Genomic DNA, 72,089 nt, shown 5'->3' with positions numbered 1-72,089 from the left:
CGGTGCATTGACCAAAATATATATAGAGGAAAAAACAATGAAATACAATTAGCTCTACACCGGATACATATCGAGGAAAAACCCATAAAATATAGGCAATTATTTTAAATTATTAACGATTTTATTAATTAATTCCATGAAAGGTGTGATATAATTAATAATATAGAAATATTGTTGTATTGGTTTTGTACCGTAAACATTTTGTTTCGTAGAATCAGACTGTTGTTACAATTCCTTGATCGATCTTATTTGTATCTTGTTAAAGCTTAAAGTGGTATTCTTGAAAATTTTCAATTTACGCTTAACCCTTTACATATTCATTGATGACCGAATATAAATATAGATTTACGTATTTAGCGAAGAATGTATAAACAATGATGCCATGGCAGAAAAAATAACGCCTACTTAAATGTATTGTGTTTACTAATTAATTCTTGTAGTGGAAAAAAATCTGTGGTTTTTGCACCGTGTTGCCATTACACATAATTCAAGTTTATTTGTAAGGATAAACATACGAGACATGAATGTGGGCCTAGAATAGACAATAGTAGAGTATTGAAGACAGTATACATGTAAACATAACCTTAAAAACAGCTTGTTTTGTAATTTAACTATTTACGCGTTTCTCTAACGACGCTATGTATAATGATTGTCAATTTAAAGTAGGTATACAGTATCTAAGAAATATATTAATCAATTGGTAGAAGCACTGGTCTTCGCAAATACTGTGACGAAAATGGCGCGAATTTATATAGGCGCTTTAAAAAAAACCTTGCCTAAACTAAAACTTTGCCTTGGTTTTACTGTCTGTAGTGAATAATGGCCACTTTTTATAAAATAAGCTTAGTTAGTTAGTTTATTTTCAGTTTATTGGATTAACATGAAAAATGGGCTCTCTTTATTGTTTAAGGGGGTCTAATTTTTTCTTACACTTGTTTAATACCTTTTGCTTATGGAGCTGCAGTTAACTAATGCTGGAGTTAAGTTAACACAATGTTGGCTCAGAGCTTTCTTCTGGCATGAACAGTGACGTCACTTCAAAATCTGTTAATGTATATTTGTTCATTGTGAGGCCACGACTGCCTGTCAAGAGTTTTCATAATATAATGGAAGGACGTTAATCTGCGCTGCGCCATCTGCGCCAGTTAATTTTCATTGCCATAATTTTTTCCAGACAGAAGCGCGTAAGAGCCGACTAGACTTGACAACATAGCAATGGAGTCACTAGGCCCTACTAGCAATCCAGTCTTCTCCGGTATTCCAAGATTAAGTGAGGATTCAACAGTGATGTATAAGTGGTAATTTAAAAAATTAAGTTACATTTATGTTCCCAGTAAAGAGTTAAGTTGTATAAAAGATGCTATTACTGATATCATTCACCTAATAGACCTTTGGCATTAAATGAACCAACGCTATAGGCAACTTTAATTAGGGAACTGAGTCTGCTAGCATTGGGATCAGCACTTAATAAACCGAAGCGATTGCAGCCCGCGTGCGGCGGCGTGGTGACCAAATTTCCGGTGTATATTGCGGACAGGCCGACGTCCATCTAAAATTGGTAATATCCTAATACTCTAATGAAATAGAAGTGAACAATTCACGTCTACTTCATTGTTATTGCAAACAATTTGCGGACATTTTTTTTATTAAAAGGAAAATATAATTTTAATATTGGCTATGGATGACACACAGTACCTACTTCTAATGTTGCTGTTTTTATTTGTAATTCCTATATTTATGCTCTCTTTTTTATGATTTATGGTATTTTATGTACTTAGTTGTACAGTTACATCGATAAACTAAACATCGAATCTATGTGAAAATCTATGTAAGTATTTTTCAATTTACCTAATTTAATAAAATCAGTAGACATGTAAAGCCTTATAAATGCCGATTATTTAAAGTTAAGATAGTTAGACCATGGAGCAAGCCAAACCAAGCTATGTTCTTTATAAGTTCATCTATTTTATAAATCGTTTTTTAAATAATTGGCCTTACAAGGAGCATGGCCTTCCATGTTCCACCCACCCTAGCTATTGCAATTATTGAGTGTAGTTTTGTCCTGTTTCCCTGTTGTTGTAATGGTACCCCAGTGGTACAGTCGTGACCGGTCGGTTGACGCCCCTAATGAAGTCGTAAGCCTCGACTTGCACACATCCTCTTTACGGCTTGTATCCTTTTTCCTATGGAGATGGCTTCTTTAATGGTTACGATGGAATTAGTTTCATATGCAGGAAATATTTTTACATTTAAAATAATTAATATACATATACAAAAAATGCAAAATACTTAGGTAATGTGATCTCATTAGATTTTTGATAGTAGTTGTAAAATTTGTGTGGTTTTACATAGAGGAGTTATTTAATATTGAGTATTTAAAACGCTTAGAACGATACATATAATTGATAATTTCAGTTTGGAGTAATTTATAAAACCTTATCATAGTGCAAGTATAGTATAAAAAAAAGATTAAAATCTCTTTATCCATATAAAACCATTTCAGAACTTACTTTTACTAAATCAAAGTTTTCTCAAGAATATATCAATAAAGCAAATAGACTGAAACAAAAGAATGAAACCGTTCAATGCTAATATGCTTTCACGGCTAAACACCTGTAGGGATCCAAATGTTTGACATAAAAATAGATTATGTCACGTCTGCCCTTGTGATATAATTAATTATTTTCATCTTAACAAGGCAGACGAAGTCACGGGTGACAGCTAGTAATATGATAGATAAGTAAGAGTAAGATGAAAAAATCTAAAATCAAGTAAGCCATCTCTATATAATGTAAGCTATCTAGTCGTCTATCTGGGTGGCTCTTATTATAGCTTATTAGGACGCAGGACACTCTCCCATACACATACAAACACAAATTATACCATTCACCTTCAACCCCACCACCGCTTGCATTGCGATGCTGTTTACTTGGTACATCAACCGATTTCAAAGAAGGGAGTTTTTAATTTGACTGATTTTATACGTACATGGGACCTGCATATACGTACAAAATCTGTACATGTTCGCAAATTCTGGGTAGTGCTCACCAGACTAGAATTAAAGTACATGCTCATTTCGACGAAACTTTTTGTTTATATTGTTTGCACCTTGTTCAACCCGCTTTATTGTCGATGATCGCGGGTTCGATTTCTCGCAATCTGCAAAAATTTGTATTCATGAGATTATTATTTGTATCGGTCTGGGTGTTTTTGTTATATATGTATTTACAAAAAAAATCTAAGTATTTATATAAGTTGTCTGGTAGCCATAACACAAGCTCTGCTTACCGTGAGACCAGATGGCCCCGTGTTTATAGTTCAGAGTTATTTATTTATTCATTACTTACGCGTTATCTTCGACAAAACGAATGGATGAAAAATTCCGTTGATTCTTTTTCAAATGAGTAACACTCGGTGAATTTTTGATAATTCCTTTTTTAAGCCTCTGTATATTGAATTCAAAATTTGTATAATGTTGATCAATACAGTAATTGTAACTCTTATTTTTAAAATATTTTTTATATATAAAAACAAGTATAATAAAACAGATTGTTAATTTTTCTTAGGATCTGAACTCTCACCTCATATATGAACTGACCACGTTTACCAATAAGTCAACGGGTCATTAGTTACTTTAATTTCTCTAATGGCGTTAATGTACTACGAACCATTGCACCGTTCATTCCGCCGTTTGAATCAACTTACTTATCACGAGTTAACACTTTGTGGTGGGAAATATTACCTTCACACTATCTCATACATATTCTCATACAACGCCGGAAAGGAAACGCTGCTTTAGACTTGTCTCTATTCGTTTACACTAATAAAAGTAGACGAGAGCATCGTGGCGTAGTGATTTACAGCCCTGACTGAGACCGAATAGTGCATACTTATAAATCTGGCCGACTCTAAAAAACTTTGTGTCTCAATTTATATTTGAGACTGACTCTCCGGTACTAAAAACTACTAGAACAAACCATGCCACGCTTTTGTGCATGTCGTGCTTTAATACTAAATTTATGTCCGGCAGAAAATAGTTGGCCTTCAGTGCAACTTTATTTTCAATCAAAACGTGCTAAAAAAATTCCCTTATCTTTGAAACTTCTAAATTTCAGAGATAATTAATATGTATAATTTTCCCACGGGAAAAGGAAATGAAGACATACGCGCCGGCGAAGCGGCAAAAATCTCCTAAACAGAGATATGACTCTTTGTCTTAGACGGAACTTAGCAAATCTTAAATTAAATATGTAGAATAAACATCCTATTCAATTGAGCGCTTCTATTGGTTGGTTGGCGCTGAGCGTGGGTAGCAAGGGTGCCCACAAGGCGGGCAAACACGGCAAATAGCATTAGCAAATTATATTTAAACACTGTGAGAACTACGCTATGGGAAGGCTTGTAAAACTTTCCTATATCCGCAATCGTAAGTAGTGAATCATCGGTTGGATTACCATCTCCGTTGTTAGTATTGATTTTCTATAATTTGCTTATGTACCCATCTATTTAAATGCTTTTTAAGAAAAGCTGTCTTTTTTTTTTGTAAATTTGTATATCCCATACATATTTGCAAAAAATAAAGACAGCTTTTAAAGTGAACACTTTTGATTAGGTAAGAATAATATTATAATTGAATTTAGAAATAGACGGACTCGGTGGTCTAGCGGTTTAGTACGCGGTGTAACGAAGTGCTTACTTATTTCATATGGTCGCAGGTTTGATTCCTCACACAATACAAACATTTGTATGCATGGGTATGATATACTGTTTGTTCCGGTGTGGGTATTTATTAAAAAAAAGTATTTTTGTCTAGTTTACTGCCCATAATATAAGCTATGCTGTGTGAATTATTCAGGGTTATCATTCTTACTCGTGACCAACACTCGTGGCAGCAAACACTATGGATTTAAAAAATAATAAATCAACAAAATATTAGCTAAATGTAAGCTAATACACATGTATATAAAGTGGCATATGTAAAATGTAATACATATTTAAATGCAGTAAATACCAATTTGATATGTTTTTATTTAATTAGAATGGCGAACAAGCCTCCTCATGGTACCTAAGGGGTAACTGGCATGCATATAGGTACAATTTCATTAATTTAGAGGTTGAAAGTTTAAATTTGAAAATTTAAATTCATGATTAGATAGTAGTCAATATATTGCAATTTGATATGGATAAGTACTGCCACGCATGTTAGCCGTATAAGTAATCGTTTAGTTAGAGAATGTAAGAAATTTCTACATTATCGTAGCCATCGTGAATTGTCGCGGAGTGGATAATAACTTAATAATAAACGTTCTGCAGCACGGATAATTACAAATTAGACGACGCTCGCGCCGCGGCCGCCTCTCCTGATTACTCTTACAGATAGCAGGTGTTTATATTCTATTTTGCACGTCTATGGAAATAATAATGTTTTGTTATTTAAATTATTCAGAAACAACTAAATTGTCGATATACTATATAGTTAATAAAAAATAACATTTAAATTATTTATAGATCTTTATTTGAAATTCGAATGGATTCATATATATATATTTAAGTTTATGATGTTAAAGAATAATAGCAATTTAAAAAAGGAAATCTTGTGAAAGTTTTTATGAAGCAACACGCAAGTTTCTTGCTATTTTTCTTGTGATAAGACAGCTTTCCGAATGAGCGGTAGATTAAAAGAATGATAACTGATGATGATTTTAATAAATCATTTTCTATTCTATTCTATTCTTTCAATTCTATGGATACTTAAATTTGTCTCATCAATTTTTTGCTGCATTCTGCTCTCTATATGGCAATATATGGATAATACATAATCGTGGTGCTCTTTCCAATTGTGTGTATCGGTAGGCAATGGGTATCAGTTACTATCAGCTGTACTAACTGCTTCTTTATCAAAATATATTTGTTTTCAAATTGCGTACTATATAATTTTCAAGAAACGGCTTTCTGTACCTACCATACTACAAATTAAAACGTCTTTACAGTCCTTTTTAATATATTTTTACCATGTCATATTCGCGTTATTGTAGTAATGTTTAAAAATATATGAAACTATCAATAAAGTTAATATGACAAAGTACTTCATAGCTGACTTATTAGTAGACTATACACACCAATACACGTGAATACTAAGCTATAAACTTTATAGAACGTGGGTATTTAGAGATTCGTAATGGATTTATGTGACCTGAGGTGAGGAGAGCAAATCCATAGTTAGCTATGATCGCTTATCAATGTTCGATGACTCTTGATTGTAAAGGTGAAAATGCTGTACAAATTTACTCAGCACCTATTTTAGATATTATCTATAGTGTAACGAGAGAGTGCGAATTTTATGGGTATGTATGGGGCTATAATCTCCGAAAGTCGGTAGGTACTGCGCCTATTTGGGCGAAACTTTCAACAGTACAGTTACAGTTTTAACATTATCAGAGACGGGAAAACTAGGGACTAATAAATGGAGTTAAATAGTCATTGGTTATTTAAACTTTTTAATTTTAATCACACAGCTTTGCACGGTTATTTAACATTAATTTGAAAATTATAAATTTTGACAAACACACAAAATCAAAAATCATTTATTCATGAATGACATCTCCTTACGAATGTTTTTTTTTAATAATGTTTTTTTCCCTACCGTCCAGTTCAGTATACAGATTCAATTGGCAAGACACTCAACTGAATTTCTTTTTTTTACATGCACTTTAATATTGATGTCTTGATGTCCAACTTTTTTATAATTTGAGTGTGATTTTGAACACCTGTATATATATATATAGATACATACATATTTTGTCGTCGGTTCGTATTGAAGACTTAATTTTGTGTATATTGAACGGTGTTGTTAGCGGCTATAAAATTCGCCATGCTAATCCTGATGAGCAATTTGCCATACCATTACATTCAGGCATGCGCAGCACTTAAATGTGCAGCCTTTATAAAATATAAAAGCTTGATTAAAAATTAGATATACATACATTTCTATTTGTGTAATAGACCAGATTTATGTTTATTAGCATTGTCTATTTTGATTGTAGTTTTTAATAACATTTTCCTAAACCAGAGCGTTAGAAAAAACAATAAAAATTGTAATTATAATAATATTATCTGGGTAGTGGACAAAATTCTTAGGAATAAAACTATTAAAGTAGGTATACTTTTTATTGTTTTGTCATTATCTTTTAAAGCAATTATTTTGTATGAAAGATATGTCTATATCATAATACTAAATAAGTTAATTTAACCATTAACGTATTCATGACATAAAGTTACAAAAAAGCATTTTTGACTGACTGACAGATTTATCCACATACAGACATACATAACTAGGTTATTTTTACGAAATGCGAATAGGCACTATTACTTCTAAGTACCTACTTATTTATTACTATACAAATAAGTACCATTCGTATTTAATACACATCCGCTAGTAGAGTAATAGTACGGTAGTGTGCGAAGCTGCAGCAAACAGCTAGTATAAATATGTAATTTATTAGTAAAAAGTTTATTTTTATCAAAATTACATGGAAATTACCTAATTATTTTGGTCATGTAACTATATTTAATCAGGTGAGTTGAATAATTGCTTAATTAATCGCGATGAGCATAGACACTAGATGGTATTACGTTATTAGACAATCACAATGACTGTGAACTTCAGAGAATTTAAATATTAAACACAAAAAAAAAAATTGAAAAATACCAATATAAAACACTTCCCATATGGTTTAATATTCCCATATTGGGAATCCATTGGTGGCCAATAGTCTTAATATAGTTTTTTACAAGAGCATGTAGATCATTGATCGACTGTGTTGACATCTTGGTAACGAAAAAGAGTTGATACAATGTAGTATTAATAATCACAGAAATATCTTTTCTATTAGTAAATATAGATACGTTTAAAAACGAAAAATTTATTTGAATTTCTTTCTTTTGGAAGTCGTTTAATAAGTTTCCACCTGGAACAATAACGAGCAAGTAGGTCTATGGCACGACCATCGATTAGTCCAATAATAGTGATTAGACAAGGTGGAAACTTATTAAACGACTACCAAAATGGCGAATTTTATCAACATAATAGACATTATGTTGATAAAATTGGCCAATAATATAATAGGTTTTTAAATATCTACCAAATACAGACAACGGTCAATTATATTTTTAATACATGTATAGAAAAACATAACAGTATGTTAAATTAACTCTTTTCAATTCCAGATTCACACCAAGACCAAGATTATTTCAATAATAACAAATATTTTAACATAAAACGAGACTGATTTAATCAATTTGGACAAAGAACTTATTTCTTTATAATTTCATATTTATAAATGTTAATAGATAGGTATGTTGCTCATTTGCTTAGATTCTAGTAGGAGTACTTACAATATTCACTGTAGAACATTTTAATTGATATATAAAATAACATATCAGTAAATGTGGCCGGGTCGAAGTCTCCAGTCGCAGTGGTGATCGGTCAGCTGGCCCGTCATGGCGTCGCCGGGTCACGCCGTTTCCCGCCAACTAATTGCCGTGACCGAACCAATATTTGATATCAATTAAATAACATGGATTCTTTAATTACTTACTCTAAAGTGAGCGCCGGCGTTTGTCGGTATTGGCTCATACAATACATTCGATTTTGTTTATAATAATTAAGCAAGTTATGTTGAATATGTATGTAGAATACAAATGCAATTCATTTGAACTGGTTGCAGTGCCAGCGTTTCGTTTTCTGTCTAATGATCTTCAAGTAGTAGAGCATTAGCAAGACAAAAAATCGAAAAGAAACTTCTATGGCTCATCTAAATACGAATGTCTATAAAAAAAATTCAAGGACAAAGACATTAGAGGTATTAATAACTCGGTATATGATTTTACCAAAGCTTTAGGATGGCAAAAATCCGGAAAGAATACCTAAAAGCTGATCAAAATACCAACGTTGATAAAGTAATACCTAGAATTTCGTCGAATGCTATTGGTAGATATGTATCACATCAGATCATCTGTAGTTACCTAATTCCTGACGAATTCAGCAGAATAGTTCCGTCTTAACGTCAATAAACGTCTTCACTTCATTCTAATACAATCATAATGTATATGTGCCCCGTAAGCATATATCGTTAGCACTTCTGGAACCATTATTCCATCATCATCAATAAAAATATACCTCTCCTCTTTGGTTATACATATAAAACTACCATTCTGCTCCGGCGCGGTTTGTTGTTGTTCGTTGTATATATGACAACAGAGCTCAGAGTCGAGACTATGTAACTGTGTTATAATATTCTTGAGGATCCGTTGAGCGATCTTCTTTTCCGTTATGAATCTAAGTATAGGTTACACTCAATGTCCTGCCTTTTCAGACAGTAACTTTAATATATTGACAGTAATATCTTACCAACACATCCGGAATTCAAATTTATCCAAAAAGTATTAGTAAGGAACATAGCTGGTGGTATTTTGAACAAACGTTATAATAGTTCATATTAGAAAGACATACCCATAGAATAACGTGACAGAAACTGGACTACTAAATTCAACAGTTTGTTTTCCATATCCGGCAATAATATTTACATGTTCCGTATATAGAAGAAGAATCAAAACTAGTTTTAGAATTAGCAAACATATGCACATAAGTACGTGGTCTACAGCTGAATTGAGAACCTTTACTTTACAAAGTCGGTTGAAAAACAAGTTAATTTGAGAGATTTCATTCGGCATAGTATTTCATGTATGGACCTCACAAGTGTCGCACGGTAGCTAAGTAATATTTAAATGAATGATGAACAAATATAAGGTCTTTGACTAATTTCGGCGTCGGCGCCTCACAAAGGCTATTTGCTTGTCGGCGCCCGCGCACCGCACACCGCGTGCGTATACGGTGCCGAGCCGTACCGCTACTTAACTAATCCTTGTTTACTAAACTCATCGTATGACTACCCAATATGGGAATGGGTCTAGAACGGTATTTAAAAAGCTTATTGAATTATAAATAAATAGGTCATTAATACTGTTAATTTCTTCATTTTTTACAATTGATAAAAAATAAATTGCAATATAACGAAGTGGAGTGGAGACTTGAAATCTTAAATTGTATTTATAACATAGAATGAAGATCAAGAATTAATCACTATGTTTGTATCGAGTATAGTTTCAGTATATTAATTTTAATAAGTACTAATGTAACTTCACGACTGTTATCCCAGTTGTCAACTGTATACATATGTATATAGCGATGAACGAAACATTTGGTATGCTTTTGAGTACATTTGTACAAACTTATAACAAGGAAAGTAGAAAAGGTGTCCAGCACTTATAGTTATATGTGATAGGAATCAAGCAGAGAGGGAACTATTTATTATAACTTATGTTACTTATAATGGGGCTGACATGTTTGGTAACAGTAAGACCAAAATCATTTTAGATACTATAAAACAAGGTAAGTAAGACATTAAGGCAATAACTTTATTTATTTATGTCCGGCGCCTATATAAACTTTAACAGCATTACAGACACCACTTATGTCATTCCTGAAGACTAAGATATTACACCTCTTATCTCAATCTTCAACCGAAACTTATCTTGATCGCTAAAATAAGCAAGACTGAGGTATCCCCTTATACTACCTTGATAAAACTTGGTAACACTGCAAATATTTTTCCTTTATAACTTACGAGACAATTTACAGTACAATAAAACATAAAACGGGAATATAATGTGAAGAATGAATATAGTAGAACCAAAGTTAACAATAGCAGATATTTTGGTATCTTCAAGGTGGTCTGTAAGTACAATAGCATGATGTAGCACACGCGCAATACAAGGCAAATTAGAGGGCCTTGTTCAGGACAGGTGACGGTTTTGTGGTCGCTATATGTGGTATTTTTTGTTACATTTAATGATGCAATATAAGATTTATTTCATTTTTACTTAAAGGAATTTTGTAGCAAAATATGTGTTATATAAACAGATGCTTACTGCTACTCGATAAAAAAATGCAATGAATTGTTGAAGTGGTGCAATTCAAAATAGGGAAACAAAATAATTTGCAAAGGATTTCAATTAAACGTTATCTGGTTCTAATCTAATAATAATATATGTATATTAATGTTTTTCTTTTTGTATTTCTTCTATATGCGCTATAAAGAGTTTGTTATTAAAAATAAATGTGTCTACAAATAAAAACTATACTAAAACCTTTTTTATTCAATAGTACTGAAACATCCTATAAACTCAGTTCAATTATAAATAAGAGATCACTTTATTTGCTTATTTTTTTCAAAACTTCGTTGCATAAAATCGTATATAAGTAAGTCCTCTGTCTAGCATTTCAACCGCCAAGAAGTTTGTTTTGAAAGGTGATATGGCAGTGAAATTATAGAGAATGCCAGGAGTCATGATATCTTAATTCTCCAAAATGACAACACATAAGTGAAGGGTGAAAGTAAACTGTTAGTAATATGGACTGTGGACCACAATGCTAGTAATATACCATGTCAGGTTGATCTCCCAAGGTTTCTCCTGGAAACCATCATGACAAATTCTTGGAGAATTTGTCATGATGAGCTAACTGACCTGACTTCATGCTCATTTTATCTTCCATCACTGGTTTCTGACCAGCGTAAACCGATAGCGCAGGCGGGTGCATCATTCCATTATCATGCCTAAAAAACACATAAGTGATGACGACAAACGAATGCGGTGCCTCAGTGTTTATAAAGAGAAGATTTTTTTAAGTAAAGTTGATTTTAAATACAGAAACTTCAAATGAAGAGTCAGAAAAAGAATAATGCAGTGATTTGGGCAAATTGAGAAGATAAGATATTATTAAGGAAGATGGTAAAAGAGGAAGAAGAAGAAGCTAACGGACAAGTCCTGCTGAAAACAATTCAACTTGTAATAGGGAATAATTGTATTATCAGTAGATCACTACTATAGTACCTAATACCAGTTACCTAATGGTGGTGCATTTAAACATTTTTACAAATTATTGCATAAATAATAGGTAGGTACCTACTAAGAAAAATTCTATTGTTTGCATTCCTTTTCATATTTCATTCACGCCATTGTCAATGCAGGCCGAAAAAATTATCTATGAATATTATTTTGGCCATATGGCGAAAAGTTATAACGACCTTCAAAAGCTACCGCCTGCTTGTAACAATAAAGCACTTTAAAACCATATAATTTGGTCACAAATCATCTATTATGCTCCAAAATTCTAACTTTCGATAGTTTTTAAATGACCGATGAATAGTGAACCAGAGGCGTGTAATATGATGATTTTACTAATATTGCACTGGGAGCCGTGAAGTTGGCGCCATGTGGTCCTTTAAAGCGATGTCACGCCTTTGGGATTGACCGCTGGTGTTGCCAATGTATAATTTGTAGATAAATTTCGTCTAAGTTTCGTCTAAATCTTGGATTCCTAACGTTTGTATTGAAAAGTAGAAAGTAATCATACATTGTGACACGACCTGTTTAATCTATCTAGTATATAATAAGTTATATCTATTGGGAAGTAAACAATCTTCTATAATTTATCGTAGTTCACTATACATTACAAAATACGCTTTGGTACAGTTCTTGTTTTGCTATTACTCCATTATTGTTAATAAAGAAATTATGTACGAACAGTTACATAAATAAGCATTTAGAAAACAAATTTTATATCTTCTCATATAACTTGCAAAATAAGCTCTTGTAGCTTGTTTTGAAAAAAATAACTATAAAAAAATATGATTAATGAAATATTGTTTTTAAATTTTGGTTGATTTATACATTCGAATTTCGTTATACAATATATATAGTAAAGATTCAATTTTATCCATAACTCAAGATATGGAATGTCGTAAAATAGTGATTATTTAGATTACATAATCTACGTTTCAAAATAAATATAGCCATCCAATCGTAATGTAAACCTAACAATAAAGAAGTAATTCAAAATTAAAGACACAATCAAATACAAGACGCTTCTGTTGTTTCTAAATATACTACTTATAGCGAATGTTTCAAGTGGTCCCCAATATCCGAGACTTCATGTCTATAGGAGAAAATTTACTGTGTCCTTCACAATAGACGAATTTGTTTCTAATGAATGGTAGCAACGCCCACAGAACCGTTTTATTTTTACATTTTTTTACTGTCAGTGTGGTCCGACTTTACTTGACAGATGTTTCACTTGCTTCTTCTATGTTAAATGTAGGTAAGTACCAGGTGTGTGTAAGAAATAAACACAACATATTATCATGACTATTCTCTATCACAGAATATTATTCAGAGACATTTTCAACTGACGATGTTGTAGCGAACGCAACACTTAAAATGGGTATGTTGTATGTACGTATTTTACTCTCGCATTATTCTAGTCAAGTTATTTTTGGTTTTGATGTAAGTGTTTCCTCTATACGAAAGTTAGTGATAAATTTAAATTGATACACGATATTTCTTTTCTTGTTGTCGCCCATATTTGAACATAATAATTCACATCTACATATCATTAGTCCTCATTACAAACTATTCCTCCCCACGTACCTACTAAAGTATTAATTGGATTTATAATGTTTTCATAGTTTTTGATTAGGTAATGACTTAATGGTACTTAAGTCAATAATTAATATAATTTAATTGATTTTATACTTATTGGAATTTAATTATGAAATTTATAATTTGTATATCAATTAATAAGTTAATAGTTCCACATAATTGTAAATTAATTAGTTTATATCGATTAAATAATTGTTGCGTCATAAATAAGAAGATAATGAGAGATTATAAGATAATTGAACAAATTGTCTTCTATGACAATGAATCAATAATTACCTACATTGATTGAGAACAATTGTCAATTTTTTTGGAATATAGTAAACCCATGAACGGAGGCAGTGTATTAGTTCCTTCCAAACAACCCCCTCCCTTTATCCGATTACTACCCTGTCTTATTCAATTAATGGGATAGGATTAATGTTACTAAGGAGCCATTGTTCGAATCCTTAGCGGTGCAACTCAGACTAAAGTCATATCAATCAGGCAGGAATTGACATTCAACCACTTCATTGTATAGAAGGAAATCCAAAACCGAGGAAGGATGCCTGTCCTCCTCCTTCTGTGCATTCTGCAGTCGTCTACGTTTTCGTCCAGTGTAAAAGTTGTAAAGGCTACGTCCGACCAACAGCATTATTATAATTCTTATTGATAACAGATTGAATGACAATAAAATCAGTCCAGATAAACGACGTCATCTATTTAAAAAGTCTAACTCTCTTTGATTAAGTACCGACTTACTATTTGTAAAAACTGCTTTTCTATTATACAGGTATCTTGAATTATTGAGAAAATAATCATCAATAGATTTAAAAGATGCTTGTTAACTGTAATGCTGATATAACAAGCTTGAACATTGAATCTTAAAGTTTCCTCAGAATATATTTTTCCAATAAGCTCCTTGTTATTATTACCGTACTTGTTTTAAATGTAATATCGTTGTTCATTACAGGAAGTATTTTTTTAATACTGGTATCTTATTGATATGATGTCACCAATATACATTCGAAATAATAATTTAAAAACTATCTAATAAAGAAACATTTTATTTTCATGGATAATACAGTATTTCACATTTGGTATTAATTGTATAGCATGTGAATGTGACATATATTGTCATATCATTGTCGACTACGATATCAAGTATTCCATTAATAAGTTATAATGAAATTAATTTTAAAAATAAATGAAACCATAACAATAAATACGACTATATTGCTAAAACACGGTTTTTTGCGCATCAACAAAATGGCGGATCGAGGAAGCCATTTTGAGATTATGAAGAAATTTTAATTGGAATGTTAAAGGGCTCTATTTTGCGGAATGACAAACAGGCATGTGGTATTGGAAGCGTAAAAACTTATATCCGACGACGATTAAGATTCCGTTTTGATATTGAACAAATAGGCACTTTTTTGCCCAACCACGCCTGCGACTGAGTGACGAACACTTTCAATGCACTCTAAGATGGCGGAGTTTGTTTTAAAAGCAGTTTAATATGTCTTTTTAGCATTGTTTAAAAATCAAATCGTTTTTCTTTTATCCTTATTGTTATATAAATTATGAACTATGCTTCTAGTATTATAGCATTAGTGTCGATAAACATTATTTTATAAGTGTGAATGGAGATGGTAATCTCTTAAACTTCTATTACAATTTATAAAAATGCAAGTAAATAAATGGTATTTAATGTTTCGGTACTTATTTAATTTCGTCCCGGTGGAAAACTGTTCTGTATTGTTTAGTAGTTTGTATTATGGTAGTTGTATTATGAAGTCTAGTGAATGTCAACTGCGGTTCCGAAAATGGGTTGAAAAAGAACCTCAGAAACTTTTGATTTTATATGAATGAAATAGACCTGATAAATATGGTCATACATTAAAGTTAATGAATGAATGAATGAATGAAAACACTTTATTGTTCCTCTCACAAAAAGAATAATTACATAAATTAATATGTACATCAAATATAAAAAGAAAAAACAACATAATTATAATATAGAGGTAACAATGGGCGGCCTTATCGCTAAATAGCGATTTCTTCCAGGCAACCTTAGGATGGAGAGGAGTCATTAGACTGTGTCTGGTCGAGGTATAACAATTAGTTCTTACAATTTACATATCATATACACATACCTACATATATATACATATAAATAAATAAAATAATATACATATAAATAAATAAAATAATAATATCTATACAATAGCGACGTTACTGTGAAGATAAATTTCGTGAATAATATTTTGCTTAAATAAATTAAATAGTTGCAGTTCGTTCCATAGTCGGACAGCAAGTACCGTGAAGGACATGTCGTAAAAAGCAGTATAATGTACTGGTGTCCTTAACTGGAGATTCTCCGATGACCTAAGATTGGCGTTATTAGAGTTATGAAGGAAAACAAACCGTTACTTCAAATAGTTAGGAGTTGAAGGGTTATAAAAGATATTATGGAGAAGGGAAAGAATGTGAGTATTCCGGCGAAAGCGAATAGGAAGCCACTTGAGTGTAGTGCGAAACTCGGAAACTAGATCAAATTTTCGAAGACCGAACATAAATCTTATAAGAGTATTTTGAAGTCGCTCAAGCTTTTTAAGTTGGTCTTCTGTAAGATTAGAGTAACATGTATCGGCGTAATCAAGTATGGGATGAAGAAGAGATTGAGATAGCGTAATTTTGGTAGCAATGGGCAGGAAATTGCGCAGCCTCCGTAATGACCCCAACGTCGACCAGTCGATCCTGTTAATTAGTCTCGAGCTGCCTACTATAATGACTTGAGTTTTTGTAGCATTAATTGTTAATCCAAAAGCTTTACTCCAGTTTGTAATGTGTGTCAAATCACTATTAACTACGGATATAGCATCATTGAAGTTTTCTAGTGGAGCCTGATAATAAATTTGTAAGTCGTCTGCATATAGATGGTAGGAAGAAGTTAGTAAGTTAGAAATTGAGTTTATAAAAACTGTGAAAAGTAAGGGAGATAAAACCCCACCTTGTGGAACACCGGCAAACGTATCACACCATGATGAAAATGTATCGTCAATGCGAATTTGCTGCCGATGCCCACACAAATAATTGTGAAACCATTCAACTACAGGTGGAGATATGTTAAGAGAGCGTAGCGATTCCACGAGGATATCAAAATCTACGGTATTAAAGGCGTTACTAAAGTCAAGGAGTGTAAGGATAGTTAACTGATATTTTTCCATACCTAGTCAGTCAGCGATTTTGACGAGAGCAGTTTTTGTACTGTGACCAGGTCGGAAACCAGACTGAAGAGGATTTATTAGGTTGTTTTTGTTAAGGAACGAGGTGAATTGATTGTGAATCAAACGTTCAAGGACTTTGGAAAGGAAAGGTAGAATACAGATGGGACGGAAATCAGAATGAGATGCGGGATTGGCCTTTTTTGGAAGAAGATTATTTGCGCTTCTTTCCAGATTTTAGGATAAACACTAGTTATTATGGAGTGATTAAGGATATGGAAAATAATTGGTAGGATCTGATCGAGGATAGGAAGAATCATATTGTGACTGATACGGTCAACACCAACAGCGCTAGAGGAAATTGCCATAATGCTTTTCTTAACATCACACTCTGTGAATGGATTAAAAACGAAAGGAGAATAGTATATTAATAGTTAATTTTTATTCTTATTAAACGTCATCTATTCAGCTGTAGATACATAACCTATAAAGGTAAAATAAGTAAGTCCTAAATAAGAACTGATATGAACTTAGGTCTATATTTACCAAAAAGATTTTTTTATGTCTGAGACAATCTTACTTCTCAACTCATCCTCGGATCCACAGCTGACTTTCCCAAAGCTTCATAATACAACTATCTTAACCATTTGATAACTTTTCAACTCGGTGGAAATTGGTAACATTGACGACTTGCTCGCGGGTCATAAGGTTTAAGTAGAGACCAGATGATTGACCACATTACGTACTACCGAGCCAAAAGATTATTATTAAATTATAATGATTTAGTGTATTTTTTTAAAATGAAGTACCTAATTAGTAGTTTCCCCTAAAATTAATTTAGACTTTCATCAATAGATATTGTAGGTATACTTTGGTTACATAGGTAAATATCAGAGTTGAAAAACCTATTTCTATCAACAAGGGGAAGGTGATTTTTAAAATTGAGGGTCTAGTCAAACTCCACTCGATTCCCGTGTGTCTAAATCTAAACTATCGTTGTTGGTACTTGGTAAATTAGTCCGATGATATCTATTATACTATTCGATTCAATTGGCAGATTTCTCTATATTAACTTCAAATTCAAATATATTTGTTGTGGATAGGTATATCATGTAACCAAAGGTCATGTATAGTTGTAACAAAAAATATATTACAAAGTTCTCTATTTCATCCTCATTATTTCATATATGATCAGTATCATCATCAGGCAGTTCATCATCGCCAATGTATCAACATAAAAAAATCATATATAAGTGCCTTTTAGGTACTACAGTTACTATACTATACTATATATACTCTACAGTTTTCTAGCGTTTTTGTTACATGTTTACAGGAAGCCAATGAAACCCAAACCATCAATGATGCTACTAATATGATGAACGTTGTATTCCAAAGTATTAATAACACATTTCTTGCATTCCCTGTGCACACCTGCGCACGATTAACACGAATGTCAAAATAGAATCTTGAACTGAAATATTTCCTTGTAGAACAAATTAACCAAAAGGACTTCACTAAATATATTTAAAATATACATCTTATTCTTTACTGCATACGGTTCAAATTACACGTAAGAATTTTTTTTATATTCTCCCCTATTCAACTTAATTACTAGTGAAGTACCAATGGTTAGTCACTTTTTTATATCGATAATTAAAGAAGAGATTATAGATATCGCTTAGATATTTATATGTAGACAAATACCAATCTAATGGTTTAATTATGTTAATAGTCTCAAGACGCTGATTTCCTCAATTTCGTTTGAAACAGATAAGAAAATATGTGTAGCGGTGTAGGGTCTCAAATATCTAAATTAAGAAAGGGCACTGTTTAAAACTAATAAACCATTCCGGGATCTATTTTTATATAGGTACCTACGACTAAAAAAGACGAGACATTGTTATTAATATTTTTTATTATTCTAGTAGTGTATCTATCTATGTAATTCTATATACTAATTACATTTGTAACTGATGATAAATCCGAGTTATCATGTCTGTAATAGATTAATATCTACATACCTATCTAGTACCTACATACTTGGTTAGAATATTTCAATGTTTATATAAGCATATGGATGCTTAGGAGCGTTTCATCTTAAATTTAGCAAAATCTGCAAAAAATTTGGTAATTAGGGAACTCTGGTAAAATGGGCGAGCACAATAGGTACATCTCTGTAGGTCGCAGTGCTACTGGTGTAAAACAAAGAGCAATAGCACAAACCTCTAAATAAAAAACTATACGCATGTGTATTATAATTAGGTATTTGGAATTGGAAGTGCATATATTTCGTTAATTTTAAACACTATACACTTATTGTATCTATTATATTATCAGTAACGTAAAAAATAGTTAGGTATGATTTATTGCCATGTGTTTGTGGAAACCACATTTATAATTAACATTTATTAAACCAAATTGGTCCATAGACAATTTGTAACAGCCATAACAAGCTCATGTTACGTCATGTCATAAATCATAGCTTTATTTTTTTATTACGATTCTGCGGCAAAATGTGTGCTAATTGACGTTTTCCTAGTTGCATTAGTTATGTTGTTTGAATGGTTTCATATATATGAAGGGTAATGATTTTTTTATGTGGAGTTTGATGGTGATAGACAAATGCGAGTATGTATGAAATACCTAGTTAAACGCAACTAAATCCTAAGAATGTTAAGCGCAACTAAGGCAGTATTATAGTAGACACTTTCACAAAAGTAATAATTTCGAGTGGTCTTCAGCATGTCTGATATTTTTTTTGTTAGACGGCTTCGATGGTCTAGCGGTTTAGCACTTTGCCTTACTTTCGAAGATCGTAGGTTCGATTTCTTGTATGGATGTTTTATATATATATGTATTTACGAGAAAATATATATATCTACATATATATTTGTATCAGTTATCTATTAGGTACTCATAACCGAAGCTTTAGCTAGCTTAACTTGGCTCCAGATGGCGATGTGTGAATTGTGCTGAGATTATTATTATTAATATTTTATTTCAAATAAGAGTCATACCAATTACATAAAAGACGCAAGTAGGTACCTGGAAACGTCTTTATAACAAGCTGTTATTAGAACTTTTCTTAATAATAAATATTAGGTAGCTAAGTTTAAAAATGGCATCAATGATGCCATTTTTAAATGAATAATGATTCACTACTCATTCACGTACGTAAATGTCAATGTACATACGTAAATGTGATTTTATTAATTATTCATTTCATTTAAATGACAATTTTACAATTCCAGGAAAAATGTGATTTCTAAACGTATGCATGCATTATATTTTTTTATTTGACCGCAAAATACCCAAGTAAATCATATTTTCAAATTCCATACATATTTGCGTCGGCATCCTGATGCGTATTTGGACCTCTTAGCAGAATTCCAGATCATTTGTTGAACGAATATCGCATTCCGGACCCTTACACGTGGAGCAAATTATGTACCGTGTCATTAGTTAAAAAAATGTCGCTAATTAGATGGATATAGGCGCAATTTAACATGGGAGTAATAGATGGGGAAGAATTATTTTTTATTTACACTACAGCTTAATGATGTAAACTAAATACTATAAAGTAGCTGAAGTACTACTTAATAGCTTTGTAAATTGTGTTTTAGTTGAAGAATGAGATAAGGTAGTGAAATTACAGGGTACCAAAGTATGGCATCTTAGCCTTCCGGAAGCCACATCACAGTCACATGATAACTGTGCTGTTCATGTAGGAATATAGATAACGGTTACCGTTTATCATCAGGTAGCCCAAAAGTTTGTTTCGCATTCCGATTACAAACAAAAATTATTGTGTTAAGAAAAATACAAATTAAGTAGACACGGGTAAAGTTAGAAGCCAATTAACTAAGTATTATCTGTGGTATTATATAGTTTTTGCTATGATTCATTAATCTTCCGCAACTTATAGGTACTACTATACCAGTATCCAAGGACGATAAACAACCATAAAAACATGCACTTCAAAATCGATTATAGTACCTATTTCTTATAAAAATCGGAGAATTTAACATGCACATGCTGAGCAACAAGGTTAGTTTTGTTTCTAATAGAAGGGAATATAGGGTATATAATATCTACCTTATTAAATAAACTGTATACCACTCTTTAGTTCGTGCGAATAGTTTAAATTATTAATTTAAACCACTAATTAATTACTTTATATGCTTATAAGCGACGGTTAGTACCACTTCCTGATAAAAAAAATACTACTCGTGTTTTAACTAGGAGTAATCTAGAAAATAGGTTCGCTTTAACATTTTTTGCCACACAGTATTATTTACTAATGTGGCTGTTATCATTACACTACCTTACTTTGTAAAATATTATATTTTTTAGTTCCAATAAAGAATGATTATTATTAAAAAAAATATATATTATTATTATTATTTTATATTCACTGTTCATAGGAATGCAATTTTAGTACTGAAGTGTTTCCTTTCTAGAAAGAGCGGTAACTATTGTTGATATGAATAACAACACGATTATCAAGATGCCCTTCATGCATTGCCATTCATGAGGACTAAAGTTGTGTCCAGACAATAGAACATTTAAGACCAATCGTAAAGTTAATGTAAATTTTTCCGATTAGTGATTGGTCCACTCTGATAACTGTGACTGATTTATTTTGTAACTAAATAAATAACTTTTATATTAACTATTTGGCAGTTTGTATTCACACAAAATCATCAATATGTAATACTGAACTTAGATACGTACATTTTTTAATCTTCTAAAACGCTACATATCTATAAGTTTCTTGCTTGTTCTTCCCGTGATGAGTCTCCTTTCCGAATAGAATAAAAAATATATATATGACTATTCAAAATTGCTCATATTACGTTTATAACTATTGTATTTGACACATTGACTGCATAATAAGACACCTGAGTGCGTAAATGAAGTAAAATAAAATATAGAGTCGCTAAACAGTACAGTGATCGACAGTAATTAATATTGTATTTATATTCCAACTTCCTTAATAATTTAAGTAACATGAAAAACCAAACACCGTCAATATTTAGACTATTATGGACCATTACGTTAATATGATACAATTTTAGACTTAAACCCACTCGTAATAAGGCGTAGAAAGATGTAACCGTCAAATTGTACGGATGCACTATTTTTCTTCGCACCCTACGTAATTAACTGTCTACCCTGCAGCATACTAAATACCTATTTAGTCGGAACTATCGAGTTAGAACGAGAGAATAATATTTTAATGCGAATGTTAGAAAGTGATAGATAACACTGGGGTAATAGACATCACCCTAGTCTTCACGGCTGGTTATGATTTTAGGGTGAGCGTATGTGAGTTGTGTCACCCTATTTGAGGGTTATTTTTGGTAAGCGACTGTGAAGTGATGGGAAGTTGTTTATTTTTTAAGTGAACATTATCTATTTAGTCTAAGGAGGGTAGTTTTTGTGTACTTAAACGTCAATCATAGACACGGTTGAAAGAAATAAATAATTACGTACAATTTATTTTTGTAAAATGCAATAAAAATAATTAGGTACCTTTATCATTAAAATAATACCGTATCAGATAAGACAGTGAAATAACACCAAGACCTCTTAGTCTTCCGGAATGGCAACATGTGGGCTTTATCACGGCATGATAACGTGATGTCTGTAGTGCTATTCATATATACCTAGGTCACCATACCAGGAGGTGGGCCATTAGCTTGTTTGCCATTCCAATTACAGATACACGTAAGTAGCTAACTCCTTATTTATAAAAAACAATACCTAATATTTTAACTAATATTTATTTAATTAATAAATTTAATTTAATAACTTATATTAATTTTCCTGTAAATAAATTTGTAGTTAGCGCTACTGCTTTGTTAATCAAATTAATAATACCTTAAAAGATTAACATGTAACACTTCAATAAAAATGTTAAAGAAAGTTTATTGATGTGTTTGAAGAGTTTATTACTTATTACTTTTTATGATACATCTAATTACTGTACCTATATGCACATATTAAAATTTATAAAAATCTGGATATCTTGTTAATATATTATATATATTACCTAATAGGTATTTTCCTAGATTAGTGAAGGAGAGATCAACATCTTGCCGTAATTCACATACAGTTCTAAAAGGCAGAGTTCTTAAGAGGAACAGCTACGATTGTGATAGCAACGGTTTTTATGAATAAGATAGATATAATAATGCGAAGATAAAGATTTTTTATAATATGTATATGACGCTTTGAAATGTACAAGTTAGTATGCAAACTCTATACAAATAATTGTCTCTACCATCGCACTAAATCAGTGAATACTAATTTGAAACAGATCCGCAAACAGCAAATATCGAAATTCACAACGTCGCCCCTCGCCGACACTAAGCTCATAAAGGGAACAACTCGAGAATCGCTCAAAAGGATTTAACAAGCGGCATTCACGACTGCTCATTATATTTTTATACTTTATACCTCGGTGGCGGACATAAACTCCGCGATCAAAACGCGCGAACCCCTACAAAAGGTAATTATGTTTTGATTCCTACAAAAAAAAAATCGAGTATCACAAAGGAGACTAACGAGATAAGAGCGTGCTAAATCGCTCTCCCCTCGGCCCCCGCTCGGATCAATTCGGGACAGAACGGTCGATTGGCTGAGCGGGACGGCTTCATCGTGGAGGCGGGATGCATCATGGACACGCCTCCAAACCGGTACGAGGGATTCGTACTCTCCTCGGCCGACAGTCAACCTCCGACCGCGCTCGAATGCGTACACGATCCATCGATCGCGACACTAAAGTGTGAACTGTGCTAAATGGAACTGACCGGCGTTCAATGTTAAAGAAACCAAGTTACGAGGACAAAGAAGTGAATATGGCGATACAGAGTGTTTCGAGATACCCAAGCAGCCCGGCTGAAGCTACCGAGCCTCCGAAAGCTTCTAGAATTAGCTTCAGCGTGGCATCAATTCTGGCTGATACTAAAGCCAACCAAATCGATGAAACTGCAGAGATGATCAGGCACCATAGGACGATACCAGAGTCTCCGCTAAGACAATCACCATCGGCGCAGCCTGAATTACCCGGCGGAAAGTCGTTGTCACCTAGGCCGTCGTCTCAAACGCCTCCGTTGAATCTCAATGCGTCTGCGACGGTCACTTCATCCGATGATGAATACGAAGATTCTGTTAATCAAGAGGATTCAATAGTTGATGTAGAGGATTTGCAAAACGGTGGACAGAGCGAAGATGACGAAAGAATGTCGAGTAATGATAAGGGAAGATTAGTGAAGCCAACACCTTTCAGCGCACTAGCGGCGGCCGCTGTGGCATATCATGGGTTGGGTTGGCCGGGTCCACCATCAGTCGTGCCTTCGTTTGGTCCCTTGTTCCAGTCACATTTTCCTGTAGGACACTTAACAGGTTAGTCTAAATAATTTTAATTTATCTAGAATTTTGCTATTTTTAGAAGTTGTAGGTAATTTGTTTTTCTTTAAGTTTATAGATTTCATTATTGAGGTACCTACATATTTTTATGTAGATTTTCTTAGAGTATGTACGCTATGAATATTAATAGTAATGATTATTATTTATATTATATTACTTATAAACGTTTCGTAGAACGTCTAGATTTCATACATTCTATTACTTTCCATGTATGCATAATTATATAATCTTTTAAATCACTAGATAGATATATAGAGATATTAATTTATTTATTAAATCTTAGTTATGAAATGTACTTATAGATAGCTTATAGACATTTACAAGAAAGTCATATATAAGAATTTGTTAGCAGTCAGATTTATGCTACCTTAAATGTTGGCCTTTTTAATATATGTAAGTAGGTACCTACTTACAATATTTGTTGGATTTATTTACTGTCTAATGTTTTATTAAAAACTTAATTCTATTAAAATAACAGTTTAAAAATTTAACAACATTATATAAAATTTTAATTTCAACTAAAATTACTTCAGTAGATATGTGGTAGATACTATATATGTATCTATCTATATGTATTAAATATTGTGGCTCTACCACCCTAGACCAGAATATTAATGTTAAACAGAGGGGAGGAGACTTGTCTATTTTGTAGTAGGACGTAATATGGATAATTGAGTAGGTTGGTATTTGTAATGACTATTTAATTAACGTCTCATTAATAGAATGAGTACATGGAAAGATAAACATCACGGATAAAGTAAATATTTCAGAATACAAATATAAAGTAAATATTCTCATTGTGGGTATAATGGAATATAATGGCGCGAATATAAGCGAAGATAAGCGAATATTAAGGTAATTCATTTCGGAGTGTAGGCATTTGGATCTACTTACATTGTAAAACACCAGATGTTATAGATAAAATGTTAATGTTTCATTGAAAAGTAGATTTCTACTACAGGAATCTACACGTTACGATGATACTTTATATTAGTAAAATGCTAATATTTTGTTGTTAATGCTATTTTTTGTTTTTTCTTATTTGAATAAGTATAGTACTTAGGTAGGTATATAAATAGATTAGAAATAGTATATGTCATAGCTTTAATTTGTGTAGATAAATAAAATCGCCATGATGGTATTTTCACGTCTCATAAACTAAATGAATGCTACGTATTCCAAATTTAAAATATAAACGGTTTTATGTTCTGTACAAAAATAGGTATATTACAGGATATGATTGTATGTTTTGGTAGGTATATTATTTTTGTAGGCCAATTGAAAAAGTGGTACCTAAATATATTATAATCTGCAATAAGATTTTCAACTTATGATTGAATAGTAAGGTCATAGAGTACCTGTTATTTATTGAGTATTATAGTTATAAATTAAATACTAAGACATTTATTTTAATTTGATCATATATATCTTAACATCTAAGGGCGCTAATTATATAATTAGGTATGCATTCAACAAATAGATGAACATTCGTTATTAATTACTTGAATTCAATTAAGAAAATAATTTATACTTATAGGATGTGTACCTATATCTAATACCTACATTTTAGGTACTTATCGGGAACTTATGAATAAATAACATACGTACTAATCGTAGTACCTAAATATTCAGTTTATAATGACTATAAACATGAATTAACAGTTATTCATAATTTAATAACAAATTAATTTCTAGGAAACAACAATGTGAAGTCCAATACATATGTTAATTATGAGTCCTTTGTCATTTAATCAACGACAATAGAAACCACTAAAATGATTTATGGACTCAGATAGGTACCTACTCAGAAAACAATTGCAGTTGTTTCGGTATCAATAGGTATATTCAGTATTGTTGAGTCCTACATAGATATTCCTTCTTAGATTTTTTACCTGTTTATAATCTGTGTTTTCTATTTTAAAGCGCAATTATAGATATTTAATATTCTATAATTGCGCTATAAGATCTTATATTTTTTATTAAACAAATTTAGATTATTGAACAGTCAAGTTTCTGCGCTATATTTATCTATATTTTGTCGGGCTAAAATTTTCTCAGTAGTTATATCTTTATGACATATCTAGGTAGATATTGTTATTGTACCTATGTAACATCTAATTCCACGTATTGTCTGAATATTTTTGAGGTTTTTATTAATGAAATTCGTACAAATAATAAAAAATAACATACTTTACGATTTTCATAACATTGTACTTACAACACAATCAGAAATAGGTGTCGGTATATATTTATTACCTAATAGTATACACTAAGTAAAACGCATAGGTCAACATATCTAATAGATAAGAACCTACTTTGTTACCTTTAAATCACCATTCATTGCTACTGTAACAATGATAGGCATTTGCCTAAGCGACCATGTTTCGAAAATCCACTAGTCCTTCGTGAACAAACAACCAAACAAAGGTCTAAAGCCGTACATAAATAACGGATCTGTCGAAATGTGAAAACAATACCGCGGCTTTGAACAAGATGGCGGGATCTGGCCAACATGGCGACTATTTTGCATAACGTGTCGAAAGGGTTGACGGTAATCACGATGAAGGTTAAATACACCGTTCATATTGGTGCGTTCGATATTCAAATAAAAAATATTAAATAAAATATCATTGCGAAATGTAAATAAGTATTATACCGAATACATACATTTTATTACATATATACTTAGGTAAACAAGTTCAATGGATTGAGGCCGTCGTTTTTTAACAATAGTACCACGGATATCACAAAATTAATTTATGGCGCCCGTTTCAATTCCTAAGGCCTGAGGTGCAATGCGCTCGTATTATGCAATCTGATTACTATATTTTACCCTTTAGATCTGAACGCAACTTACAGACCAAGCTGCAGGGCGGTAGTTACTTGTATACTTAGGTGAGACAGAGTAGATACTTACCCACGCAGATAACTTTGCGAGTACAAAGATATTCATAATTTCTAATTAGTTAGGGTTCACACAAGCTTAATTATTCATTCCTATTATTGGTATTTTCTTTTATATAATTATAAAAAAATATTAACTCTATCTATGATATCAGCCGTGAATGACGAAATATGAATATTCATACCATAGCATTAATTATGAAGTCATAACAACAGTCATATCATAACATTGCACTAATAAATCCTTTGTAGGCCACAATATAGTACAAAATCTTTATAATTACCTATATTTATTTATGTATTTTATTTCATTTATGTCTAAAATCGCTCTTAAAATGTAGTGCATTAAGGTTGTAATTAATTTTACTCTTCACCCACAGAATATGCCTACTCTTAGTCCATTGCTAGTTGATAATGACTTACACCATGTTACCATTGTGCCTTCACACACGTTGAAACGACACGGATATGTAATTAGAACCTTAGGGTACTACTAATTAAAGGTAATTTTGTTTTGTAAATACTATAGGTAGATATAAGTACAATTAAACATACATAGGTAGATAGGTATTTTGAAATAAATAATATGTATCTAGAATGTACATTCTACTGAGGTACCTGATTATTATAAACGAAACAATTATCAAATTAATTTTATAAAGTTAGTTGTGAGGTGTAGTCAGTTAAAAAATTCGGAATCATAAAAAATGTAACGAGTTTTATTTATAGGTATAAACAACATATATAAAATGTATCTCTAGATAACTTATTTGAATAACGTTAATTTCAATGGCTTTATAATTTAATTATCTAGATGCTATAAAGCTTGTAGCTAATATTTAAAAATATTTTAATATAATCTTTTAACTACTGTATAATTAAATGAGTAGGTATAGCCAGATGTTCTCCTCATTTTCGTTAATAAATATAAATTAGTCGACCGCAGTAAAAATAAAACAAAGGAATGATGTCTTTGCCCTAAAAATTTGCTCATTTTAAAAATTAAACAAACCATAAACTAATTTGCGGAGTAAAAATGAAAAAAATATTATGAAAAAGCTCATGGCCACGCAATCAGCGTTCGTAACGACTTCTTGTCACGAATATATGCTTTCAAATAAATTATGTTTACTTTTAGACAAATGTGACATGATTTTTATTACTAGCCATTTTTTACGACCTTAATTAGCGTTATGTACCAATTACGACAAGTAATTTTTGGGCATTCATGAATAATTTCTATATTTATTATTTAGTTATAGAAACAAATAAATACTAAAAATCTATTAAAATATAGCTACGATACCTTTTCAGCCGCATGATATAGTGGCACTTAGTAAAAAAATAAAATTACAAGCTATTAGCAAACCGCTTCCTAGAAGTAGAATGTACGGAATGATAATATGAGTAGTAGCTTGATGTCCTGTACTTTTAACTATTTAAATCTGAATTAGTGTATTAAAACTAATCCACATTCATTTCACCAGTTTTATAGCCCAAATTGATATGCAACCAGCTTCCTTGCAAACGCGGCCATAGACCCACTGTTCTAATTTTAAAATACATTTTAGCACTGAATATTATTTGTAATTAATATGATTTGGCAGATTCATTATTTAAATGAGAATTTAATCAAAAGCAACTGTTTGGCATAAGGGATTGTCTATAAGTGACGTTACTACTTTTGATCAGCTAGACTTTCAGCTTCAACTAAAACTATAACAATTGACTTAGTTTATTTTATTCAGTTAGGTTAGGTTAGGTAGTAAATTAAACGGTAGAATTTTTGTAAGTGACTTGTAGGTTACAAGTTAGGTACAATTCACTTACAAAAAATCTCCCTATCCTTCTTTAAAGTAGGTATAAGGTACATTTTGAAGTATATAGGTAATATAGAGTCTCTACGTATAACATAGATATTTAGAATCGATGTTCCTATTTAACCCATGATATTGATATTATCATTAGGTTTTTATAAAAAAAAAATGTTACTGCTTTATAAAATTTGCCATCACTATGACATCGTCCTGAAATTGATTAAAGACAATAAAATTTAAACAACAACACAGTGTTGTCAACAACTCAACACATAGAAAGGGCGAAGAATAAAAACAAAACATTTGAAGTTGGAATTAGTGCCAGGAGTATAAACCGCGCATGCGTCCAACCACAGAGTAACAAAACGGGCAACCAGTTTTCTTATCGTGGCTGTATGCCGGGTGCAAGTGGCTCGCTACTGGTCGATATCGTGTGACGTAACATGCTAACACCATTATTACTGCACTTTCCTATTTGTTTATGGCTATTATACTCATAATGGTCTATTATGAAAGAAAATTGCTAACGAATAACTTTTTTATTACCTATCGCTTTGCGAAATGGATAGTATACTTTAATTAACCTTTAATAGGTACTTAAATGATTAATTTATCATTCTAGAGATAACATTTTAATTGGATATTTGGAAATAAATGTGTTACCTAGGTATTTCATATATAAATAATTCATAAATACATTATACTCTCGCACAGTCGTCCGACCCTGAACTTTTTAAGACCCTTGGATACCTTTTGACGCGTGCTTTCTTCTTGTTTGTGTTTTTTATATAATACCGGGTTTTTATGTGTTTTTATATAAAAAAATGTAAGTGAAAAACTTACATTTTTTTTATAATTTAATGCACGTTTGGAGTGAGTCTTAATAAATGGACCTGAAACGACATTTAATATATCATTTAATGAATGATCTCATATAATTTCTAACAATATCACTTTTTAATAGGTTTCCATAAAATAGTTTTTTTGTAATACCAAAATGACATAGTGATGGCATCAATATATCCATTAGTCTTCATAACTACGTTAGTAGTTTTTAATAAGAATCTTTAATATTAATAATAATAATTTTTATTTCAGACAACATGATCCATTGTGTTAGTAACAGCTTAATGATTAATAATAAACTTTTGTAGATTACATATGAATGATTAGTCAATGAATATAAAAATAATCGCAATTATGTGACAACGATAACTCATTACTCATAAATAAAGTGACTCTCACGCGTCAATTGAGCACTTACATATGTAAATACTGTCTCACTATAATGTTGTTTTTATTGTAAGTAGGTACCGAGGTACACTTTGTACAAAGTCAATCTTATCTTGAGTGCCGGGAGTATTTTTTTTATGTAACTGGAACGCCAAACCAACTGACAGTCCACCTGGTGGTAAGTGGTAATCGTCGCTTATATCACGAAGAGCATCACTGATGTTATCATGTAATCCCCGTGGTACTGTTAAAACTTTACCATTTTCGAAAACTGAGATGTTATGTCATAACAATGAAGAATAGCTTACAGTTACAAAGGAACTACTTTGCGGTGTGCTGAAATAGTTAAGATGTAGGTAGGTACCTAACCTGAGCAGACGGCTTTATTTGTTTATTTATTATCTACCAGCTACCCGCCCTGGCTATGTACAGCTGTAATGTATTATACATAGGTATAAACCTTTCTCCTGAATCATTCTATCGATTGACAAAAAATGAATTTAAATCCTTTGTGTATTCCGTTCAAGATCTAAGTGAACAGATAGAGGAAGCGATATTTTTATATTACGTAAGATATTAAATAATATAAAAATAAGTGAATACCTTATACATTACTAAAGGCGATATGATCGCTAATAAATTTCTACCAGACTACCTTTGGGTTGATATAGAAAGTAAAGATAGGGTAAGTGGCACATGTATCAAATATAAATATCTATATATGCCTATACTTATAAATATACATATTATATATATATATATATATTATTTTATTACATACATATACTTATATATATTAATATATGTAATAAAATAACAACATAAATATACAAAGTCGACTTTGTACAAACTCTACACGTACCTCTCATAAATTTTGAGAGTTTATAATTGTCGAGTCCTGTCTGTGTACCTAATTTTGTTTAACTATATGTAAAACCTATAGTGTTACTCAATACCCAAAGGTTATCGTGATATTACCATAACCATCGTAAAATGGTCATATTAAGTTAAAATCGCTTATTTCTATTGTTTCCTACATAGGCACGTAGATATACGAGTGTAATGAGTATTAAACGTTTTAATTTCACACTTATTGAATTGTATGCCGGATTGTATGAGTCGTAAATAGGTGCACTGATTGCTGTGAATATTATTGGTAATATTTTATGAGTGTAATAGTAAGGAAATTACCTGTCAGAGGTCATTAATTGAAATCTTTAGGACTTATTGTCTCATGATTGTGTTCTATACACCGTTATCAGGGATATTAGCGCGATAAATAGTAAGTATATCAACTAAATCCGTTATGAATCCACTAAAAATATTTTTTTTTAATGTTCAGCATTAAGTGATGGTCACGCCTGCGCTCACGGTATACGGGAAGTTGATCGGTCGAGAATAAAATCAGATCAGTTAGTTTTTTGCAAGACGGACTGCTTGTAGATCGACCTGCATTACTAATAAATACCTACCCCACCCCACTCGCAGGAGGAGAGTAAATTTCGAATTCTTATAAAGAAAAATTTCGTATCCTTAATACAAAATTGCATTTAAAATTTTGGAAATTTGATACTAAAGTTTTAATCTTAAAGTCTATTTCCAAACATTGAAATTTTTTTTAATTGCGTTATTTATCTAAATTGATAAAACTATCGATTTCAATGTACGAATTCAAACAATCCGTCATCATTCCAACTCTATCGTGGTATCAATTAGACTATTAGAATTTGTCTACGTCACCTTATTTAATAATTAGTATCTGTTGTATAATGACATAACGCTGCCCTTAAACGTACACTGCAGTGCAAATTTAATGATAAATATATCCATATTTGTCTATCACAGTAACTGGAATGGCTTATCGTTTGAATGCTCTCGTTAGCGCTTGCAACCCGAAACCCTATTACTGGCAACTAAGAATAACCATTTAAGACTTTAATCCATTCTCTTATGTGACAAATTCCGGTAGCAAGGGTTGTGAGGTCTTTTTTCATTCAGTACTCGCACGATTTCCTTTCCTAATTGGCTCGCCATCTGTTTTAATTCATTTTGCGATAGTTTTACAAGTATTTTATTGACGCGTGGCTCCGCCTGGCGGTCGACCGGTGTAACGGAGCGATTAATCGATTCGCTTGCGTGCGAGTCGCTTGAACGAATGTCTACCACTTGAACTACTATAATACATGATTATTAATTTTTTTTAAACAAATCATTTATATACTACATTTATAGTGCTTTATTATATGGCTACATTACTATGTAGCCGTACAATAATTCACTATGCGTTTCTATTAACGTTAAACAAATTCAATGTATTTTATTTGATTAGTTTTATTTTGTACTACTTTGTATGTTAACGTATATATGTGAGAATGCTTTTGAATTTAGATATTTCCTAATCTTTTAAAAGTAAATTGATTATTTTGATATATACAAATTAAGCATGTATTTATTACTATATTTTAGTTATTTAGTTACTGTGTGTACTTGTTCAGATGTTTTTGTATCTTGTTTGCATTTAGTATTTATTTAGAACCTCCAATACAATCTCTGTTTAGCTTAAAACTTAATGACATCAAGTAATATCTCTAGGATTATTTGTAAATTTATACGAAATATATTAAGTGCTAAATGAAATATATGAAGGTTATATGGTATTAGATGTTGGAAAGTTTGGGAAAAGTTATAGGCCAGTTATAATTTCATCTTAATAAAATAATTTTTAATTTTATTTTGGTTTATTCTGAAATTTGCAGTATTATAACTTACATTTTAAAAACACGGTATATTAATTTTAATTAGATATTTGCATATTGTAATGCCTAGCTGTATTATATAAAGCACCAATGCTAATTATTATTTTAATACGTTATGGGAGGTCTTCATTATATTTCATTACGAACGTCCGCCCGCTCTAGAAAATAAGGTTAAGAATTGCATAAAAAAATAAGCAAAGAGATAAGTCCGGTAGCGATTCCAGTGACGCGTGCTGCCATCTCTCGGATGATGACAGTATACAATAAATCAGCCGATAACATCAGAAGCAAAGATTATACGGTACTGAGTTCCCCATCACGCCATCCGTGTTTCCTGCACAGGCAAATTAGTAAAACATTTACAAACAATATAGTGCTAAAGCAAAATTACGTATAGCTCTTATTACAAAGGTATAACATCGAAATTTGTCTGCGAATACACAAGCGCCAGTCACTAATGAGTGGTGATGTAAAACACTGAAATATATTTTAGTGGTTCGCAGAACTGTAGAGTAAAAGTTAACGCCGTCGACTTAGAACTATAAAAGACAATGAACAGTGGTATACAGTTTAGTTTAAGTAGCTAGTTAAGAGGCAAAGTATATGCTTACAATTTCAAAATTACCTATAAGTACCGTAAGAAACAAAATGTAGCAAGCTAAAAACAAACTTGCGACACTATTTTTTGTGCCACATGTGTACGCTGCGTTGACCTCGACCCTTCGTTGACCAATTAGAGACAGCCATTAAAATATTCGCCAAAGACCGGCTCCTTTCGGCAAATGCATTCTTTCACGAAAAGAAGCCATGCGATTTAATTCGTCAATTTGCATTGAACAAACGTGCAATGGGTAGTATTCGGTAGCGCTTTTGAAAAAGGAACGTGTCATTTTATCGAATATAATATATATTTTTTTAATTTCATGAGGGTAAAGTAACTAGTACAGATCGAAAAAAAGGCAAAGTAAATATAGAAAGCAATATATAAATACGTACATCAACAAAATCTAGAACAAAATTGACCATTTAGGTGAGAGTAATTTAAAAAAATACTTAATAAACAAACAAAGCTTACTTAAACAAAACGTGCTTACCTACCTATATAATATTATAAATGCGAAAATTTGTCTGTTTGTCTAATTGAATGGTTTCAATGAAATTTAACTTTTCTCTTTTATCTCAATACAAGCAGACGAAATCGCGAGTAACAAGTCGTTAAGTATAAAAAAAACATTATGGAATTAAAAACCTAATTTCATAGAGTTTTGTGATTATAAATAGATCGACATGCAAAACGGAAGCCGTAAGAGATTTCATCTTTTAGGATTTTCGGAGTATATTCATATTTAATTAGATTGTATAATTAATAAAATAGATGATTAATTAATAAATTAGATTGTATAATTAATAAAATAATGATATAGATAATATAATTTATAAAATAGATGTAGTAGTTCCGCGGGGATTATTTTCTACGTGCAAAGAAACTCAACATGCGCAGCTCTCTTTATAGTAAGAATATTATTATAATATGTAAATAGGTATTTGTAGGTGACCTCTTAGTTTAATAATAATGTTTAAAGTTATACATAATTATAATAGATTTCAAAAATTATGATTCAACAAAAAAAAGTACAGCAATTTTTATTATTTTTACATGCAGTCCACTGCAGCTCTAAAATAAGGCTGTATATTTTAAATTCCTTTGATCGAACATCACGGACAAACTCGATAAAAAAATATAGAACTTTATAAAAAGAACACAAACATTCAAATTTATTTTAGGATAGGAAGTTTAATTAAAATAATCAAGCGTGGCGAATTAGATAATTTGTCATCGAGCGAGCGGGACACCGTTTCTTATTGTTGTTAAGTCGTAAATCATTTTATTGGGCCTTCTTGGAAACTATTGAATATCATTTTAAATATCTCGACTTGAGAACGATGGTGATAAATTTGCAAACGACTATAATGTTTTCTGTGAGAATAAATTATTGGATTAATGTTATAATTGACTTTAATTTAAGTCATATATTTTAGGCGCTGATATTTATATGACCTTCTGTATTTTAAATAAAATAAGGACTCATAATAGGTGTATAGTTAACAAATATTATTATTAACGTCGCTGTGTTAGCATGCAATCCATTAATCTGTTTTATACAAATAATCTGTAAGTAGGTACAATTTATGAGTGAGTAGGTATATTATTGTTCTTAACAATATTTAAAATGAAGTTCTTAATAATTGAAAATACCCAAAATGACATTATTTTAAGGAGAACATTATTTGACTTGGATACAAAATTAAATAAATAATTAACCCTGGACTATTAACAATGCGCCTTCAAGTCCCACGGTAAGCAGAGCTTGTGTGTTATAGTTACTAGAACACTGATATGTATACTTAGATTTTTTATAAATACATAAATAATATACATAGAAAACACCCAGACAGATACAAACAATCATAGTCATGAATACAAATATTTGCACCGTGCGAGGAATCGAACCCGCGACCATTAAAAGTAAAGCTTGACCACCGACGCCGTCAAAATTGGCAAAGATGTGTGGATCGCTTTGCGTAGGTGGTCAGTTGGACACTGGGCAGTCCGCGTGGGGGGTTCGAATACGGCTCCCCGTTGTGTTACCGATGCCTGAACATGTTCATTTATTAATGTAGAACAACGCAGTTATAATATTAGATCTATTTGATAGAATTATACAAACGTCTCTACATTACTAGATAGAAAATGGCATTAGCACAAATTCACTCTTAAGTATGACACTTTTGTTCATGTGAATGGTGAAAGGTGGAGGGGTCGCTTTGCACTGCATTTGCATGTGAAAGGTTGTACTTGGGAATAGTTTATCGTTAGTGATTATTCGAGCTGTGGCCGGTACATTGCTACTTTTACTATATCAGATAATTCAATTCTCCTACGAGTATCTTTAAAAAGTATATTTAACTAGTATGGAATTTACGAAACGGTAGAAAATGACATAATTTGAAAGTCGGCATATAGGAATATCGAATTGATTTCTACTGAGTTAACTGAGCAGAGTTTATTGAAAATTAATTACCGAAAGAAAAAATGCTCTTAGAATACTCGTAAAATGCTTTTTATAATATTTAAACGTACCGTTTGCACTACGTGTTAAGTGGAAAGTTAGAAAAAGTATTAATTTATTCGATCTGAATTAACTTAGTTACCTTTAATAGATATTCTGACAGTATACCTTATATACAATGTAGTCTCATGGAAAAACTAAAGGTAGTTACTGTATATGGCATAACAATGTAGATATATAATCTATGTTGCATCAATGACCTATACCTATTTCATACGTAATTGTTTTAATTGATGCTAATTTTCATAATGGTTGTGTGTTTAATTGCTCTTTAATGTTTTTTCTATGTTTTCTAACGATGCTATAGACAAGGCTCATGGTATAATAGGTACTGGACGTTTGGTTGGTAGAGTATTTATCTAGATCTAGACACAGACAGGGCAATAAAAAAATTAAGAGCTAGAGCATTATCTTAGAGCAAAAAAGATCGAGACTGAACACCGTGTAGTACACGGGAATTTTACTTATAGTAAAAGGGAAGCAATTTTCTATTAATATGTGAGTTAGGAAAATGTTATATAATACCTATCTATAATGTGTATTTATAACATATATTAAAGTCATAGAGACACTACAGAATTATTATCATATTACCCAATAAATAATATAAATGTAGCTGATAAATCTTTGTACATAGAAAATAATTGAGAAAAAAGATTACGTGGTAGAACCCGAAATAATTATGGTTAGGATTTTGTTCTTTGTGTGTGCGTTTTTGCCCGCTTATTTCAATTGCTTAACACATTTGGGTGCAGTATTTACAAATTTATTATGGTATATATATTCCAATCGTTTACAAAAGTGAACAATAAAAGTTATATAGTATTGTTTTTCCGATTACCAGTGGTACAAAGTCGCGGGCGAGGCTAGTAAGAAATAAAAGAATTAAACAAATAAAAGACGATCAAATACGCTGTAGACGATCAAATAAATCGCTCTTCCAATTATACGTACCCGGGTGGGTACACCCAGGTCAGTTCACTATTAGTTGGGCTATAAAATGCTAAATTGACTCTATAAAATCATTAAGCAGTTTAATTGAGTTTCATTAATTAACGGCGTGTTAGAACACCCGTATCATATTGGGTTAATAAGATAGGTTCATAATTTTTATGGGTATATTAATTTGTTTTACCTCAATTATGTTTATTATTTGATTGATTTTTGAATATGTTTATTGTGTAATCAATTATCAATATTGTTGGCGTGCCTAGACTTCTTAACCTAGGCAGTATAAGCTATCTTTAAATGAATTTTTATTGTTTTTTATTTTATTTCTATTTTTTCTAACAGTTAATATATATGATTATAATCAGTATGATACTGATGATGGTATAGTCTACTCTTGGATCATTTTGTTTCTGATAACTATAAATTCTTAAGAAATATATTTCTTATTCATATTACAAAGTTTGTATGCTTGTTACACTTTCATCCCTGATCATCACGATTTTTTTATGTACCGGATCGTGGAAAAATGCTAACACGATCTCGCGACCTTGGCAAAGGCGTTCGTAAGTTCTTTTATTACTTTTGAACATTTTCCACACGATAAAAAAAGTCTTTGACTTAGTATTCCTCTTAAAATGGACTTCTTTATTTCTAGTAGTAATGATGATGATCCATGTATGGATGAAGTCACTGCCACAAGCTAGTACAATAAAAGACAAATAATAAATATAGTATATTGACTAACGTAATTTAATTATATAGCTCATAAGTATGCTATTTTAATTACCTATATATATTACAATAATATAAAAGCAAACAATGTTTACCTAAGAATATAAGTGATAATATTATTATATGACGTTATAGAAAAAAAGAAAATATAATGAACAAGGTATTTATACAAAGACAGATTCGTGCCGTGGTTTTATATATTAATTTTCCTTCAATAAAATCTTTTTAGCAATTAGTCAACAGAAATGATGAAACATTCCGTGCGGTCGCGTCAAATCTGAATAATAACATATTGAAGAATACAAAGGCAGTACAGTAGGTTAACAGGTTATTATATTTATAATGCTTATATTTATAAGTAATTGACTATAATAGTTTACAGGAATTTGTATTTCTATTTATTATTTATACTAGCTGTATTCCCTGGGCTACCCGCATGAATTTAGTATTTTCTTCGTTCAATATTTTTATTGTGATAAAGGAATAAAGATAATAGAGTATTTCTCACAAAGTTATAAGTTATATGTATAATATTAATATTATTTCTAGAAATTATCTCAACTATTAAGGCATCATACTATACAATTTGGTCATAACTTGATCTGTCAGTGAATAATAATAATCCAGGACAGCATAGCGTCATCTAGTCCCATTTTTTTTTATTATTATTAATGGGTTTGTGCTTGATCTTTTCATGTATATAGGCAAGAATGATACAGATATTCAGTGAATACCTATATATAGCAGCAAATATAATTTAATATGTTTTTAATTACGGTTGCACATTACGTACATAAGTATTACTTAGCAACATTAATACTAATTTTGAATGTGATAGGTTATACTTTTTCTTCTAAAATCAATGGGCCATTAAAGAGTTCGCTATCACATAGGATATATCAGCTTGTAGGCGATTTCAGAAGTCCCATCATATACTTATACCTTTCTATTTGCCATATATTTTCACTGCAAATGAACCAAGTCAATAAGTATTAGAATGTGCACGTAGGTACAGTCCGCAGAAGAGTCACGCTCCTAATTATAGAAGCATTCCCAATCAATTACCGCGTGCACGCAACAAGACTGTCGCAACCACTTCATTTGTACTGTACCGACAACAGATTAAATATGCATCCTAGGTGGAATTTATTTGTTAAAAGATATTTAATATCCCTACTTCGCACGAGTTTTTTCAATTAATTTACACAAAACCGTATCCGAATATAAATTTAAACATTCCACAGTAATTAGTCCATTGAAAGATATAAACTGCATAAAAATTCTATCTTATATTTGCGCAAATGTACTAACAAAGTCAGCGGGGAACTTTGTTAAGAATGAGATGTTTAGGTACTTATTTATACTTCTATACACAGAAAGTTGTATAGTCCATCATGGAATTGATGCCTTGTGGCATGTTACCACCAGTTAACTATCACGCTGAACTGAGACTATAAATGTCAGTTTAATAAGTTTTAAATATATTGTTCAATACAAATAGTCAGAAAATGTAATTATTTCAATGATTCTATAGCGGTGATATCATAGTTTGAATAATACTACCTACTATTACTAACATAATTTAATCTTTATATAATTCATACACAATCCATACTTCCATACCTACTATATATTCTAAATGTGAAAGCATATCTGTCTATTAGTTACATTGTCACAACTGAATGGTTTTAAGGACCATAACTTAAAAAATTACTATCAAAATAAATTTTGATTGTATTAAATAAGTGAACATAAACTGTCATTTATCTAATAAATGCTGACAAAATCGCGGCTAACAACTAGTTTTATATACGCCGATCATATAAAAGATGCCAGAAGTAATAAACTAGAAACAACTAAAGCAAATCTAACACTAGCCGTCCCGCTATTAAATACCCTGTCAAATTTTGTTGCACTAAAATCACAGTAAAGCACAATGTGGATGTTTAACAAGCAGTCAAATGCTGTCAAGCGCTGGCTTGCTGCCAAAATCCTAATGTTCCATTGAATAGTGCTATTTGTAAACTGTAGCGAGACATGTATAGACATCCCTCTTAATAGATCATTGTGTGGCCATGAAACAAGGTTTTCATGAGTTAAACGAAAATGTATATGTATATAATGGAATAATAGATGATTATTTTATGTAATTGTAATGGTAAATGTGCTAATGGCCCGTCTGATGGTAAATAATAACCGTCGCCTATATACTTGAAGAATACTATACTTATTCTGTAATTTTGTTGCTTTATCTTACAAAGCAAGCTACTCGGCACCTGAATTAAAGGGGACATAACGACGACTTTTTGCAGTCTTACAGTAAAAATATTCGTTAGAGTTAAACGTTATCAAAGGTGGACCTTATCTCTACCGTAAAATATATCACTTTCAACTGTAACTAACCCAGTACAGAGTAGGAAGTAGTACCTACTAACAAAAACTAATAATCATTATAATAAATTATGGATTCTAAAGACATGTCATAAAAAGTACAAAATTAATTTTGCATTTACAATATATATATTATTTATTACCAGGATATCTAATACCACAGGAGTTAGTTTCTATAATGATTAATTACACGTTTAAAAATGTGTTTCAGAAACTATGAGTAAACGCGTTTATCAAAATTGTATTAAATGAATTATTCACGTTAGTATATATAAGGTATATCTGTACATTCATATATTAAATATTGCATATTGTTTCATATTATATCTAAATACCGTAAATAAAAACTAACACTATAGGTACATAAATTCCATAGCTGTCTACAAGCCTATGTATAATATTCGCATTATTAACTCTATCTACATATTTATTTATATTTTAAATAAAGAATGTCTGTAAACTATAAAAAAATGTCAAGATAGAAAACAAATTATCATAGCTGTGAAATCTATTAGATACTCAAAGACCCTTTGATATCATACCTACATCTATTCTCTCATTGAAATGGGATAGATATATGATAGTTCAGTCAAAGGAACTCCCTCTAAACATCTAACATAAGTGGTAGAGTTGTGCTTCCGCATTTTCTATGGCCCATATTTATGAGGATGATTGAGTTTACTGATGAATAGTCCTTACAGACAGTTCGTTTGATCATCAGATAAATATCATGGGTATTCCGGAATCCGGGAAGATCTGTTAATGGCTATAAGATAAACGTTCATTGTGTTTAAAACCCTATGAATATATTTAATGTGCTCATACATCTTTCCTGTTTAATAATTCTTTGCGTTATCTTAATATTGTACGTTATAACGTTTTATGTTTTGAAACGTTGAATTAGCTAATAGATATTAATTTACATTTAAAAATATGCCGAATCCACCATAGATTTATATTTTTGATAACACTAGTAGCCGTAACGATTGAATTTTATATCTAATTTGTATAATGATGTCTATTTTTCATAACGAGTTATTTATAAATAATAGAGATTGTAGAACTTAAAGTTGGATTTGCATATTATGGAACTAATAACTGTTATTTACTTCGCCGGCTTCTTATGAGATATAAGATAGGATATACCTGTCCTCGTGATACAATCTATCTTCCCGTCAAATTTCATTAAGATCCGTACAGTCGGTTAGTCGTAAAAAAGTAAGAGACAGATTTGCATTTATAATATTAATTATAGATTATTATAAATCCGTGACTTGGACATATGACTTATTAAATTTATAGTGTTTTTAGGGAAATGTTTGTATGTTGATCTGGCTTTTAAACATTTAATAGATTTTAATAAAATTTGATGTGAATAGAGATTGTGTCTCAAGAATGGAATAGGCAATCTTGTGTAGTAATATCTAGTATCTATTACCACAATATTAGCCATTTAAACTTAAAAATGAGATATACAAAAACACATTAAAATTTCATTATTACATGTAGACACAAGTACGCGAAGAATCTCCGCCTCGCTTGTACTGTTACAACAAAATCGTCAAGTATACAGTGAACGTTTAAATATTGGAATGAATGACATACCACGCCTCGCACGATTAATGGTGTAGTGCACACAAAAAGCAAACACGCTCATTAATATATCAACTGTCTTTTTAGCAGCGCACTGCAACATTAGGTACCGTCGGCAGAAACGTCAAACATTTACATGTATACAAAAAACAAGCACCACTTTTCATAATTCATTCGAGCGGGCATTTCTTTTTTGAACGATGATCTTCAACAATGGAAAATGTGCTCGGATCGGTTTAAAACGTGTCGTATTTCTTTCGTCGCTTACAAAGTCACAACATGACTATAATTCAGCAGTCTAACATCTGCAGTCGATATCTCTTTAGACAATTAACAAGAAAACAAGAACAGACAGTGCCATATAAGTATTTTTAAAGAGGGCTATTACTTCCAAGCGATGTTAAGGCTTGTTTACCACCGTCCGACAATGCGACACATTGTATTTTTTGCAGTGTGGTCACGATTTTTATTGCAATAAAATAAATCTACTTTATTATTAGACAACATTTAGATATTTTAAAGAGCTATTACTTCCAAATGATGTTAATGTTGTTTTTTGCCACCATCCGACAATGCAACAAATATTACAATTTTATACATATAGTGTAAACACGATTTTTATTGCAAATATTTGAATTTAATTTATTATTATACGGCATATAAATGTTTTTAAATAGAGCTACTATATTATTTTCAAGCAATTATAAGGCTTGTTTACCACCGTTCGACAATTACACATATTACTATAAAGTCTTATTAAATGATATATAGGTTAGAGTAGTAACCATTCATCTGAAACAATTTGGAAATCTATTCTTGTAGGCTACAAAAAAGACGCAAGTGTGTGTCTGCTCTTAACTTTATTTCCGTCTGCCGTGTCGTCGGTAGTCGCTTTGACGTCTCTAAACACGACATTAATACACTTGAACTTTTTTCATCTGTCACATAATTTACTTTTTTTAAATCTTTTTGTGGCCCATTAGCTATTAAGCGAACGCCGTTCGTTTTGACATTGGATTAATATGTTGGCATTTTAAGCGCCAGATACAGATTAATATTGGTAATGTAAATAATTTCTGACAAAACTTGCGGTATTTAAATATAATAATGATGTTATAATAATCAAGGTAATTAATACAAATTACGTTGAACAGTATATCGAGTAGGTAAATAATGATCCTATAGAAAATTAGAACTGGACTAATTCAAGTTCAATTATTGGTCGAGATTTTATTTTATTTTTTGTTTGGTATTAGAGTATAGTTTTGTCTAAAAAGTATTTACACTAAAACTTTATTGACAATAAAAAATAAAGTTGAAAAGATCGTTCAATTCAAAAAGATACGTTTCATATAGTTATATAGTTTCATTTGTGACATTCAATATTAAAAAGATTAATTTACAAAACTAGTTATAATAATATAAATTGAGAGTTAAATCATTTGACAAGAAACAAACAAGAATTACGCTACGTAATTATAACATGACATAATGATAACTTGAAATGCTAATTATAATTGAATTTGATTTGATTAATGCTAAGGAAAATACATTTTATCATCGTAAATGGTAACAGCACTTTCATAAACACGTGTTCATCAACCATCAATCCATCAAAGTTAAAATCATTAATTAGTACTCAAATAGCAATTAGCTGATTGTAAAATAAGTGGGTTATAATATATTAAATCGTCCCATCAACTCACTTACGAATAAAATAAAATCACAGTGATTCATTATTATACGTATTGATTAACATAACTTTTTAGTACCGGCAACGGATTTATTATGCCGTAAATCAATCGACACCTGCTAAGATAAATGTTATAGAAAGACAATTTAACCAAAAATTAATTTGTTGTAGATGTAAGATTAAGTGTTAATATCTGATTTGTTTCGAAAAGTATTGTGTATGAATTAGAATAACTAGACTAGAGCGAATTTCGTCTGTGTCACATAAGAGAGAGAGAAGATTTTTTTTTCATTTTTGCAACATTTTTTGATACTTCGCTCTTTAGTAGTAGCATGATATAGCATAAATTACTTCTTTCCTTCCTAAAAGCCTTCCACGATAAATGAGCTTAGATAGCTATTACATTAATTTTTAAAATTGAACATCTTATTCCTGAGGTTCGCGTAAAAACCAATCAACTAAACTCTTCAGCTATATCAGCTATATAATATCTAATAGTATAGATATATACAACCCAAGTAGCAATTAGGTAACATCTATTGATTGTAAAATGATGTTAAAATAGAGGGTTATTGTTATGATGAAGAATAATTCTTACCTGGATATAAGTATTTTTTAAGAAAGTTCTAAAAAGCAATAAATAGACTATAAAAAAGAACATGGCTAGAAAGGGAGTGAACGCTAAAATCACAAGTAGATATAAATTATACACTAATCCTAATGATCATTGGATTATTGATAAAATGATAATGATGATGTTATATTGGAGAAAGATGTTGATACAAGATAATTAACGTTTTCAAATTAAATGTAAAAACAAAATAAAAACACGACAAACATTACAACGGGGGTCACTAAAGGGTAAAATAAAATACCGAATCTCTAATGAAACTTATCTCAGTTTACATCTCACATTAGCCCGGACGTGGGCGTAGATATCAAATTTTTCTAACCAAATTCGGCATTAAAATAGTCAATTTGCGTATTAATATGCTTGTATTCGACGCTAAATAAGTTAAAAATCGCCTCCTTATAGATTTTATCGCGATTAAATCGCGTTTTGTTTCCTTCGTCTTTTATTTCATGTTTTATAATGCGATTTATTAATCCTACATCGGAATGAAACGGCATTCCGATCGTTCGGCACGCTTTTGTTATTAAGATATAACAGTAAAGTACAGTAAAGTTTATGCTCAAGTCTTGCAACCAGCTTAAAACATTACTTTATACATTCATTCGTTGTTATTGACATAATTTAAATCTCCCGAAACTGCTTTGTTATGTTGAAATTTAATGTCCATATATGTAAGATAACGTAGTACTAAAGCGTCATAGACTATACTGATTTATAGACTAATTGTATAGTTATAGTGTAGTGAGTTCCAATAGTGTTAATATCAAAATATTTTACAATTTTGTTATATAATTTAAATCTTTAACCGACTATAACCCAGTTTAAAGATTATATAATATTCGATATAATAATAATGTTTTAAATTATTTTTTTCGCAGATGCAAACGGCGAGCCACCCAAACTAAAATGCAATCTTCGTAAACACAAACCGAACAGAAAACCGCGCACGCCGTTCACTGCGCAGCAACTCCGCGCATTGGAGAGCAAGTTTGTGGACAAACAATACCTGAGCATTGCTGAACGTGCCGAGTTCTCGTCATCTTTAGGCCTATCTGAGACTCAGGTAAGACTCGACATGGATTTAACTGTTAGCACAGATAATATAATATTACATACAGATACCCCATCCCATACAAGAAAATGGTTCCTTCCTAACTCGGGCTATTCTTCGGGCTATTTTATTTCGCCGCCGTAGGCGCTAGATGTCGCTATATCTGAAGCAGTTCGGATTACTAGTGGGTGATTAGTAATAAAGCATGAAAATAGATGGCAGAGAATTCGGTCTACATGACATCTGTTTTGCAAAGATACGTACATAATAGATATATAACTGTATCGAACTCCTGATTGGGTACAATCGAAAATTCAATGTAGGTATAATATTGTTCGCTGACAGTCTACAGACACGGCTAATGTACCTATGTATCTATGTACTATGTTACAGTTACTTTTTTACATTAGGCATGTGTGGCTTTTTTTCTCCCGACGAAGATATGTCGTAACGCGTCTGCACTAAAATCGGGCTATCGGTTAAGGAGCAATAGCTCCTTAACCGCGCATAGCCCGATTTTAATACGGTTTTTTTTATTTAAATTGTTATGTGATAGTGATAGATTTTAGCTATAATCAATTGATGTGCATATGGGTACCTCATATAATTTTCAATGTATAATTATTTCTCAATATATAATTAATTATGGTAAACTGGCAATTTGTAAAACTGAAAATAATATTTGCAAACCATCAATCTGTTATATGTATAGGTTCTTTCAGGGATACTACATCGGTGCTAATGACATGTAGGTACTTATTTTGATGTTATACCTATTTGTAGAACCTTCGATAACAAACTACGCCTTTACTGCTAGTTTTTTTGTATTTATGTAAGTTGCTATTCAGTTGAAATTAAGCTGCGAAATTACAGGATATTTGGACATAACATCTATGTTCTCCGGAATGATAACGTATGCGGGATGTAGCGGGCACGACATGATGACGTAATGCTGTTTAATAATATATGTGTATGTATGTACGTCGGATAGCGTCGTGGTTGGATGGATCGTCAGCTTATTTACCATTTCAGTTAATAATAGTAGGTAGTAACTTTTGACAATATGGATGAGGGATGGTAACGGTGATGATGATGAGATCAATAATGACTGTTGACGATAGTGACGATGGTATTTATTTATGACCACCATAAAATTCATCATGGCAGTATTCTCAACATTATCATCATTGTTCATCATGATGATTGAGATCAAATTAATTAATTGATTAAAAAAGTAGCAAGTATTAGGTAGGTACTAAGTCCTTATATGACTTAAATACAAGGTTCTGGGATGCTGTGATATACTACAGTCTCTAGATTTAGTTTCTTATTAGTATTCCACGACCAAAGTCTATAGACAGAGAAATATAGATTTACACAAAGTTTTTTGATGTAAATGGGAATTATTATACACATTGCATTAAAAATATATATGATTACCATCTAATACAAAATCATTATGTAGTAAATAATTCCTGACATTTTAAATCGAATGAGGTGAAACTAACATTGCATGAACACAACACTTGACGATCATAAAATTTTTATTTCAGGTAACAAAACACTTTTAAATAATCTATTAATCACAGAATAAACAAATGTTGTTAATAATTTACAATAATATTTCTTTCACTGCTTGTCTGTTGTACCACTAAAACTATAAACTTCTGTTATTTTTATATTATATTCCAATCATTTCATTATTATTTCCTGGTACACAAAATATTCCTGTTTTTGTTTATTAAGCAATATAATAATAATCATGTGTTTAAATCATAAACTTATTTGACTTGGAATTTCTTCTCAACACTAGTGCATTACTTATTTAATTATATCATTAATTGCATTGTGATTAATAATTTACAGATTTTTCTTCTGCTTTTTTCTCTTATTTTTACTTGCATTATTATTTTATACAGTAAAATGTTCATATGTATATACATATATATTTCTTATTCTTTTGAACTCCTGTTCTTCACAGTAAAAATGTTATTTATCTTCATCTGAATGACTAGGAGATTTAGAATATCATCTCTTATTTGTTTAAACTTTGTTCAGTATTAAGTTGTTGATGTCAGGAAAATCTGAAAACAATATCATATACCTATGTTACATTTTCATGAACTTACATGAATGAATTTATAAAGTTAAACTGTAACCTTATTAGCACAATAAACATATTATTCATACATCATATTCATTCAGTTCTAATAAAATATAAAAATAATACTACTGTTTAGTTAGTACTTTATTTTGATTAATAATTTTCAGTATTTTCTCAATCAATCAAAAATTATAAAATCAGATTTTTGAAGTTACATTCATAACAATAATAAAAACATAATAATACCACATTAAAGCGGTCACCAAGTACATATGTTTATTATATTTTAATGTGAAAGATACACACGCTACATATGCAAGTTTTTAACAACTTATAGTTATACCTGGTATAAGATAATCCTCAAAGACACGATAGTTTACTAAATATTTGTAGTATTTCTTAGACACATTTAAATTATTGAGTTTGACAAAAAAATAAGAAGTTCAATGAACTCTGAACAGGAACAATTCAAAAGTTGAATTGTTCAGTACCTGATGAAAAAAGAGAAAAAATCCAATGCTAGTGAAAATATGTTTTAAGCATTTGACTTAAAGTCGTTTATCCTATTCTTTTATTCCTATATTTTATATTTTTAAAATTTCATTTATGTTGCCAGTACTCGTTGTCATTTCGATATAATAAAAAAATATGGACCAACCTACGATTTTAAATAGATATTTTTATTATGTGATTCTAATAATATAAATTATGAATAACCTACCCTCGAATGGAGATATTAAAAAACTAATTATCATGAATAGTAGGTATTAGGATATATATCATAGTAATATGAATGATTATCGTTTCAAAACCTTGTACAATTTAGTAAGGTTGAAAATATCCTTCTACAAAAGCAAAATTCGAGTATTTGTAGTTTCTTATGAGTATTTGTAAAAATTCGAGGATCCTCATATTTAGCTATCAATGTCAGTAATTTAGATACCATATAACACTTGTTTATTGAGGTTTCATAAAGGTATAGCTGACCTTATATACTCTATACCACATTCAATTCTCATTCATTAAATTACAATAAGTAGGTATTTATTTTTTTAATAGAAAAACAATGTCACTAATGTCATTAATTGCTATAATTACCAGGGTGACCGCGTGGAGGTTGATATAATAGAGTACACTTGTATCAGATCAATCTAATTAATATTTCCCTCTTCAAGTTTTGAAGTTATGAGCGAACAGATAAATGTATAGTACTTGCATACCTGTCAAAATCTCTCTATTTTGCCGTCGTCGAGTAAAAATTACGCATTGCAATTCGTTCCAAATAAGAGTATAATACAAAATGATGAAATTTTACTGTTTGCAAAGACTAATTAAAAGCACCATCGAATAATGCGTTGTAATATTCTGTTATCGATTATTCGAAAAAATCGGTAATCTATGCATTTATTTTTGATATGGCAACACTTTCTAAATAAGTATTACTGGCATAATATGGTTTTCTTGTTTAGCTGTTTTATATTTACTTAAACTTTTTTTATGTTTAATTTATCATAATAATGTAGTAAGTACTTATTATTTGAAAATATAAAATAAACATTTAAAATACGGTGATACAAATGAAAACAGCGCCATCTATGAAAGTCTTTTGGAAACAATAAGCCCCAATTAGCAATGATTAAATTGTAAACAAATACAGGGCAACAACAAAATGAGTAAATATATGAAAATTACTTTTTAAAACGCATTATTTCATTTTAACATCTATATATGACTTTTTAAAAATAGATTAAACCTTTTTAAAAACATAGTTTTGGGTTTTAAACGATTACAAAACAATGTTGAATTCCATTCGATACCAATGACGCCATCTAAATCCGTTTTTCGAACTAAAAATGGCTACTATGCCATTGTTCCCCACTGCTGTTAGCTAATGCAAGCAATAAACTTTTTATTACATAATTATAATTGTTTTTGAATATTTATGACTAACAGAAGTTTATATTAAATGTCAGTCATTTTTTAATCACATTCGAAATTTGAATCTTAAGATTTCTTTGAAAATAAACCTAGAGAATTATTTTTCCGCTATATTTTGTTGTGCAAAAGGTTAAGTAAATTTTACACTTTTCTTTTAGGCGATGCAAGTTTTAGATACGATATATTTATTATTAGGTATTGTACTTAGCTAGTATTAGGTAAATAACTTATTTAAAATTAGAGAACCGTAACCGCATATTAAGTAGTTAAGGATCATATTTTGTTTATATTTAAACAATGTGTGATATTTTTTTTTGTGTTTTGAACAGGTGAAAATCTGGTTTCAAAATCGACGCGCGAAAGCGAAACGCGTACAAGAGGCGGAGATTGAGAAACTCAAAATGGCGCAATTTTCCCGCCACCCCCACCATCTGTACCCCCACCCGGCGCTACAGCAGTACTTTCACCCTCACCCCTTGATGGGTGGAGGGCGGCCGTTGCCTCCTATGGGCTTGCCGCCGCCGCATCTGGCTATGGTACAACCACCTGTGTCTGGGTCCCCCTCGCCAAGTACACAAACGAGTCAACAGTGAACAATTCAAATTTATAACTTTAATTGTGAGTTCCAAATTTAAATAAACGTTTTTTTCACTTATTACGCTGACTGTAACGGAAAATTTATTAGTGATGTGGCGACTGGTCTAATAAGAACGTTAAAAAATAATGTAAATTATTTGTACATATAAAATAAGTTTATTTTAAGTGATATTATTGCATTGGTATTTGTATTAATTTAAAACGAATATTATTTAGATTTTTAATTATACATTATAATATTAACCAAATTATCTATTTATACTTATTGTGTGACGATATCATTTAATATCTATCTACTTCATGCGTTTAAAATAAGAACACGTTGACTATTATTTAAAAGATATTTAAATGACTTAGAGTACTCAAGATGTTTTTTTAAATCTATTTTCCTAAGTAACTAATATGTCTTCTAATAACAGTTAAGACATCATAATATAACAGAGAGTCATTCATATTCTTATTTTAATTGCACTGTATACCTACTACAATATTTGATTGAATTAGAAAATATGAAATAGTTTTGTATATACTGTGACTTATTTGTACATTGTTACTACTTATGTGCAGTTCAAATATAAATATTTCTTTCATACTGAAATATTGGTTTCATTTCCAATTACTAATATTTTTCCTTCGTAAGTTCGTTTCGAAGATTGCATTTCTAGTGTTAATGATTGATATACAGCGTTAAAAGAAAAATATTTATATCATCTTTCTTTTAATTCATATATTGCCCTCTCACAAATCATTTTTTAGTAATGATTTTTGTTTTATGTATACCTACTTAGTATGATACACAAAACAAAATTAATTTTATATGGGCACTGATAGTTTAGTTGTGTACTTTTTACAATCATATACGTAAGACATATGGAATATTTTTATAGAAAGTCTCTATAATTGTAGTCAGATATGTAACGAAAAAAAAAACAGAAACTAGTAAATATCAACACAGGTAAATACTATTAAGAAATAGTGCCTTGATTTTATTCACCTTCGCTTTGCTATCTCCCAGGACTATTAAAACTAGTGATGTTCTACCTTGTTTTATTTACAAATAGACATATTAGTGATATCAAGTGACGTTTTATTTCGATTATCTGGTTTACAAGCTCTCCTGCACATATTTATCTGCATGAAGTTGGCACTCAAGAGACTTCTGCTTTTCTCTTAAATTCATTTACACATTACTTAGTTCTGTAATATATAAAAACAAAACTTTTAAAGCAAGTTCGACAACCTCGATGGTCTAGTGGTTTAGCACACCGCTTTACGTCCGATGGTCGCGGGTTTGATTCCTCGCACGGCACAAATATTTGTATTCATGAGTATGACTGTTTGTACCAGTCTGGGTGTTTTCTATGTATAATATGTATGAATTTACGAAAAAAAATATCTATGTATTTGTATCAGTTGTCTAATAGGTACCCATTAGAGAGTATATATACTAAATCGAAATTGTAAATGTTTATGAATCTGAATACTTTTCTCGAAGAATTAAAGTTAAAAATTATTTTGGTTGGATAAGTTGGAGAAAGAGAGAACTTTTTAGCATTTCATGGTTTCACCGTGCGTGTGCTGGATTCATCGTATGGCAAAGAAAACTCCCAGCAGTTTCAGGGGTCTTGTGACTCGGGTGTATATGGGTGTATAAGAGACCCCTTTGCTTCAACATTCACCTTCACCACTTTTAGAATATTGTAGAGAGATTTCGCTGGAGACAGTAGGAAATAAGTTTTGAACTTTATGATACAAATCGCCACTTTCTTAGCTATGCCGTTACATATTTATCATTATAACTTAGTATACAGTAGTGAATTTTGTTTGGAGTACTAACGTATCGGCCTTTATTGTGTTCCTTCCATAGGTCGCTGGTCATCTTCGGCTTCCTCATACAGTCCCGTCTTGATTCCATAGGTCAACATTTATTTTTCATACAGCTACTTAACTTTTATATCTAAATAATAAATTGATAACACAGTCGATAAAGTGTAGAGCACTAATTTAAATATACCCATTAAAGTTAATTGTCTGATAAGAGGAGAGGTCGGGTCGTGGCGATACGGTGATTGTGGTACACCATAAACAGGTTGATATTTTTTTGTAAATGCTTTTTTTATTTGCACGATCTATGGTAATATATTTTTTCAACTGTTTAAAATTCTTCGTTTCTTTCTAATACTATAAAAGAAATGTCGGTATTGTCGTCTGCTTATGTCTCTGCTTATTTTGATACGGGATTCACTGTTTATATGTATACAACAAGCATACATAATATATATACTCTGTCATATTTAACGAATCAATAGAGTGATTATCATCATATTATACGTGAAACTATACCAGGTGAAACCAATGGTCCTGAAATTTGATACATATCTGTACGGAGTAGTGAATCTATATGGAGGTGAATGTAGACAGTAGACTACTTTTTATCTCCCTAGAAATTTAGGTCACGCGAGCAAACTTACGAAACCTGAAAATCTTATTCCTATATTGTGAAATTGCAAATAAATATCGATAGGAACGCAAGATATCTCAGTACAGGTAGAAAGCTGATGGAGAGATGAGAGGAGATAAGAGTCGACAGCGATGGAGAATGGTAGAGACTACTGCACCTACATATACCTATTCGAATGTTTAAACAACAAGTGAGATAGAAAGAACTATACTTAAATTATTTCTTTTATATATTTACATAAATCGACAAAACAATACTGGAGTCTTTTTTTATGTAATTGGAATGGCAAAAACCTGTTAATTTTAATTACTTATTAATAGCTAATTCTATAGGTACTATAAAACAAACTCTGTTTTATTTGCACTCTGTCTCTGTGTTTTATTTGTCACATTGGATTCATTTGTAAAGAGAGGATTAGTATTATTGTTTTTAATGAATACCCTTCAAAATACTTAACCTATTTTTAAAAACTTTCACCTATAGAAAACTGCATTTTTATTATTTTTATGATAGTAAGTGGTAACCGTCACCAACATACATAAACAGCACTATGAATATCTCGTTATCATATGCCACCCGCGACATCACTCATGCGTTACCATTCCAGAGGATTCTATCATATATGTGAACATTTATTTATATTTATATTGTCCCTCTTATTCTGCAATGTCCCCTGCATAACATTACGAATCAGCAATTACGAGCAATACCCTATTCGTAAATAAAATATGCTATATTTTAACTAAATAATAAAGAATGTCTCCAATAAATGGACGAGTGCGATGCCGGATGGGTTGCTAATATACCTCAATCTACAAACCGGAAGACAGCATTCAAGAAATCTGTTTAACGACAGTATTAGATGACGCTGCAGTATCTATAAAGATGATTTGTACAATCTTATATTCCAGAAGTATAAACTTTGTTTGATAGTTGCATTACTTATATATTCATAACTCGCTTGATGCATATCGCCGCTTCCCACTTCTCGAGCAATGAAATTAATTTTATGAAACTTGTTCGTCCAATATACAATATATATAAGTTAATTCAACAAATATATTAATTGATTTGTCTGTATATTAATCATGTATGTATTTTATTAGTATTTTAATTCATTCATAAATGTTGAAGTAATTATGAATATGTACCAACTACATACATCTCTGTTTATTCTGTATATGATTGGCTTGGTGAAAATGTCACAGGAACTGAAATCTGCGTGCACATCATTTCTGTATTTGTACATAAATAAAGAAATAAAGTACCGTACAATATTATGGACCTGTTAGAATTACAGTTTTAGCTTTAGTAAAATTAAATTTACACGACGTAATAATTTCTATTTCACTAAAAATATCACTATGTTTTAGTTTGATAAATCTAATGTAATTATAAAAACAATTTAGACTACATAAAATAAATGAACAGAGGAATATAAATGGATAAATATTGTTCAGTTATACTTAATATAAATATTTTTAGAATAATGATACTACTTTTTGTAAATTATATTTTGTAATTATTTTTATGTTATTCTGGTATCATTAAGTAAATCGGCTTTATTAATAACTAGCGGCCTATCCCGGCTTCGCCCGAGTGGAGATTCTTTTATTATTGTTAGTAGAGATCCTTACTTTTTATAATAGTATAGCCTGTGTTCCTCAGGGATAATGAATTTTTATGTTTGTAAACATACAAAAAAGCAAAACTTTTCTTTTATGATATTAGTATAGATTTAAGAAAATCTAAGGAAATCTAATGGAGTATTTGTTACATTATATATACACTCTGTATTCTACGTCTTTTAATTTCGCTAAAGATACGTAACTATTTGTATCTAAAAACAATTTTTTATCAAAGCCTAGCGATTTACCTACATCGAAGTTTTGTTTGTCCTACATTTATGATGACTTATGTTTCAAATTATCATAATATAATTATGATTTATTAGGCGTAAATTACTATATGCGCAAGTTCAATGTTTCGCAACAATGTACGTTTTTAAATGATTGCATCATTATTTTGTCTGTATTAATGATTGATTCTATTTTAAAACCTAGTAATTATAAAATTAACTAGTTAAGTTCGATGAGTTTACCTGCGTCTTGACCATATATCACGGTTTTCAATTTTATTCAGCGGATGCTTTCGTGGAAACTAATATTATAAAACGGGTAAAAATTTTGTGAGTTTGGATGTTCGGAGTACCTAATTATAAATACATATTCTTTTGTTTCTAACAAAATTCCTCCAAAATGGCTTGACAGAAACTTATGAAATTTTGTGTGTATTCTCAGTAGGTCTGTGAATGGGACACAAAATATTTTTCATACCCCTTAGTGAAAAATATTTTTCCATATTATTTTGACAAATTATTTAAAATGTTCTCCCTTCTACCATAAACCACGTTTTAAAAATAGCGATATTAGTAGGTATTTTAATTTCAAAGGGAAAACAATGTTTGCCAAAACCTATTACATATATAAAAATATTTATTATATTTTATTTTTCGAAGATTTAGTACAGTTAAAGAGAACGTCATGCGTGAGGTAGAAGTTTATTATCCGAATTTGACACCAAAGGTCGTGAGGTTAAATCTGGATGACACCAAACAACTGTGTGTATCAATTTAGATTTTTAACTCTCCGGTGAAGGGAATGAAGATAACAAATTAAATTAATTCAAGAGACAAAAGTAGGCTTCATCTGCTTCAGGCACTATCTGCCATATATCTTGAAATACATTGACATTCGTCAAGTAATGCGTCCAACATGACGCCAACAGTTGGGATTACATTTGACTTGCCCCTCTTGAATAATAATAATATTTTCCTAGCTGTGTGAATCGTCCTCAGTTATTATTATTATTAAATAATATCAGTAATAATCTATAAAAATAATTCACACAACGCCATCTAGTCCAAAGCTAAGCAAAGCTTTTGTTATGGGTACTAGACAACTTATGGAAATACGTAGACATAATATCTTTTATTTGTAAATACATACATCATATAAATAGAAAACGGGACACCTCTATAAACAACCATACTAATGTATGTAAATACTTGTTGAATTGAACCTGCGGGGATCAGAATTTAGGTGGTGTGCTAAACCTCTAGATCACCATTCTCGTATCGCAGTGTTTATCCGAAACGGATTTAACGATTTTTATGAAATTTGTTGCATATCGAGTATGTCTGAGAATCGGCCAAGATTTATTTTTTACACTCTTCAATGATAAGGACCCTAAATATATTTTACACAATCCTAAATTTTCACTGTTCTATCATCAAACTCTATTTTTCACAGCGATATTATTTTATAAGGCAAAACGTTTGCGGGGTCAGCTAGTATAAGTATGAGTCAAGAAGATATATTAGTAAAATTAAAATATATTCTAAAGTACATTTGAACAAGACAAACGGTCCCGCACCACTCCCAGAAAACAAACTCCAATCCAATTCTCTCCACATCTCATTTAGCCGCAAAACGTTCATCACACATCATTTCAAGCTAATTAATCTCACGAACGGAACGGCGTATGTACGCAATTACTCCGTAATTAAAAATAACTTATTCATTTTATATTAAACGCGCGGCTCCCTTGTCTTAATTGCTTAAATGAATCACTTTAATGTACCGTGATTGTTAATTTTCAGGACACAGGGGCTGGCTTTGTGCTGCAAACGAGACGAGACGACTTGAATTTGGCTCCGAGTGGCAGTATGAATAAAATTTAGAGCGAACGGCCATATTATTGATTAGCTTAACCGACTTCATGAAAGAGGGAATAAATTCGACAGTATGTTTAGTTTTTATATGATACGCGGATGTCTTCAGTAGTTTTACAGTGTACCGATATTGATGGCAAAATTTCTTTTTGTCAGGATGTCAACTCCGTAAAATCAATATTTTTTTAATAACTTAAGTCAGTTTTTTTTATTTATTATTATGGTATAATTATTTAAATATCTTTAAAAACGTTATACCTTTATTTTTTTTAAAATACTAAGAATAGAACGAATATATATACTTTCAATTGTACAATTATTTTTATATGCGTAATATCTTCGGTAAAACTAAATTAATTTAGATACTTCATTTTCAAAAGACATTTTTTGGCTACTGTAATATCACTTCAATATGATTTACGAATTGCTAAATCGGGCTTTATCTAATAAAGATATCATAGTAGATAATCACACGGGTGCTACTAACTTTATTTTTGTAGACAGATAAATCAATTTAAATCAAATTAAAGAAAACGAACCAGTTTTCTAGTTACGAATTTTATTCCACTTTTTTACATACCTATATAATATTATTGGAGAATCGGGCAATTGTCGTCCTGCACAGAAAATCAGAGACACCTACCGGGTTAAATTTTTGTTTTAAAACCATTCAGGAACCCTGTTGAATATACACACAAAGTTTCATCCAAATCGGTTCAGCCATTTAGAAGGTGTTAGGTGGCAAAGACATATATAAGAATATAATAAGAATATTACCAACAGGACTTGCCACTTGACACATTCCGTTGCCGGCACGCTCATTAGGATTTGTCGTAGCGTGCGACCGAGCACAGCACACTTGACGATAGCTCGGGGAATGCAATCTGTCATGTTGCCAGCTGATTCGCTATTTAGAAATCGATTGTGCGATTCGATTTGTTAATTTTGACTTAAGGTGCCATGTGGAATTGAATTATAAAAAATTACGAGAATTGTAGCCTGATGATGTTAGGCGGCATAATAAAAGAAACTGTCTATCGATTTATATTTCTGACTAACTCTCTAATCACGGAAACACCGATAACAAACTAAATTCATCTGAAAGACCACGTCATTTAAGTGACTTCAACTAACTACAAAAGATGTAATTTACCATTCTTTAATTCACACATAGATAAATTTGTCTATTAATTGACTCGTCTGCATTTCTGTTCAGTTAAATTTTAATTACTTCTTGTTCATATCTGAGTAAATAAGATTAGAAGGGTAGGTAACTACTTTTCGAATTTAATTTACAAAACTATGAGATTACAGTCATGAGCGTCTGATATTAATATATTACATTGTTCTATTCAATTCAAAATAAACAGCATTAAAAACACGACATCCGTTTTATCTTCGGACACATTTCTCAATCACAAATAATTAATGAGCGACATTGTAATTTATTGTTCCTATCATAATAATTATATTGTAACGATTATTGTTCCGTAAAATACACATTAAGATAGTGTTATCGGGAATCAAACCCGTTATACGACCCGGCGGAGTTTTGTAATACATTATTTTTCAGATATCATTTATTCTGTTTAAAAACAACCCGACAAGGGCAACTCAGAATCGAATGCCGCGGGTTTCAATGATAATAATGTTTTTTTATGTAATGTAGTAGAATGTAAACATGGTGACGGCCCACCTGATGGTAAACTGTATGAACGCTGTCGCATCATGAGAAACCCGTAATATTTACCACGCATATCTTGCCATTATAGAGGACTAAGATGTCATGCCTCATATCCTGTCATTTCACTGTCTATTACTGATCTTACAATCGAAACAAAGCTTAGCTTATGAAGCAAGTTGCTTGCTGAAATAGGCGGAACTGAGGTGGATAGCTCGCAGACCACTTTTTACAGTTTACCTTTAGTAATATTGAACAAGAGAACTGAAAAAATTATAAAAAATAATCTCTTGCGGACTCATAGAATATATAAATTTAGGTTAAATAATCCATGATAAAAAAAATCTCATCCCAAAAAATGCTGTGTTTGAAATTTATGCGTATGAAATATAGTCTGTACTGACTTGATTAATATGGTAGGTAATAAACTACTGACTTATTGGATCTCTTCCAATAACTAAAAATTAACACAATACCAATTTGGATTTAATTTGATCTGTAATGGTATTGTAACATTGTTTATATAAATATACATATATAAGAAAATATTATTGTACTTACAGCTCGGTACAGGCTTTTAAGTTTATGTTTCCTTTTAATACTCTGTTATATTTAGTTTCTTGACATCCTGGGGAATAAAGGAGTACTACTGTAAATATGGATTCTTACTTCATCATTATTAGATGTATAACCATGATGGTCCGCTCTGTTGTATAGATAATCGTTATTTTTATTGCTTGATTTTTAAGAGATGTGTTGTAGGTACGACATATAGAACTGTTGTATAGTATCATTCAAAGCCGTAAAATTTCAAAAAGTGTCATAATGTGAAATCAGTACAAAATTCAAAATTCTTACTCTAACATTCTAACTCTTGTGGGTATATTACATACTCTTATGATATGTCAAATCTAACGTCCGCGTTAGTTTGGCATGATTTCGAGATGAGAAGAATCGAGAAAAAACTCAGCTCGTATTCTTTTCAAATCAATGTTGTACATATTTACAATAATACTTAATTATACACAATAATAGATAATTAAATTTAATTTTTAAATTCAAATTCAGTATGAATAAATATACAGTAAAATTGTGAATATTATCGTTTGCAATCAATCAATCGATCAGTCAAAATATATTTTTTCTTTACAGACGTAAGTGTCCGTAAAGTAAAAAAAATATTAATGGGAGATTTGTCTTATCAGTGATAAGACAATTCTCCCGTCATTTGCGAGGTTGATTATAATGTAGACAACGCCCGGTGTACCAGTTAGTATCTTTACATTAAAGAAATGGCAAGTTGACACGAGTGAATGAGTGATATGGACGTGGGAGCTGAGTGCTTTATGGCTTCCTGCTAGATACGGCGTGGACAGATAAACGTGCTATTTCAGGTCGTGAATGAGTTGGTGAATGGAGCGCAATGAATGATCGCTCGCGACGCCAATCTTAATTAACGTATGCTCTGCAATCCCTATTTGTTATATGTACTAATAATTATAATTGTACCGTAAGAGATTGCTTAGATATTACCATTTTTTGTACTTATGATACATTCTTAAGTACAAAAGATGGTCTTATACTATGCTATACATATTTTATATTAATTTATATTTTTCTGGAGCTGGTGCAATAAACTGTACCCATAAATATTAAAATAAATAAATAAATAATTCTTCCGCTTTTTTATTTATTTGACTGAGAAATAAAATTGTTGTAGCATATACCTGCTTATATTATTTACTAGACCGACCGATAAAAAAATATTTTATCCATAAAATATGCGTACTGACGAAGAAAAAACTAGCATAATGTGATATGAATTTGTGTACCTATACGATATTGATTTCAACTATAAATATATTTTATGTTAGCTATTGTAATAATATATATTGTATAAATCACACAATATAAACAAAAAATTTAAAACTATCCTATTCTGTCACAGTGTTATTTTCCAGAAGGATTTTTTATTATCTCATTTATTGTATTATTAAAATATCCCAATCGCAGAATAATAATAGTGATACAAAAATTGTAGAAGTGCTTTGTCAAATTAAATAACTAGGTGAAGTGAATGGTTTCTCTTGATTCTAACATTTTTTTTAGGTCTCATAGCTATCTCTCTGTAGCTTTCACCCTGAAAACCAGTTTATGCGAAAAGTGAACGGTCACAAAATAGGTTGAACATTAGCAAACTGATGCTAACATGACATAAGGCGTTACAAAAGTCTACCTTCGAGTAGGTAGGACAAATATTAATAAAAATATTGAGTGCATTTTTAGCGTCTTAAATCTTACCTTTCCTGTATATATCTTTACTTTAAAATAATAAAAGAGAAGGCTATAATATGAATGAAACTTTATCTGAAAATCAACAGTTCTAGTAGCTAATTGTATTGTGAATATTATTATTATATTAGTATTATTATTATTATATTATTAGTCCTAAGTCGCAAACGTCTTTGCTTTCCTCAAAGGTTTGCTGGTAAAAAATGCTACAAGAATTAAGTCCCGTACAATAGGTATTTAAGCTTCAATACAGCAAATAAATAAACCAACAAACGGCACTAAAATCAGCGGTAAAATCAGGGTATAGACTCCGCAGGCACACTATGTGAAATCGACAAATTCACCAGGAATTTATCACGACGATTTCCAGGGGGAAACGCGTGGAGGTCAACTTGACATTGGTACTTTGCTAGCAATACCAATTAGTCCACACAAGTAACACTCTCCTTCCTTTCTTCCTGACAAGGCCTCTCTAAGTACCCCATAATAAATTAGGGTCGTACAGTAAATATGTATAATTTTATCGTAATTTTAGATGGAATAGTGTATAAATATATATGTATAATGTGATATTTATTTTTTTGTCATTTTTATGTTTTTGTCATTTTTTTCAACTTACATAATTTCCTCAATAAAGGTATTTAAAATGTGCTTATTAAGCGATGAAAGTTGTACAATAAATATTGTTATAGTAATTCTTGGAGGGAGCTGACCCCGTTTAAATTCTGTAAGTCATTGGGAGTCCGAGGTTTTCACTATTAAATTTTATGTTTCCGATTTAGGAGTCCTGACACGTACTTACATGTATTGATATGTGAGCGGCTTCTTTGTGAAAGCGTGAACGGTGGTATTCCGAGAGAATGGTAGTTGGGTTCGAGTTATAGCGGAATAGAATACATACCATAGACAGCAATTTCTCTTGTCTTTTAAACTTTTTTTCTAAATAATGTTATAGACTCCTATAAATGTAATAGTAGTAAAATAATGTAATAGTAGTAAATGGCTACCGTCGCCTGTCATGAAGAGCGCCTTGGACAAGTCATTAGTGAGGACATATTAATTAAAAAATTAGAATAGTAATAGTTATACGATTTAGAATAACAAAATAGCTGATTATCGTTTTGACAGAAAGTGGCAATATCTGTAAAATATTTGACAACACCATGAACGTATTATGTTTCAACATGCATTCACTGGTTGAATATTTCTGTACCAAGTAATTACGGTGCGTGGGAAGGCCTCCGACAAGGTGGACCGACGATCTGGTCAAGATCGCAGGAAAGCAGTATAGAACCGATTGTAGTGGAAATTTTTGGGGGAGACCTTTGTTCAGCACCTTTAGATGTCTTCCGGGTTGAAATAATGATGATGATGATGAAGTAACTACTGCTATGTGACTCCGTTCGAACTGAGCCCCAACCATAATCCGTCAATAACCAGGCAATCAAACCTCCCTTTGGAGGGTTCAACTGATATTGGGCCGCAAACAAACATAAAAACCGATAGTAAACTTTTATGACGCGATTTAGTGGTTACCATGAACTATGGGAAATTTAGGAGTTTGAAGTAAAGTGCCGGTTGAGCGATTTGATAGGATAATGGTGTGATTTTTTCTTTTATTCATAAGCCACCGGTAATATGATTATTTATACTGCTTTTATAATGTTATGAAGAATGCAACTATGTTTGTATGTATTTTAAGAGTTTAGTGTGGGAATCAAACTTATACTTAATATCTGAGTAACGTAGGTACTAAAGAAAATAATCCGTATTTTTTTTTATATTTGGAATAGTAATAACTCGGAAGTTAACCTGGCGGAAAGTTGTAGGTGTCGCCTGATGAACATGTGAACAACTACATGAACAACACATTTTTTAATGTAATTGTAATGATAATCAAGCGTAGCGCATCTGATGTTAAATTGTAGCAATGGCCAAATAACAATGTGACGTCTATGCGATACCATTCCGGTGAACTAAGATGTCAAACCTCTTATTCTATAATTTTACTGCCTTATCTGATCTTTAACCAAAATACAGCTTACAAAGCAAAATGCTTGGCAGCTAAAATAGAAACTCTCAATGTGTACATTGTTTCCAGACTACAAAATATATATCTAGTTATTCGAAAGAACCAAAATAGTATTCCTTTCCTAATTTCTTTTCTTTGTGTTAATTGAATAAATATAATAAAAATACAGTCTAATTTAGAATTCCACTTTTTGGAGTCGGTTACAAAGGCGATTATTTTATAATACCGGTATAAACGTGTAACTTCATATTTTTATGTGTTTAACCAGTTTTATGTCCATTGTCCATAATTTGTTATCGTTTCTTGAACTGTCTCTAGAATAAAATAACAATTAAATTATCAATTAGTTGGAAGCGCTCTATACCTATTAGTACTAATAGTGTAAACAGATAATATATTTTTTTAATTTATCTCCATGTGGAGAGCAATTTCCAGAACTTATGGATCTATATATATATATATATATTTGTATAATTATGCACAGTAAGGTAAGTAATATTTAAAATAGAGACAGCTTATAAAAACATTATTCACCCGGACGACCGTCGAAAAGTTTCTACATTGGAATTGTTTTGAATTTTTTCTCCAGTTGTAATATTAGTATGTATAGAAACTGTAATTGTCCAATTAAAACGTATAAGCCCAATGTCTTATCGTATTACCTACGCATTTGAATGAACACATAATTAGTTTAAAAAAAATTACAAAAATGATTGCTTCATTTTTGAATTTTTTCTCCAGTTGTAATATTAGTATGTATAGAAACTGTAATTGTCCAATTAAAACGTATAAGCCCAATGTCTTATCGTATTACCTACGCATTTGAATGAACACATAATTGATACGATCACTTTTTCTCCAATATGGTGCAGAGACATGGACCCTCAAAGCCGCTGATAGGCAAAGAGTTGATGCCTTTGAAATTATTATAAAACGTCTCTGTACTAAGAGAGCTTATTATTGTCTTCTATAGCGCATTGTGCGATACTTCGGACACATCTAATTATATAGATATTCATGTATATCTATATGCATGTAATTATGTATATTATAATAATAACTACCCTATAGGTACAAGTCACACCATCCACATCCAACCTAAGCAGAGTTTGTACTATAGGTACTAAACAACTAATAGAAATACTTCAATGCATGTTTACATACATATTCATATAAAAATACAATTAACCATACTTATGAAAATGTTTATATCGAGCGAGAATTCAATGATCTCAATTAAACCGCTATATCACCAAGACCGATATAGTAAAATTTAATATTTTATGGTAAATAAGGTACTTACCTATCTCGACGTTTTGACTAGGTTGCATTAGCCGTGTTCATGAGCTGACTGAGTCAAACAGCGATGTCAATATCGATAGGTGCTATCTGTTAGTTCAACTACCATCACTAGGTTGTCCATCGAAAAATCGCGATGTAGTACTTACTTACATTTTTTTGTTTATTTCAGGCTACAACCCATATTATCAATACATTATAGACTAACATACATACATAAGTATGTAATAATAATATAAATAGTTTCTGTGGTCACGGCATTAACCAATATTGACCAACGCTGCTGAATTAATTTTAAACCATTTCCATTGGGGTTTCTTTATTTCTATGGCCTCACGTACTATTGTCGGATAATAGTGATGATATATAAAGAGGGCGCATGCAACTCTACTTAGTGACTAGGTCCAACATTCAGCAGATGATCAGCAAATACAGTCAGTATTTGCTCGTATGTTGATGTGCAATTTGACCAATTCAGCTATTGAGCATTTTGTTTGGCCTTTATTAGAGCTATTACAACTGCAGTCAGTATTGTAAACACCTTGCGCTCCGTAAGGTAGCTTATCCTTTGGGGAACGCAAATTGTTCATTTTTAAGGGCGTATAATATTAATGGAGTATTATTCAGTACTGTTCCAACATTATGTATAAAATGCGAAAGTTTCTAAACAAATACTGACAGTATTTTTTGTGAATATTAATCAGGTGTTATCTTTTCCAAAAGTAAATTGATTTTGAAGAAAGTTTTATCAATTTTTCAGTTTTATTATTGAATTGATTTTGAATTAATAGATGCACTATGTGTATATGTATTACAATAATACCTATACTGTCAGTATACCCTTCCGATCGATCTCCCGTCCAATTTAAACGGGGATCGAAATTACGACGGCCTGAGCTGAGGTTCGAACCCCTAGCAGTGCCCTCAGACTAAAGTCGCATCCGTCAGGCGGGAGTTGGCCTTCAGCCGCTACATAAGTTCTTCCGCGGATTTGGTCTAGTAAAAACAACACTTGATATATACTTGATATATATCCCACATTTTGCAAGGTAAATTTGTATCCAACGGGGTAGGGGATGCCAGCTTACGGCTGTTTCAGTTTAATATCAATGTTCTCACTGGAGAGTTACTCAAAAATATAAACTGACACACAATTTTTTTTTTTTAAAAAATACTGATACTATATAATGATATCACTAAGATTTTAAAGTTAACAATAAGCGATGTCACCTGAATAAGATAGTTAATATTTAAATATTGTATGGCATTGCCCACCCAAACTAAATATGTTTCCTAGTAAGCGAGCCGACTCATTAAACCAATTAACTGGAAGGTATTCCCGAATGGGTTATCTAATATTTAGTTAAGGAGAAGCAGTGGACGATCCATAGGTTATAGTTATTTAGTGTTTTAAACATATTACTTACAAATAAACCCTTTGTTGGCCTAAATTGGCCAAAACTACTTACTTTAAATTTGATAAAATATCTACAAAATTTATACAGGAACAATGGCATGAAATATTTAAAGTTAAATAGTTGTTTGATTAAACGCACTTAATACAGGAACTACTGGTTAGAATTGGCAAATTCTATAACCATTAGTCTAGCCCATTTATTGAGGAAATCTATATCATATACCTAGTTATAACAATACGTTATAACCAAGTGAAAACCATTACCAAACCATAGTGAAAAACAAATTTACAGGGATAAATAGGCCTCGATACAAACTACATATAACATAAGTAACACTTAGATTCTTTTAGCACATTTTAATATTTCAATATTCTAATTATGACACGCACAGATTTTGAGATATGGGTATTTTCTCTCTTTTATAATAATAATTATTACATAGTAAGAAATTATCTTAATAAAAGTAAAAACTGCACACCTAAAACGTATCTTTTACTTACAAATACTTTTATTTAGTTTTCGAAAAGAATTATTGTTATTTTCTCGACATACAAGATAACTCGATTAAAAATTTAAAACGAGCTGCCACTTAAAGTGTCCGTAGCATCGTGACGCTTTATTCCGTATAAAAACACTTATCGACAAATCTACATATATATTTATTTTTATGTCTTTATTCGGCTTTTTTCCGGTAGCCGTTAATAGTTTAAATCCATTAATGTTAATTATAAATTCGTCCGTTTATCTCGCATTAGTTTTATAACCTATAAACTCGGCTCGGGCACAATTTGTAAGCGAAACCCGATGCTGTTTGGATGTTATTTATGTTTATCGGTGGGTTTGAATAACCGAATCCGGTTATATTTAATACGGTCGGTGAAATGTTGCGAATGTGGTAAAATTTTGACTTTGTCCTCGCCGACCGATTCGTGCTTTTGAATTGTCATTATTATTAATGTATATTTAATTTTGTAATGTATTAATTTATTTAATCTTAAATGGTAAGATATTGTAACTGTAGTACAGACATCCGCCACTTAATATTTTTATCATTTATTTATTATTGACTAGCTTCACCCGCAACTTCGTACTCGTGTAACATTTTTATTTGTTAACCGATTGAATACAAAAACAGTATTTTAATTGAAGCTATCTACAATATGTACAGTAGTTTATACCTCATCAAATCATTACCATAGTACCTAGTCAAATACTCTAAAATAGAATATTTATAAGTACAAAACATTAACTGACATGACGGATTTCGTACCTTCTCAAAATTATATAACGTATCTAGTAGTCAATTAATTTCTCTACGCATCTTGTTTGATATGTAGAGACAGCTTATGTAGGAAAATAAAATTGATGTTTTCACTATTTTCCTTTCAGTTTATTTTTTCTAATGTAATTGGAATAATGTAATGTAATACATGAAGAATACTATGGATATCACGTTATCATGTGACACTGCGGATGAATGTTTATGTTCTAGTAGACTGTAAAAACATATTTTTAATATTTTCTCACCTTTTAAACTCAACTTTAAATACATTACAGGTCTTCAAATAATAAATAAGACGTAAAAACGTAAACTTGAACTGTAGCAACCTTTATAGAATTACTAATTGTACGAAAAAAACTTTATACCGTACATTTACACGAATTACGTTATTTTTATACTAATTAGTGGCCAATTAATTTGAAAATACGTCGCGGTGCGATTACGAAATTGTATGAAAACAACTGCAGTAGGTTAAAATATATTGAGGTTCAATTAAGAAAAATATTAATTAAGATATGATGACATGCGATAGAATTAATGTGGAACAGCCCGTTTGTTTGTGTGTGGCCTGTCGTACTAATGTTTTGTGACCTTTGACACTTTACTACGTTGGCTGCCGTCATACGAGTGGTGTACGTGATTTGTTGAACATTTGTTTTAACTATGTAAAACGTGAATATACTGTGTACGTAATATATACATTTATTTTAATTAAAAAACACGACGCAAAAGTCCATTCTTAAAATGAAGTTAGTAAGACAGTGTTATTTTTTTATGGAAGCTAATTCCTTTTAAAACCCTTTACAAATCTCATTTTAAAAGTGGACTGTTGTATGCATTTTGTTTAAAATCTAGAAAATAACTCGTAAAATATTACATAATTATCATAATGAGTATTGAGCTTTTTACAAATGAACAGATATCTCTTTGTAGTTTTTAAAACCCTTTACAAATTTCATTTTAAAAGTGGACTGTTGTGTGCGTTGCTTTTAAAATCTAGAAAGTATCTCGTAAAATATCACATACTGACGACAATGTAGATTTCTACAATAAGCAGATATATCTTTATTATACCAAATATGTATTAAAAGGAACATCGTTCACATCATTCGTATACCATATACCATATTCTGTATTTTCTCCACTACCCAAAAGTCTTCAGGATATAATTGCTTGACGAATAAGGTTGCGTTCAATGAATTTTCGCAACTTTACGCACTGTTTTCTTCGTTGAGATGTGCTTCACAATTAATGTTCAAACCCAACCAAATTCCCTTAGACACATCCTTTTGTATTTTATTTTCCTGTGAATTGTCTTTTGTAATACATATTCGGTGCAATAGAGTTATCCGGTTAATTTGTAAAAAGGTCAAAAGTTTAATAAACATTTTGTCTTTATCTATATCAGTGTTTTTTAGTTTTTAATCTTTAAGAGTTAGTAAGTTAATATTAAATCATTACATATGAATTACAGTATAGTATAAATGTGGTATAAATAAACAAAATTCTTTCGTAGAAGATTTTTCCACTATTGATAAATTAACAGGAATCATATTGATATTGGTATATCAGGCAAGTCAGTAAAAATAATTAAAACTATTTTACTATTTACGATACTTTTAAACAGCAGATAAAGGAAGGAAGCCACATTTCCCTTCACTTCTAAACTAATGTTATTCAACTAATCAAAATACTTCATAAGATTTCATAGAATAAATTCATAAACACGAAGAAAATAAAAAAATGTCTTGATATTTAGATGGTAATAAATATATGGTATAATTATCGAAATTGACGATGTTTTTGGAACATAATCTGATTTCTTCGAACTGAATGAGACCGTACCGGCGGATGTTGCTACCACAACATAGAAGTATCAGCTGCAGATACACCACTACATACCTACTAATTACATTTTAAATATTGTAAAATTTAAATCTTTTTAATATAATATTTTAAAGTATATACCTAATAATATAATCAAAATGTAAAATTTTGAAAATCACATGATCTACTATGTAAATAAAAAACAATCAATATAAAGTATTAAATGTCAATCCCCCTATTTATAGGTAAAGATTTAAAACTTACTATTATACAAAATTATAACTATTGTATAATTTTGGGTTGGATGTATTGTCAATAACTTTTAAATGAATAAATCAATCTAAAAGAATAGGAGGGATATTTTAAGTTTTGTTTGAGAATGGGTAAAATTATAATTATAAAATCCAGGTAAATAGTCCTGCAATAATTTAAAGGTTTCTAATTACAACTGTATCTACTCTTTATTATTATTATAGTATTTTCTGTTAAATAATTATATTTTAATCTATTTGACATACTTACCTACAAGAAACTAGTGACCCACCTCATAGTTTTGTGAATTTTGTACATATTAAAGTAATGTACAGGTAGCAGTGAAATAATTACTCAAATCTTTGCAGTGGTCTCGGGGTTAATTAGTAGAGATTATACTCTTTTTATTTTTGTTTATATGAACTGTCACATCTGCGACTTAAGTAATCATTACCAGCCAAAGGTTATCTGGTATACAGTGCAGCCGACATAACAATTAGACTGGGGAGAAATTCGTCTTAATTTTACGTTCTTAGGTACTGAGCGATACAAAGTGCAAAGGTCACTACCTAATATTTGAAATAATAACTGCATGTTATTCTGTCGATTGATTATAGATTTTAAATTAATAATTCGTTATTGGTGACGAAGAGAACTTTAAATAGAAACTTAATTAGCTAGAGTTAAGGTACACTTTTGAAATTGCCACTGTGGCAAGTATAGTAATTTTTAAGACTTGGCACTGTTCTTATGAGAATGAACACTAAATTGAATGCATACAAATATATTTATCCTAAATATATTTTGTACAAATACGTCTGTGCGGGTGCTGTATCTCACCTATTTCAACCAATAAATAGGTTGCCTTGTTAGATGTGATTCGGTTGTAGGATGAAATTAGACCACTGTTGAAATGATTTTACTAAATTAAATTGAAGAATAAGTGACCTAGATCATTGTCTAATTGCACTCTACAGAGGTCTAAGATGTTAAGCCTCCAGAATGGCAATGCATGCGTGATTTTACACAATGATGATATATATTATCACACAATGATGATATGTCCGTAGTTCTGTTCATGTATATAGGCCAAGGTTACCATGATTAGGGTCTAATTAGTAAGTATTTAAGCAAATATAATGAACTCATTGAGCAATTTTATAATATAGGTAGAGCTGACATAGTATGTAGTATAATACCTATATCTACGGCCTGACCTGTGATAACACGAATGCAATAACTTTTAATTTTAATTGCAATTACCGCAGACAATTAACGTTTAATGGCACATTTAGAAAGATAAGCGGCCAGTTTGTTTGTCTCATCTCGCTCCTGGTTTTATAATCTGTTAATTTTTATTGTTAACGATAAATAAACGTTAAAATTATTTTATGGTTGCCGTTATCGGATTATGGTGCGTTCGGAACGGTGCTTTCTTTTTTACTGATTTCATAAAAGGAGGTTTCCGATTCTTCTTCGATGTAAAATATTTAGAAATATTATTAATTACTATTAATTAAAGAATACAAAATATGTTAGATATTTAAAAAAATATATTAAGAGTCATTATTTTGATTTGTACAATTTGTACATACCTAATATAACAAAATTTAAATATATAAGTCTCAAATAGTTATTAGGATATCGTGTAGGTGAAAAAATCCATATAAAATTAGTATATGCATTATATTCATCTTTTTTGTCTGGCATCGTTTCATAAAACCCAACTATGATTCAAACAGAATTAAAATTGAAACGATAAAAATTAAACATACAGAAGATATATTATTGAGAATCTTCTATTTTTTTTCTGTGTTGTAATTATTCATTTATTAGAATTTTTTAGCAGAAAATTTAAATGAAAATGGTGACCATCTGTGCGGTGTTCTTACTACAGGAAAGCGTTTAATAAATAGTAGAAACTTTTAATATAATTCGGATCAGCGAATAATAATATAAAATAACATATCGCCAGATTACAACCGGTACCCAAGAAAATTATACGGTATATTTATTGTAATAGTAATAAGTATTTTTATGATATATCTTAGAACGCACAGAGAGTAAAGAATTATATATATTTTAGTAGGATATATAATATTTTTCTTGATAATTGATTTTGTAGATCTTGTTTTCAAATATACAAAATACGGCTACTAGAGTTGTTTCTTACTATAGTGGTATCTAGCTAATTAAAAATATAAACTATTCTCTCAAATATCACAGTCTGTACAGAACTTTGCATCTTCTACGAGTAAGTGTTGATTAAGCGAATACTAAAGATTGTACCTATAACTCTAATCATTATTGCTGAGTATCCGACGTGCGGGGATAGACAAATAGATACTGTGATATCTACAAGGTTAATTGATTCACACTTGTGAAGATCAGTGTGTTTATAAATACAACGTAAAATGATATATTTTGATGTTTAACATGATATGTCAAGTATAACACAGAGGGCACTAAGTTAACGATTTGTTATGAAATTAAATGAGAACATTACCGGATATTGGCTTTTAAGTAAAGTTAGTAAATTCTGTTTATTGGTATCCACACAATAGTTTATTTTGCAACATATTGCTTAATTAACGTTTTTAATTTTTATTCAGACATTTTACAATATCACGATATACATAGGTCAGTTGATAATATGATCATTCTTGACTACCCTTAAGTAGTTGTAGTATAATAATTAACAAAGTACGATAGAGTCAGGTAAGTTTAGATGAAACAATAAAATTGTATGCATACATCGTCAAGTAACAAAGAAAGGAAACGTGTTCTTCGCTCTCTTAGTTTTAGTATGATATCAATTTATATGTATTACTTTTGAGTTTGTTTTGTTTTATTCGCTTTTGGTCAGTGGTTTTATTCTTCCAATCCAGATTTGTTTAATAAAAAAAAGAATAAGTTGTTAGGTAAAATAGTTTTACTAATGTATTATTAGGAAAACTGCAAAATTTTTTTTTTTAAATAACAGAAATATTTTTGTATTGACCAACGACTACAATATATGTATATTTTAATAGTTAATTTAAAATACTTTATTTGGGTTATAATTTTTACTAAATTACATATAGTTTTTGAAACCTCCTTTTAAGTATAAAAATGCCTGTGGCAGGAGATTCCACTCTTCCATAGGTTATACAGTAAGTTTAGAAAAATATTTCTAATTTATTATTGGATATTTTTTTTATTTATATAAAATACTATTTCAAATGCATACATTATAGTAATATGACTGAAAATATGCGCGTCTTGAAATAAGATTGCGTGAGAGTGCGTGTATGAGTGAGTGTGTGTGTGCGTATATGCATGGATGTATGTGTACGTTAAATTATGAAATTGTGTGCTGTAACAAGCCGACTGACTGTACCTATAAAAAATGTAAATTATCACTTACCTATAACGACCAAGAGGTGGCAAACATTTCAAACGTATCACTGACACCGAACAACACGTATGTAATCCAAGCATCCAATCAACACGCAATTGAACAAATACCAACTAATGCTGTTGCTTATCGGCTCAAGATTATGCTGACATGGTGCAGTTTGGTATCATAAAAGGTATACGGTAACCTAATTAAGCGTATCGCGGATTCCGATGTCGGCGCCCGGTGTCGATCGCTGTCAACCTGTCAGCCGTGTGACATAACCCGTCGATATTCAACGGTAGGACTGACCAAAGATGTTGGTTTATTATTAGATATTTTTAATCGACTTTTAAAGGAAATACATTTCTGCATTGGATAAAATTTTTTATATCATAGTATTTCTTATCGTGTATGCATTAAAAATACTTATGTAAATGACTATCAAAATAGTTTCACCTATAGTAATTAAAATTATCAGAGAGTAATCATACGTGTATTACTGTTATTAATTAAAAAAACTAGAGATTGCTACAAGAGTAGCATCAGTGTGAAGCAGAGGTTCACATATAGGTACTATAATTTTATTCATGTAACAGAATTTTAAATGATTTCTATATGTATTTACATGTTTTGTCTTCACATCGATTATGAATGGATTTTGATTGTTTATTTAATTTCTAGATGACCCTAGATGAGATACCATTCTGTAGT

General features: G+C 30.9%; 1 protein-coding gene across 1 annotated transcript; it reads left to right on the top strand.

The window, feature by feature from the left end:
- Window positions 1–23,508: 23,508 nt before the first annotated feature.
- Window positions 23,509–50,337, top strand: LOC131845491 (muscle segmentation homeobox-like). The gene is made up of 3 exons (XM_059194556.1): window positions 23,509–24,173; window positions 44,911–45,095; window positions 49,455–50,337. Exons 1-3 carry the CDS (start codon window positions 23,588–23,590, stop codon window positions 49,716–49,718), a joined length of 1,035 nt encoding a protein of 344 aa, XP_059050539.1. The 5' UTR covers window positions 23,509–23,587; the 3' UTR covers window positions 49,719–50,337.
- Window positions 50,338–72,089: the final 21,752 nt, after the last annotated feature.

The sequence above is a fragment of the Achroia grisella genome, unplaced genomic scaffold (genome assembly GCF_030625045.1).
Source record: "Achroia grisella isolate CSIRO2021 unplaced genomic scaffold, CSIRO_AGI_Agris_v1 utg474, whole genome shotgun sequence".
In the NCBI taxonomy this organism is placed as follows: Eukaryota; Metazoa; Arthropoda; class Insecta; order Lepidoptera; family Pyralidae; genus Achroia; species Achroia grisella.
This window is presented reverse-complemented; position numbering and strand designations above follow the sequence as displayed.

Coding starts and splice junctions, on each gene's coding strand:
- LOC131845491 (XM_059194556.1), top strand. CDS start 23,588: ATGTTAAAGAAACCAAGTTACGAGGACAAAGAAGTGAATATGGCGATA. Junction 24,174..44,910: donor TCCTGTAGGACACTTAACAG/GTTAGTCTAAAT, acceptor TTTTTTTCGCAG/ATGCAAACGGCGAGCCACCC. Junction 45,096..49,454: donor TAGGCCTATCTGAGACTCAG/GTAAGACTCGAC, acceptor TGTTTTGAACAG/GTGAAAATCTGGTTTCAAAA.